Source organism: Mustela putorius, unplaced genomic scaffold (genome assembly GCF_011764305.1).
Source record: "Mustela putorius furo isolate JIRA1106 unplaced genomic scaffold, ASM1176430v1.1 tig00000174_pilon_pilon_pilon, whole genome shotgun sequence".
In the NCBI taxonomy this organism is placed as follows: domain Eukaryota; kingdom Metazoa; phylum Chordata; class Mammalia; order Carnivora; family Mustelidae; genus Mustela; species Mustela putorius.
Genome location: NW_025421304.1, coordinates 12,797,515 through 12,868,167, shown reverse-complemented (window position 1 = coordinate 12,868,167; position 70,653 = coordinate 12,797,515). Strand labels below are relative to the sequence as shown.

At 48.9% G+C, this 70,653-nt stretch overlaps 1 protein-coding gene and 2 long non-coding RNA genes across 3 annotated transcripts; 1 reads left to right on the top strand and 2 right to left on the bottom strand.

Annotated features, from left to right (window-relative positions):
* Nucleotides 1–17,146: 17,146 nt before the first annotated feature.
* Nucleotides 17,147–19,712, bottom strand: LOC101691832. Its single transcript, XR_198867.3, has 2 exons — nucleotides 18,251–19,712; nucleotides 17,147–17,368 (listed from the first exon to the last, which is right to left on the bottom strand). It is a non-coding gene; the product is annotated as an uncharacterized LOC101691832 (long non-coding RNA).
* Nucleotides 19,713–21,535: 1,823 nt separating this feature from the next.
* Nucleotides 21,536–41,474, bottom strand: LOC101691638. The gene is made up of 3 exons (XR_198866.3): nucleotides 41,133–41,474; nucleotides 22,475–22,731; nucleotides 21,536–22,141 (listed from the first exon to the last, which is right to left on the bottom strand). It is a non-coding gene; the product is annotated as an uncharacterized LOC101691638 (long non-coding RNA).
* Nucleotides 41,431–57,642, top strand: SALL1 (spalt like transcription factor 1). The gene is made up of 3 exons (XM_045076060.1): nucleotides 41,431–42,113; nucleotides 51,381–54,817; nucleotides 56,011–57,642. Exons 1-3 carry the CDS (start codon nucleotides 42,038–42,040, stop codon nucleotides 56,449–56,451), a joined length of 3,954 nt encoding a protein of 1,317 aa, XP_044931995.1. The 5' UTR covers nucleotides 41,431–42,037; the 3' UTR covers nucleotides 56,452–57,642.
* The last annotated feature ends 13,011 nt before the right edge of the window (nucleotides 57,643–70,653 follow it).

The window sequence follows — 70,653 nt, the reverse complement described above, 5'->3', positions numbered from 1 at the left end:
TTCCAGCTTCTTGAGTTGAATATTCAGTTCATGTATTTTCAACCTTCTGTTTTGATAAATCCCTTTAATGCTATGAATTGTTCTCTGAGTACTGCTTTAGCTACATCCCCTAGGTTCTGGTACCTGATGCCATTAATTTCTAAATATTTCAACTATTTCAGTTTGATTTCTTAACCTAAGAGTTTATTTGGAAAGGTGTTTTTGCATTTTCTTATTTTTTAAGATTTTATTTATTTATTTGACAGAGAAAGAAAGCACAAGCAGAGGGAGTGGGAGAGGGAGAAGCAGGTTCCCCACCAGGCAGGGAACCCAATGCGGGACTAGATCCCAGGACACTGGGATCAAGACCTGAATGAAAGCAAACACTTAACAGACTGAGCCACTCAGGCACCCATTTTATACTTCTAAGAGAGAAAGTTTGCAGCTACTATAGCAGTTATAGTTATAGTATACAGTTACAGTAGATACTATAAGTAGTATAGTATCCTATAAGAAGCTAAGTGTTCTTCCATTGTTTTTCCAAATCAATTTCATGGCTCCTGAAATTCAGAGATCCAGTAAGGGTAAATGGCATTATTCCAGCTCTGTAAGGTAAAACATGTGTCACTAGCATACTAGATGGATGAAGTCCATAGGGGATAGGTAGTTTCACCTTAAGGTCTCTTGGCATCTAGATGAGTGCTTGTCCCTGCCACATTCAGTCGTGGGTCTCAAACTCACAACCCCAAGATCAAGAGTCAAACACTCTTCTGACTGAGCTAGCCAGGCACCCCCCAGTCCTGGCTCTTGGTAAGGTTTATTTTCTCAACAGTATTTGTGGAAAGTCTAGGATATGCTTGGTACTCTACTAGGTGTTGGGAGTGTGGTGATGAACAATGTAGACTAAAATCTCTGCCCTCCTGTGAAACTGCTTGGGGAATTTACTTTCAGGATAATGAGGCCATAGGTATGACCACAAGACCTGGAAATGGCAGAGGACCCTGGGAATACAGGGGAACTGTCACTGCAAAGTCAGGGAAACAGCAAGTCCTCATCCACCAAGGTCCCAGGTATTCTGCAAGTTCCCTTCACCTCTTCCTTGGTGGCGTTCAGGTAGAGGTAGCATGACATACATTGCTTCTCTCCAGAGTCACTGGAGAGTCACTGTGTTTTTCCAGCCCACCAATACCTGCTAGGTCCCTACCACTCCAGCCACAGGGCTAAGAGCTTGCATCTAGGATCTCTTTCCATTTAATTGTGACATTTCCACCAAGTTTATGGATGAGCACACCCAGGCTCAGACAAGTGATCTCACCCAAGGTCTTCTGACCCCAAGACCAGTGCTTAATCCAGGACCCCAGGATTTTGGGTCGTCGGCTTTTTTTTTTTTCATCAGAAGGAGCATATGGGGAAGAATTTGCCGAATTTCAGTTGGTCTAGTGGCCTCTGTTACCAACAAGTGCGAATCTTGCTCTGTCTACCTTGTTGCTGACATCACCGTCATCCTGTCAGTAAGATGCTCATTGTTCCCATTGTCTGAGCACCCAGGGGCTGTGCTAAGCATGGGATGGGGGCTGAACATGGGGACTCTGGAATGGAGGTCCTGGTCCTGGGTTCAAGTGCTGGCTTTGTTTCTAATCACCTGGGGAGGGTGGTCTTGACATTAATCCCATACTCACTATTGCACAGGAAGTCGAACTACAAAAACTCATGTTATCCTGCCTCCCAGAGGCTGGTCATGGCCTTCAAACAGAGTCCTTGAGGAAAGAATTCTAACATGCTCAGTGTTGCACACAGTTCTGTAACTCTTTGGGCCTGTGGATGCCATTAAATGCATCTGAAAAGTCCAAAGTCGTAGTGGAACACATTTTGCATCAGCAGGCAAAGAAAAAGAAAGGAGACACACAGACATTTTGGGATCACAGGTGGACCTGGGGAAACCAGCAGCTAACTTTCTTGCTGGAAGTCAAATGACTCAGAGATGGTTTTCTAGAAGCACAGCCCGAGACAGGAATCTGAATGCCCGTGATATGTTAGGGCTGTGCTCACGGGAGGGAAAGAAGCAGGCCAGAGAAACAAAAGGGCTGGGCAAGGTCCTGATCTGGAACAAAGTCTACGTGTGGCCTGCGGGGATGAGGACTCCAAATGATGAGCGGCCTCTTAGGGCTGTCTTCCTGTTGGGGCTGGTCACCCACTGGCCATGGGCTGCTCAGGGAAGGCTGACTCTCTAGGAAAGGTGAAAAGGTGGCATGGACAAGGAACACTGTCAGCAGATTGTCTGCCTAGACCCAGAAATGAACATCAGGACCAAGCCCCAGCTCTGTATGGATGGACACAGAAAATTACAGAAAGATGCCCTGGGATAACACACAGGTACTTTTATCACTGATTTTAGAATTGCCAGCTTAGGATAATAATAAGAAAGAGGCCACTTTTAGTTGGTGCTCACTTTCTTCTCTCTCTTTTCTTTTTTTTTTTTTTTTTAAGAATTATTTATTTGCGAGAGCACGTGCATATGCATGAGCCAGAGGAGGGACAAAGGAAGAGGGACAAACAGACTCCATGCTGAGCACAGAGCCCTGGGAAGGCTCCATCCCAGGATCCCAAGATCATGACCTCAGTCGAAACTGAGAGTCGGCTGCTCAACCAACTGGGCCACTCAGGCGCCCCTGGTGTTCATTTTCAAATTCTCTGCAGTCAATGTCCACCGCCCCCTCTGCCCCCATGGCCCAGATTGCATGCACACCACCCCTGGGGCACACTCCCACACCAGGGCTTCCAGAGCAGAGAAGAGGCCAAATGGCCCTCTGCAGAAATGACCAGGAGGTGTACCATGGTGTTCTATGCTTCTCAGGCCTCTGTGTTTTTCCCACCGCCCAAAAGGAGTTGCCATGAGAACCCACAAGTTCCTAAAAGGTTTCCCTCCCGCCTCACCTCTGCCCTCTCCTCCGATAAGAGGGCAGGATTTCTGTCCCCAGGAAGAATTATTCAAGCCCCACCCAATCTGACTACTTCACTCTTACTTAGGAAGGCCTAAGTAAGGAAGACCCTCTAAAGACGTGGGGATTGAGAGACTGTCATCTGATCTCAGGTTTCAACAGGTTCAGAAAGAATGGCCAGATGGCTTCAGGATGATCTCTATCCAAAGACACAGAACCCTGGACGGTATATTCGTACAGACATCACCCAAGGATAGACGACTCCTTCATCTTATGAAGGAAAAATCTGACATCCCAGGGGGTGTCCCTCCCGCTATGGACACACTGCCGACAAACTTACTGCAAATTGTGACTAGTTTCTTTTAAAAAGGATCCCTGGAGGGGAAAGGACGGAGGACTGTCTTCTCACATGGGCCAAGGGGCCCCTCTAACACACGCATTAATTCAGAGACAAAGGGCCATCAGAAAGTGTCCTGTGTGGCTAAGGGGGCCCAGAGTGTTCACAGAGCAGGAGCTGGATAAGCCATGCAGAAACAATATGTTTGAAAGGCCGGTAGGGCTTTATAGAAACAGACTTTATATGAAAAGGCACGAGAATCCCCTTTTACACCAAAGCTGTTTCTCTAACAAATCGCTGGTCTCTTTTTCACTGTCCTGGAGAAATGATTAACTGGAAGAAAAAGCCTCTAATATTTTACCTTGTTCTCCTCCCCCCCAGGATGACACAAAAGACATCCTTATCACCCAAGCACCATAATTCTACTTGGACTTGGACCCTCTTATCATGCAAGCTTACCTAGTGTTCCAAAAATGAGGGTCTGGAAGAGAAAACAGCATCCTTGTCTTCCATAAAAATGGCTTTCCCATTTTTTGAATCAACAAGCAGGAGCCATCTCCTAATGTTGGTGTGTTATTTCCTGAAATGGAATATAATGGGTTTACAAAAGCTTGGGGGTAGGGGTGGGGGAGAGAGTTTTGAAGTTTGCTAAATGCCCACCATCTCCAGAACCACTCAAATCAGGCTATTTTTTGTTAAGTCCTTTAAATTAAATATCTTTGATAATAAATGCAAATCAGGGAACAATAAATTATAACTTCTAGGCTGACCAGTGACTAATTATATATATTATAATTAACTCCAGTTTCCAACACAAGGTATTTATCTTAATAATCAGCCCATATACATTAGCATATCTTAAAGGGATTTGTGAAACCGGCTTTACCCTCTAACAAGCCACCTGAGCTTCCTCCCCTGGACTCTGCAAGGGTGCAGATTTAAAAGAGAAGAAATTACTTTAAAAAGAAGTTTGGGCTAAATATAAGTTAAGAAAGTCAGATTACAGGCATAAAAGCCCGACTTGAAAATATTTATCCTAAATACACCCTCTGACCGTCACCAAAGAGCCTTCAGATTCTAAAAATCTATAATCGCCACGAATCCTGTTCAAAATATCTTTAACCCTGCGAGGCTCTTAAAAGGCCACCGTCAAAATTTGGGGTTAAGATTCGAACTTTCTCGAAGGAGACAGATTTTTCGGGAGCCTGTGACCATGTTTTCTGAAAACCAGCAGGGAGAGCCCACTTTTGTGACAGGACAAAAAACAAATCAAAACAAAAAAACAAAAAACAAAAAACCTGCCAAAAAACAAAAAACAAAAACAAAAAACCTGCCACCGATTTCATTCCTCTGCCTTTCTTCCGTTCATTCTAGAAACTTAATTCCTTCTCTGACCCACAAGCAGTTGAACTCTCAGGATTGTAAGCCAAGCAAGGAGGGCCTGCATGGGGCTTTCCGGAGCCCAGGGATCCACCCCGTTTTTTGTAAGATTGGAGTTTTTCTTCCCAGATTTGCTGCGGAGTTCAGGGGTTACTCAAAGAGCACCCGAGAAAGGGAAGCGGGTCCAAGATGTTCCCCGTCTCTGCCTGCAGCCTGGCTCTCTTAAACGCCATGCAAGCCTCCTCCTAGGGCTTTTTCTCAGGCGCTCAGGAGTCTCTGGGGTGAGCAGTTAAGCCTTTTGATACAGCTGGTAATCCCAGCTCTGGCCATTATCTGTGCATTTTCCAACTGTCCCTGGGTAATTGTCCAAGGGACTTAGACAAGTCGGACTAGCCAAAGGCACCACGAAGGTCAAACCGCAATAGAGCATGCCCAGATTTTATCCAGGAGATTGATGCGCAAATCACCTTGATTTCGATTTGGCACCAGGCTTATAAAATGCACTCACAATCACCGATAACACGGAAGATCAGGCCCAAGCATGGGACACTGTATTTTATACCCTCTGTGGAGTTTTCCCTAATGCAACCATAAATCAGTCCGCAAAGCCAGGCATTCGGTCCATGCTAATAGAGACAACAGTGAGAAACCCAGGGTGCGTAGGGGGATGGAGACACTTTGGGAACTTTGGGACGAACTTGAAATCTTTAGCCTGTATCAGGACCACCCGGATGTCAACTTCAAGGGGGACAGAGCACAGCAGGGGCCATAGAGAAGCCCAGGGTCACCCAGGGAAACCTGCCTGCCCATGTGCACAGCAGGGGCCATAGAGAAGCCCAGGGTCACCCAGGGAGACCTGCCTGCCCATGTCCCCGCATGTGCATTAATGTGTGTTTTGAGCAGAGATTCAGAATCTCACAGGAGGAGAAAAAGGAATAAGATAGATGGCAAAATTTAAAAAACAAAAAATCAGAAGGCAGAATCTTTCTGATGGACAAACTTGAGTGTGGAAAGAGAATAAAGTATTGCAAGGAGGGAAAATAAGCAGTCCGAAGCCGAAAACCACACAGTTTGTAATCACTTTCGGCAGTAACTACCATGTTGTTCCTCTGGTTTCTTCCCTGAATGCCCCCATGAAAGACTAGCATCAAATTAATTAAAAAAAAAAAAAAAAAAGGAAAGAAAAAGGACAGACTTTACTTTTTAAAAACTCACCAGCACCAGTCATGGAAGTTTATCTAACTGTTTTATAAAGCATCCTGGGCGGGAGGTTTCAGCGATCGTGGGATGTTGAATTCAGTATCAGAAAAAGAAAGAAGCAGCTTGTCCTCCTGACCCATCTTTCCCTTGGCATGGTGGCTGACATTCAGACCCCAGATCTGCTTATGGAAACTGCTCTGCTCCCCCAGTCTTCTTTCCCTCCCTGATCCCCCACCCCCATCCCTTCCCCTGTGGGAGTCCAGCTGGCCTTGTTCTGTGCAGGGCAGGGGTGGGGGGGGGGGAGGTCAACCATGCCTGATGCAGAGCTATATAGAAAGAAAGAAGAAAGAAGGAAAGAAAGAAAGAGAGAGAGAGAAAGAAAGAAAGAAAGAAAGAAAGAAAGAGGAAGGAAGAAAAAGGAAGGGATGGAAAAATCTAGGTTGAAAAAAAATAGAGAAATAATTACTTGCATTCTTTTTTTTCCTGCCATTTTCATTCTTCTAGAGCTTCAAGACATCTACATCCTTGTCAAGCAAGCAAGCAGACATCTAACGAAAATGATTCCTCTGTGTGGGGTCTTCCCAGTTCTCTTCCACCAAGTGAAACAAAAACCAGCAGACTGAATTTGCGGGAAAAATGGGCTCCGCTTAATACAACCAAAATTCCCTTAAATTTGACGAAAGGCTGCTTCCAATCCTTACACATATTTAACCCTTCTGTAAAGTCTCTCATTTGCATCCCTGAACACCATTTAAGAGTGAACTTGATTTGGGCTGGAAACTGAAGGAACTAGACAAACTCAGAGCCCTGGTCCTTGTAAATAACCACGGAGGGCGGCATTGACCGGGCTGGAAACCTGTTTCTCTGCAGCCTCTATCATTCCAAGTTTTATTTTCCTTTTAATTAATGTGGAAAACACACACACACACACACACACACACACACCATTTCTTCTTTAACAATCCTTCCTCTAGTGATATCCTATCGAGGTAGGAAAATAAGTCACTAAGTGAAAAATTTGCATTGAGGTTAGAAAGGGGAAGAATCCTGCAAATTCTTAAGACGGGGAGCCTTGAAGGTAATTTATGTTTCTGATATCTGGCTTCATTGTATCCAAATGAAACTCTCCGGCAGTTTTATACAGCTGAAACGGACACAAAGTAAAACAAAAAGATAAGAATGAAAGGAAGCTCCCTGCTGCACCTTGCCCTAGGTCCCCCTATCAACCTAAAATAAACCAAGAAGGAAGGAAAGAAAAAAAAAGGAAGGAAGGAAGGGTGGGAGAGAGGGAGGGAAGGAAAGAAGAGGAGAGGAGAAAAGAAAGGAAAGGAATAGAGAGAAATCACATTCTCCTTCCAAGAGGTAGACTCTGTGCCCAGTGATCAGGGAAAAATCCAAACACCTTTCCTGTACATGGGCTCCCCTTTCTCCCCGTCACTCTCCTGCACGAGGCGAACACCTTAGGGACATCTCTGGGCAGACCGAACCACCTAAGACCCACAAACAGTCTTCTTACCGAGAGGTCCCTCCCTGACCCAGCCAAGCAGGTGCACAAAAAGTTCTTCCTTTGGTTTCCAAACCACAGGGACCTTTCTGGTTGGTATCGCCTACAGAGTACAGACAGAATCCCGAGGAGTGAGTCCAGGTGGAGAAGGCCAGGCTGGTCCAGTACCAGGCTCAGAGCTCCTGCCCTTGGTGCCCTGGGAACCTCTGGCAGTCACGTGACTCCCCAGCTGAGTATTAGGAGGCTGACCTCCTTGTAAAATGTGTCAGCTAAGGCTAGAGATGGTAGCGGGGGGGGGGGGGGGGGGGGGGGGGGGGGGGGGGTAAGGGTGTACCTCCTTTGAGGTCCTGGGTGGGAGGCAGAAGGGGACATGTGAGATCGATCCAGAGGACCTCCCCCTCCCCAAACACACAGCAAGATAGGATTTACTGTGAGGCCTTCATCTCCTTCTAATCATGTCTCCTCAGGGGAGCTGGGCGTCCTGATCTAACCTAGTCTGGTCACTTTTAGTGAGCCTTGAGGCTTTAAGAGGTAACCTGTCAGAGTCTCCTTGCTGGCGAAGGTGGTGATGACCTTGTACTTCACAATGCAATTCTGATGACCTGCCTGGACGTCCTCGAGGCTCAGCCACCTATGGGCTCTGTGACGGGGAGGTGGTGAGTCTGTCCAGCCCCTCTATCCCCAAACGAGGGGAGAAGTGCTTGCTACTGACACCAATGAGATTAGCCCGGGGGACTGAGATACAGCCCAGCCGGTGGAACCCTTAGCCCAGGGTCCCCACACACAGCAAAGCCTCCAGAAAACAAGCTTGATTGCATGTGTGTTTGCTTTCAAAAATATTATCCTTGGGGTGCCTGGGTGGCTCAAGTCACGATCCCAGTGTTCTGGGATCGAGCCAGTGAGTGGGGAGTCTGCTTGTCCCTCTCCCTCTGCTGCTCCCCCAACTTGTGTTTCTCTCTCTCTCTCTCTCTCTCTCTCTCTCTCTCAAATAAACAAGATCTTTAAATATATATATATATGATTGTTAAAAAAAGACAGAGTAGGGGGGAAGGACTCAAGCTATTTGAAGGTCCCAGAAAGCTCCCGCCTATGAGGGTCCCTCTAAGACAGTCAGGAGACACAATCCCGAAGAACCACAGTCAGTGCCAGGTGTGTGCTTGTAAAGGTAACCAGAAGAAATGGGCGGAGGGGAGGGGGGGGATAGAAGGCCAAGAAAATACGGATTAAGTCATCCTTTCCGGGGAGGAGACCTCAAAATGGCAAATTTGGGGATCCCCGAAAAGGCAACTTTGAAGGCGGGCTTTGCAACGGTGTAAGTTAAGTGGAGTTCACAGATGGCCGGTAAGGTCCTCCAGGCTCACTGGCCCGAGTAGGAGGCCCCAGGGGCAGAAAGATTAAATTCAAGGATGACGAAGACCCCCGTGATGACGAACTAATATTTCTAACTCAATCCATCGCCATCCGTCTTGTTTTACTCTCTCAGCCCAACAAAAGAGATCAGGCCCGCCAGTGGGCATTCGAAAATCCCAACCTCGCATCGAAGAGTTAATATGGTATTTTTACGGATATGATATTTAGGCTCTGAGACTCTTCTTATTCGTGATTCAAAGGACGGGTGTGGGCGGGCGAGGGCTTGGGGAATTTAAAGAAGCGCACGGTGACTCGCGTGGATGGAAACAGGGATGTCAGCGCTGCGCAGGGTGAGAAGCTCCCATTCTTGCCTCTTGGGTGCTGCCCACATAGTGGGTCCGCCCGCAAGGATCAGAGGACCTGAGCGTGCCAGATGCTTTTAGCTCCCTGTGCCAGCCCAGGCTGGCTCCCCTGCATGCTTCTGCCTCCATCAGAATGCATGTGTGTGTCCTGCTGTCCCTGTCCCTCCTCTCTGGCATCCTCCAGCCGCTCCTCTGTCTCTCTCTGTCCCCAGGACTCCGCACCTCCCACAGACAGACACCGTTGCTGATAATTATAGTTTATTGATTCTCCCAGTGTTTGCTGCCCCTGGTGTCGTGTTCTTCATCCCGGCCGGGGCACCTTCTCATCGTCCATCACAGCCTGCATTTCTCAGGAGGAAAAGTGCTCCAGGTTCCAATCCAGAGAGAGAGAGAGAGAGAGAGCTGCTGCATCGACTGAGGCTTGGGGGGTGGGGGGGGTTAATATCTCAGAGGTGGGCCTGGCCCCCTCCCTCACCCCCAGCCCTCCACCCTCTTCCTCCACCCCCAGGCCCTGGGTGCTTAGTCAAGGGGAGACCCTTGAAATAGAATCATAGCAGTAAATGTGTGAATTGACACTTACCACACGCAGGGGGAGTCCCAAGTGCTGTCCTCAGGCTCCCAACCCCCTGCAGCTCCTCACTGCACAGGACCCTCACCCAGAGAGGTTCAGCGCTCGCCAGAAGTCACACAGCCACGGAGAGGCGCAGCTGGGATCTGCACCCTGAGCCCTGCACACAGCCCACAGATCCCCAGCTGTCCCTCAAAAGCAGGAGGACCAATAATGTGGGTGAAGCAGATGGTGTGAGGTGAAGGGAAAATGCCCCCTGAGACTAGCGTGACTGGCAGATTCCCCGCCCCTTGCCACCCAGAAAGAGAAGGTCCCCAGCCAGTGCCCCAGCTGCCGTCAGAGACAACCTGCCTCCCAAGCTGTTTACTTCTCAGCCATAAACAGGAAGGCCATAAAAGGGGCCCCTTTTGGTCAACCACGCAGGGGCTCCTCTCCCTCCTCCTCTTCCTTTTCCTCCTCCAGTATGTGTCCCCGGGCGGAAGGAGCATTTCCGTTCAATGTTGCTCCCTCCCAAGTACCTTGAAGTGCCTCTCCTGGGCTGCAAATGCCATCTGCAAAAGTCACCCCTGAGTGGAAAACGGGGGAGATACCGGTGTCACCCCAGAGACCCCAAGGACAAGCAGTGACAGTGACAGATATGCGGGGGCCTCCCCCAATCTCCACTGGTCCCCCTAATCCTTTAAACTAATGGATAAGCAGAAATGACCCATTGCCGGGAAAGAGAAAACTACAATTCTTAAAGAAGCCTGGAAAGAAGGAGGCAAGGATATTGAGAGGTGAGGAGAGAAGCCAAAAATGAAAAATTAATAGGTCTCAAAGATGGTTCCTCTAGGACATTCTTTTCCAAGAAGTTCTGGGTGGGGAAAAAAAAAAAAAAATCCATGGCAATTCCAGGGTGCCATGTTGTGCTAGGAGATGTCCAGTGCTTATGGGATATTAAAGGTTCTGAAAAGTCCTGCAGCAAATGGTATTGCTTCATTGTGCAATTCAATTTTCCAACTATCTTTGCTTACAAGTTTCTATTTCCATAGATGGCCCATTTATTCTTTTTTTTTTTTTTAATTTTAAGTAATCTCTACATCCAACATGGGACCCGAATTCATAATCCAGACATGTAGAGTCATGCTCTGCTGACTGAGCAAGTCAGGGGCCCCGAGCCCATTTATTCTCATGGCATTTTGTGTTTCCCTCTGTGCTTTGGGAACCTCTAAATTAATACAAGAGGTCAGATGCTCTTGGACATGCACAAGTCTCATCTGACCATGACTTCCCTTAATGTTAAGAGTTATATGGACATAACCTGCTTAACTCTTCATTGTCCCACTCCCCAGGAATAAGCCGAGCCCCACTGACAAACAATTGAAGAGGAGACAAGTTGGATGTAAATGTCTTGGCCTCATCAGGAAGCAGCTTCTTTGGGGTCCAAGCCAATCTGCAGTTGCTGGAAAGCCTTGCTCTGTGCTAACCCCTTGTCCCTTTGGCTGAGTGACACCCTGCCATGTCCAGCTTCACCCCACGTGTTCACAGTGTTGATCAAGCTTCCAGATATGCATCATATGCAACAATCAGGGTCGCCTTAAGGAGTATTTGCATGTGAGGATGACAGCCTCCTATAAAAATTTGAGTGACTGACAAAACACGTTCTGTGCAATTGAGTTTGCAAATGTATGCTACTCTCTATGCCCAGGAGTTCCTCCAAACCCCAGTTATCTTGCTGCATGAGACCTCTCCTCTAGAGGCCCTGGACATCTGACTGCAATCCAGCATGCTAAGAGCCACTGCCTCCTTGAAGCCTCCCCAGATTGTTGCATGTCACAGCCTAGTCCCTAAGAACATACTTGCTCCCAGCCTGAATCTCCAGTTGTTTTTTGTTTGTTTGTTTCTTAGTGAGAGGTTGGATGTTGTAGGATCTCAAACTGGAGAACCAAACCAAGCTCCTTGATGTCTTGACCTCATAGAGTTAAAAAAAAAAAAAAAAAGAAAAGAAAAGAAAAAAGAAAATGATAACGACTTCAATGAGTTAGTTATCTATAATATTCAGGATTTTGCATTGAAACTCTGGATAAATGGCCTCTTTTCCATAAAAATCAGAAGATCTGGCAACAATTGACCCACAGTCCTCTTTTATAGCTGTTAAATGGAGCGGAGCAGCAGTCTCTTGAAGGGACAAGTAACTTTGGTTAAGAAAGCCCCACCATTCCCTGATAACACTGGGAAATGAGGACACTTTGTCCCAGATCTACCACTAACTCGCTGTGTGACCTTGAGTAAGTTACTAGACCTCTCTGTGCTTCGATTTGTCATCTGGAAAATGAGAACAGTGGTAATACCCTACCTGTATTAGTTAGGTTCTGCTAGGTTTACTATGGTAAAAAAAAAAAAAAAAAAAAAAAAAAAATGATCTCCAAAATCTTGGTCAAGCTCATTTCTTACTCAGCCCTCTGTGTCTACTGTGGGTTGACACAGGGCAGGATGAGAGGAGGAGATGCTGTAATCATTTTAATGACTCTGAGTTCTCCGGCAGAGGACGTTCCATCTTAGGACACGCTTCCATCAATGCAGAGACGGTGAACTTGACGATGCAGGAGGAAAGTGGGGAATCATACACTGAGTCTTGAAACTTCCTCTTGGGAGTGACGTACATGAAGTCTACTCCCAGTCCATAGCCCAGTGTAAGTCAGGTGGCCTTGCTAACTTCACGGTGGGGGAGTAGGAACAGGTAACGCTAACCCGTATGGAGGAGAAAGAGAGAAACTAAGGCAGATTTACAGTAACATTTCCAAGCTCCTCTCTTCCTTGGGCTCCTTGCAAGACCCTGAACCTAATTTTATTTGTAACTTTTTTTTTTCCTTCCACAGGACCTGCAAAATTGTATTAGCTTCAGACCCTGCAAAACCTCGACCCACCTCTGGTCAGAAACATTTGTTACAAACAGGGAGGGCTTCCCCAGCATCTCCTAGGCTTGCTCTTAGAAGCAAGTTAAACCCACAGACTTCCAAGAGTGTCCAACGCTGGATCTGTATGCCTTCAGTGTTAGACTTTATTATTATTAGAACAATAGTAAACACAGAATTCTGACTCATGCTGGGCACAACACGCACACACACACACACACACACACACTAAATCTGCTGGGTAAGGAGCTCTGGGTCATCAGGAAGTGATGAGTAACCGATATGAAGAAATGCCATGATACTAGAGCTAAGTACAGTGTGTGTGTGTGTTGTGTCCTTGGAACTTGTAAAAGTCTCATCCTTTTTCTGGACCTCTGTGTCCACTTGTGCCATGGGGCCTGGTCCCAGATGACTTGTCTTCTCCATTATACTAAGAGAGGGACCCCTTTAAGGGGCGAGGCTGCCCAGGTAGGAATGCTAGCTGTGGCCAAGAAAGCGGATTAATTATAGGGCCCGTCCCACCTCTGCAAACCACCCATCTGGGAGGTCAGCCTGCAGACATTGTTCCTCTTGATATTATAGGCCTGTGTGTCTTTGCCCTTAGTCACCCAAAGAAAGCTTCCCAGCAGTCCGCTTCCGGCGGCCTCCCTCCCTGTCCCCACACATTGTCACTGGCTCACAGCTGTGAGCCCTTTCTCTAACCAGCTCTGCGAGTCAAACACAGAGATGAAAGGGAGGGCCTCCCAAATGAAGCAGTGCAATCTTTTCCCTGATGTGTCCTTCCCTGAATTGTCTTCAAGCTCCTTTCCCAGCTCCTTCTTGCAGTGTCTTTGGCAATGAGATGCTCAGGTTTTTCCTCCTTGGAAGCAAGAGAAAGTAAAGGAAACTTCCTCACCCTAAATCATAAGGAAAGCCCCATCCAAGCTGCCTTTCCTCCATGAACTGGCTGAGTGTCTTGGGCAAACCCCTCCGTGTTCCTCACCTGTGAATGTGGAGGCACATTTCCCGCCCATCCCTGATGAAAGAAAATTAGTTGACTACATGTAGGCCACCTTACAGGAGCGCCTGGGTGGCTCAGTCATTAAGTGTCTGCCTTTGGCTCAGGTCATGATCCCGGAATCCTGGGATCGAGCCCTGCATCGGTGGGGGGAAAGGGTCTCTGCTCAGCAGGGAGCCTGCTTCTCCCTCTCCCACTCCCCTTGCTTGTCTTTCCTCTCTCACTGTGTCTCTCTGTCAAATAAAAAAAATAAATAGAAATCTTAAAAAAAAAAAAAAAGGCCGCCTTACAAACATCACAGGGTAGGGACGAGTATACCACAGTTATTCCTGCTCTGATTTCTCTGAATCAACAGTTACTGGTTTTTATTGCTGTATAATGAAGCAACACAAATCTAGTGGTTTCCCATAGCAGCCATCGCTTCCGTCACAGTGCTGTGGGTCAGAAATCAGGCAGGCTCACCTGGCTTCCCAAGGCAGGATCTCATCAAGTCGATTTCTCTAGGGGCTCTGGAAGAATCCGCTTCCAAATTGCTTTGGGCTGTCGGCAGTGTCCCGTTGCGTGTTACGGCAGGCGTGGAGGTCCCATCTCTCTGCGGGCTGGCAGCTGGCTTTGCTCTCTGCCTCCCCCACTGTCCACACTCCTTCCCACGTGGCCCCTTTGCCTTCAAAGCCTTCCATAAATGCTTCTCAGTCTTTCAGTCAAGGACTCAACTGATTGGGTGAGGCCCACCCAGATAATCTCCCTATCCTAAGATCAGTATCCTTGGGACTTTAATTCCACCTGCAGAGTCTCTTCCCAGCGGTCCTTGCATTCGGGTTTGATTGGATAATCTGAGGAGACTCTTGGAAAGGGAAAGGAGGCATTTTTTGTTGTCATTTTGAGCTGTGCCTATGGCAAGGTGATTCTTAAACTGCATTTTGCAAAGGCAAAATGATGGCAATAACGTTCTGTGAGGAAAGGAATTCACAGTTCAACCATGGTGGGAAACAGTTAAGCAGAGTGAAATCACTTTTGTTCACATGCTTTTCACTTGCGGGACACATCAGAGCCACCAATATGCCTTATGACTCTGCAACATATACTTTGCCTAAATATATTGAGCTATGGTACCCTTTTCTGCCAAAACACCTGTTTTTCCTCATAACCCAGTTTGGGATCCGGTTATCAAATTTTGAAAGGAATTTTAGCTACTTGTATAGTCAAGGATTCAGATTGATTGATGGTGATTTCTTTGTACCTTTCTACATCTGGGTTTTGTTTTGTTTTTTTAAAGATTTTATTTATTTATTCATGAGAGATGGAGAAAGAGAGGGAGGGAGGCAGAGGGAGAGGAAGAAGCAGTCTCCCCACAAAGCAGGCAGCTGGAACCAGGGCTTGATCCCAGGACCCGGGGATCACAGCCTGAGCCGAAGGCAGACGCTTAACCAACTGAGCCGCCCAGGCATCCCCATACATCTGTTTTTAGGGACTGGTGACCTGAGTGCTCCCGGTTGTCTCATTATCTTTAGGTGGCCTCCCAGGCACAGTCCTGGGTGACTGGTTACCAGAAAGAGTTAATTATTTGTGGGTAAACTAGGGGTCTCCACGCCCCTTCCTCCAAGAGTGAGGTCCACAGTATTGGCTGCCTCAGTCACCTTCACTGCCTCAGAAGCCCTTTCCCAGAGCTCATTTTGCCCTAGGTTAAATCTGGAACGTGGGAGTGAGCTCTGCCCCTCTGAAGACGAGAGGGAAGGGACGTGGATATTAACAGTCCGCAGAAACCGGGTATCTGTCTGTCCATTGCTCTTCCCAGCTGGGCTTCTCTGACCACAGCCCGAAGCGGAGAGGAATGCCCCTTGGTAGAAGGTATATGTCCCTAATCAGTCCCGTCCCCTGCCACCCCTTCTCTGCTCCCAGGCACCCCTTCCGGCAACTGTCCGGGGCCATGAAACTGGGAACACTTGAGGCCAGACATGTGGCCACGCTCTCCCTTAACCCTGTGTATCTGGGAGAAGAAATCGGTGCCAATTTCATATTATGTCCCTTGACATCAACTCCAAAATAATTTTCATTTCCAACCCATTCATCTGTGACTATATGCCTGATTTCAAATGCTGGTTTATTTTCCCTCTATGGATTGCCTGGCCATCTTTCGGGCATGCAGCAAGTTACGTCCTGGGCACTCAAATAAATTGCAACTTCAGATGGAAGGTTGCTCTTGCTGGAGGCAAGTGATTAAACATTTTAATAGCACAGCAGACTTATCAACAGACTTACAAAAAAAAAAAAAAAGGAAGCAATTTTATTCTCCCAGCTTGTGTTTCAAGGTATTTTATCACTGGGGTCAAATGTCTGTCAAAGATTTTTTGAAGCCCAAATTTGACTTTGAACAAGCTCAGACGATTTCTGTAATGCACACTGCTCCGCACCCTATAAACAGCCAAGGATTTAGCCTGCAAATGCCTAACTCTCCAGTTTGATATCACCGTGGCGCCTAAAAGGTTTTTAATATAGATATTAAATATATCCATATCATCATTTCAGCGAGAGCATGAGCTGTGCTTTTTCCTCTAGGGTCTTCCAGGCTATTTGCTGCTGACATACACTATTAAAAATAAACCTACCCCGAGGAACCAGTCATTTTACACGGTATTAGGACTAATGTTATCATTTAAGTAGCTGTAAAGATTTGCCAACTACAGAGGTCCCAGAATAACGACGGAAAATGATCACGTGAGATAATCTTCTGTGCGGAAATGACTTTCATCATCTGTAATATGTCGTTTAGACGCTTATTTAAGACTTACACTATTGAACAAATATTGATGCCTTCAATGGAATAAGAAACATCAATGCTGTGGTGAGGGAGAGCACCAGATTCCCTTCTGGGGCTGGGGACCAGACCGGGTGTGAGATCTCCTGGGATCTGTGTAGTGAGGATGAGGGGGAAGGAAAGGAAAGGCGAGGGAGGAAGGGGGTTCAGTTCGGTCTTGACTGCCCTTCCTTTTAGGCACACGCCAGACTCCAACATGCACAAGGGGAAGGAATCTGTTTATCCCCATTTTGCAGATGGGGTACAGTGAAGATCAATGAGTTTTCCTAAACTCAAGTTCAAAGCAAAGTCACCGCCAGGATGCAGTGGAACCGGGATCGGAGTGTGGCTCTGATCCCCAGAGTCCGCGTGCACCCCACAAGGGTCGTCCTCCCCATTGGCAGAGGGGCCAAGACTCTGGCCGATTTCTTGCTCCGTCCATGGGGCAATGAATTAATTGTCTGATGTAATTCAGCAAGCGATCATTTTTTTGACCACCTACGAGGCATCAGTCTCTCTGTTAGGCACAGAGCGTACAGAAGTGCAAAAGAGAGGTCCACAGGCAGGCCCTCGGGTTTGTGAGAAGCTGGATGCCTTCAAGGCTCTGTAGCACTTGGCAAAGACTGGATGGACCTCTTCAACCATCAGAGCCAGAGGGTCACAAATGAGACCCCCCACCACCACCATCACAGCAGGCTCGGGGCTTCCAGAAGATATGCTTAACTCCACCTGTCTCTTGTTCTACCACACCGTATCACACATCTACTGTCTCTGTGACCCTCCTAGCCGCCCAGGAAAGTCGGCAATTAACCCATTTCACAGATGAAGGAACTAAGGCCAAGAGAGGTAAAGTGATTTATTGACAAGCATACAGGCAGAGTGATAGCATGGAGCCTTCCCAGCCTCCCAGCAACCCACCATAGAGGAGAACATCAGCCTTCGCTAACGGCTTGCTGGGCCCTTTGAGGTGGGTGCTGTTATTCTGCCCTTTTTCAGGAGATGAGCCCCAGGCACAGAGAGGTAAGTCATAGGACGTCCAGCATCTTCTAAGGAAGTGGGCTTTTCTGAAAAAGACAACTTGGTTTTAGTCATGCCTCCTTGGTCATATTCGGCTCCCACTCTGGGGACAGATGTCTTATTAAAGGCCAAACACCAGAGAGGATCTCTCTGCTTGTCCCTCCTTTTCTCACTTTCTCTCTGATGCCGGGATCCCTGTGGCCTCAAGAAATCAGGGACTCCTCAAAGAGCCTTTTCAGGGGTGCCTGGGTGGCTCAGTTAGTTAAGCAGCCGACTTGATTTCGGCTCAGGGCATGATCTCCGAGTTGTGAGTTCGAGCCCCTCCTGGGGTCCCTGAGACAGGGCCCCTTAGCTCAGCAGGGAGTCTGCTCGGGATTCTCTCTCTCCCTCTGCCCCTCCCCTCCTTGCTCTTTTTTTCAAATAAATAAATCAATCCTTTAAAAAAAAAAAAAAGATCCTTTTAAGAAAACTATGGGGATCTATTTTTATATTACAAAGACATGTAATTTGCAGGAGGGCTGCAGGGTAGGGGAGAACGGGGGATGGAGGCAGGCACCAGCGCGTGGTTCTGCGGGTGCCGTTCTGGTTAAGCCCCACAGCTGGTCTGATGGGATTTGGCAAACCCAAGGCCTGTCTCCCCGCTAGTCCTTTCTACCTGCCGCATTTGCATATACATATGATATCCGTTATCCTAATTATATCTATTTTCCCAGGTACAGACAGACATACCCCAGAGTTGGGGTGCCCATTAGCAGATCACACGGGCCTCTGCAGCTGTGTTTTGATTAGCAGAAAAGGTTCCCTGGCATCGGAGAACCGAAGTCACCTTTCAGAGTATGACAAGCGCAGCCAAGCGTCTCACAAGTGAAAATCAGAGGTTTCTCCAAGGAAGGAGTGAGAACAACCACAAAGAATTAAAAGGAAATAACCTTTAATGGTTTCAACTGTGAAAGCTCAGTCAGGCTTAAGGACTGCCATCCATCAGGCGGCGAGGCACCGGAGTGCTCCTGAAGCCCGGAGTCGCCCCCATGCCGGCTTCTGGAAGAAGGAGACAGCAGTGGGAGCCTCCCCAGGGGAAGCCCCACTCACGATTTTCCAGGCTGGGCTTGGAGGGGCGGGGGACACGGAAAGGTGGAGAGGCCAAGGATGGTGGCTGGAGGGAGTGCAAGGGCAGGGTTCGGATCCTGAGGCGTTCCCTTCTGCCTGGAAGACCTGCAAAGAATATGCAAATCCTTATGCAAATCCACAAAGCCTTCTTTTAGCTCCTGAGGCTCAGGGACTCCTTACAGGTGACCCATAGTGTTTTCATGTTTGCTTGCTCCTACCTTGCCATGCACACCCATGCTCTGGAGACCTCCTCAAGGGACTTGTGTCTCTATGCTACGAATGTGACTTATGGGTCAATAGCTTAGGTGTTAAGCTTGCGAGTCCTTCCTAATACATGCATGTTTGTAAGTTCTATCCTATTTCACTCTTGGCAACTCTATAAGCAGGCCTATGACCTCAACAGCACTGAGCCTAATGGCACTCGGTGACTTGCCCAAGGTCAAATGTCCAGGCCACCTTGAACTCTCTGACCCTCGTGCCCTAACTTCACGTGTGGTGATACTCCCTCTACATTTCCCTGATGAACATATCGCACATGCAGAGTGGTGGTGGACTGGAGAGGCTGAGAATCAGGAGAAGGGATTCTCACTGTCATCCCCAAGAGGGCCACACTGGAGAGGGGCGAGCAGGGCTTTGTGGATTGAAGATGCTTTCCAGGTGATGACAATGTGCTCCCAGGTACGTCTGGTTGAAAGCTATTCATTAATTCATGCTTTCCCCCCAACAAATATTTACCGAAGACCTGCTATGTGCTAGGCATTGTTCTACAAGGCTTCGATTATAATAAACATCCTGAGACCAATTTAGAGAGGGCAGTCTCTCTGAGGAAGAGCATCTGAGCCCAGGATCCTTCTGGAATCCAAGCCAGCCCTGCAAGGATTGAGTGGAGAGGCTTCCAGCAAGGATGCAACATGGCAGAGTTCCAGGAGTTTCTAGAAAGGGTGTTTGAGAACCGGAAAGGAGGTGGACTGGCCGGAACAAGGTGGTCAAGGACAGATGGTAGAGATGAGCTTGGAAAGAGAAGCAGGTGGGAGCCCATGAAGAAGCTCAGAGGGTTTTTGGATTTTTGTTTTGTTTTGTTTTGTTTTTAGGTCACCTTTAAGCTACCGCCAACCTTGTGACTTAAAAATAAAGCGTTTTTTTTAATTAATAGGTTAGAATAGCATAGTATATTCATGCAATGGTTCTCAAACTTTAGAAAGTATCAGAATCACTTGGAAATCTTGGTAAAGCTCCAAGAACTTTTTTTTTTCTTTTTAAGAGAGAGAAAGAGAGGAGATGGAGATGAGGGAGAGACAGAGAGAAGGGGAGAGAATCTTAAGCAGGCTCCATGCCACTGTGGAACCCAATGTGGGGCTCGATCCCACAACTCTGAGATCATGACCTGAGCCAAAGTCAAGAGTTGGACGCTTGGGACGCCTGGGTGGCTCAGTGGGTTAAAGCCTCTGCCTTCAGAAACAGTCAAAAAAACAAAGAGGCAACCCACGGAATGGGAGAAGATATTTGCAAATGACAGTACAGTCAAAAGGTTGATATCCAGGATCTATAATGAACTCCTCAAACTCAACACACACGAAATAGGCAAACATATCAAAAAATGGGCAGAAGATATGAACAGACACTTCTCCAATCAAGACATACAAATGGCTATCAGACACATGAAAAAATGTTCATCATCACTAGCCATCAGGGAGATTCAAATTAAAACCACATTGAGATATCACCTTACACCAGTTAGAATGGCCAAAATTAACAAAACAGGAAACAACATGTGTTGGAGGAGATGTGGAGAAAGGGGAACCCTCTTCTACTGTTGGTGGGAATGCAAGTTGGTGCAGCCTCTTTGGAGAACAGTGTGGAGATTCCTCAAGAAATTAAAAATAGAACTTCCCTATGACCCTGCAATTGCACTCCTGGGTATTTACCCCAAAGATACAGATGTCGTGAAAAGAAGGGCCATCTGTACCCCAATGTTTATAGCAGCAATGGCCACGGTCGCCAAACTATGGAAAGAACCAAGATGCCCTTCAACGGACGAATGGATAAGGAAGATGTGGTCCATATACACTATGGAGTATTATGCCTCCATCAGAAAGGATGAATACCCAACTTTTGTAGCAACATGGACAGGACTGGAAGACATTATGCTGAGTGAAATAAGTCAAGCAGAGAGAGTCAATTATCATATGGTTTCACTTATTTGTGGAGCATAACAAATAGCATGGAGGACAAGGGGTGTTAGAGAGGAGAAGGGAGTTGGGGTAAATTGGAAGGGGAGGTGAATCATGAGAGACTATGGACTCTGAAAAACAATCTGAGGGGTTTGAAGTGGCGGGGGTGTGGGAGGTTGGGGTACCAGGTGGTGGGTATTATAGAGGGCACAGATTGCATGGAGCACTGGGTGTGGTGAAAAAATAATGAATACTGTTTTTCTGAAAATAAATAAATTTAAAAAAAAAGAGCCTCTGCCTTCAGCTTGGGTCATGATGCCAGGGTCCTGGGATCGAGCCCCACGTCGGGCTCTCTGCTCGGCAGGGAGCCTGTTTCTTCCTCTTTCTCTGCTTGCCTCTCTGCCTACTTGTGATCTCTGTCTGTCAAATAAATAAATAAAATCTTTAAAAAAGAAAAAAAAGAGTTGGACGCTTAAACCATTGCACCAGCCAGGTGCTCCCAGGAACTCCTGATTACACATATCTGGGTTGTGGCCTGAGATTCTACATCCCCAACTAGTTCCCAAATGATGCCCACGTTGCTGGTTCAAGACCATCCTCAGAGAGCACTGTGTGAAGAATGGACCACCTATATCATGGGAAAGTTTTGTTTTTTGAAACTCTTGTTTCAGTATGTTTGTAGGTACTAGATCCTGATATAAAATGTATTTTTTTTTAAGAGTGGGCCATAATAAAGAAAAAAAAAAAAAAAGAGTGGGTCGTATTTTAAGAAGCTGGAAAGCCCCTAACTTAGAAATTGAGGACCTTTCCTTAGACGAGAAATCATCATCCTTCAAGGTTTGAATTCATTCTGCTAGAAATCTTATAACATCCCTAAAAATAAATAAACAAGCAAATACATGATTGAAAAACAAAATAAATGAGAGAAAATCTATCTGGAATAGGAAAAGGGTTTATTCATAGACTCACCTCGACCTTGACTCATTCAACCAAACCTTTGAAAATACTGTGTCATGCTTGGGCACAGAGCATGGGATCATGCTATCCCTGCCTCCCTGGCTCCCACACGGAGGAGCACTTTGGCTGTGGAGAACCTGTTTTTCTGCCCTGGGGCCATCTCCACAGGCCGCCATTCTGCGCAAGGTAGACCAGCATCCAGTCTGAAAGACGGAAACCTTCTTACCTGCTCACGCTGTGGCTCAGATGGTTTCCCCATACGCCTGTTGGTGGTTCTCTGTCGTTTGGCCCTTCTTCTCCTATTAGCTGTGCTGATTCCAGATCCCCGCGGGAAATCAGGGGTTAGGCCCTACTTCTCACTCCTGGCCAGTTCTGACATCAGTTACAAAAGCGTGTCTAATGCCCGCTCAGGAATGGACCAATCTGAGGGGAACATGAGGGCTTCAATGTGGAAACTCAATAGAAAGGTACCCGTCCCTCGAATCCGCAGCATCTTGGTCGGTTCCGCCTGCTTTGACCGAGTACCATCACTGGTAATCACCGTGAAAATGAATAAGGCTGTCTAGTTGGAAATCCACAGAGTGCCTGGAAGGACAATAGGCAGTTGCTGAAATTTTAGGGACAAGTCAGGTTTAATCGCTATGACTTAGATGGTGTTCCAGACAGTACGTTGAGTTGTTAGAGCCCAGGCTGGGCACAGAAGCCCTGAGAAGCCTGAAAAGCCATTCAGAGGGACTGACCGCCCACCCTTCCTCCTCTCATCATGTCTTCCCATCTCCTGGCCCCTGGTGGCACAGCTCTCTCTGTGATGTGTTCCCCCGCCCCTGGCTCCCCCTCACCAGCAGCCAGCTTGCACCTCTCTTTGGAACTTCTCCAGTTCTGCCTGGAACAGAGGAGGGTTTTTGTTCCCCCACTCACCTGCCGCCACCATGCAGGGCCAGGTCCAGAGCGTGACAGAAACTCCACAGAAGCCCACATGTAGGCAGCTGCCGAGAGGTATGGTGAACATGCCAGCTGAAGTCCTCAGGAGTCCCCGAAGAAGCCTTCTAGGCTGTGTGCACGCCTGTCTCCCCGGCCACTCTGTCATCTTCTTGGGGGGAGGGACTCTGCTGTATCCATGTGTCTGGCTCTGTGGACCACCATTTCCTCAAAGATCCAGTGGTTTCCAGAGGGTCCTCAAGGGGAAGAGGTGAGATCACAGAGAACTTGAGTCTCCTTGGAAAACTCCAGGCGGATCCAAGTCCCCAGACTCACAAGGGAAATTCTCTTCCCTTTCTCCTGCTACCCTCCCTCAACAGTACTAGACACTTATGAAAGAATCCATGGGACTGTCCTCCTGGGACTTCCCTTCTCCGAACTGCCACCCCTCCCCACAAGGTGGGTCCTGAGCCCAGATGACTGGCTAGGGCTTGGCACCTGAGCCATACCGAGGATCCTCCAAATGAAAACTGGAGAAGAGCCTCTGATATCTTGCAATGAGGTGTGCACTGTTCTAAGCAGCCCCATTTCTTTCCAGAAGGGTCTCGGAAGTAGAAGAAACCAGTCTGTAAATAGAAAGGATGGAACGCATCCTCTGTGAAAAACAGAATGAGAAATGGAGCGTTCTGAGGCCATGTGAACCCCTCATTTCATTGGTTCTCGAAGCCCCGTTGCATCTTTTATTGAGATTCTCCAGGATCTGGTTGGTCCCCTTCTTCCTTATACAGGGGGCTGTGAGTTTCTGCTGCTCAAAACCTATAGATCCTGGCTCATGGTACCAGATTGCTCTGAGAAGTCTCTCCCCTTGGGAGATGTCATGCTTTTGGTGAAGTTTCCCCTCTGCTCTCCCTTCACCCTTACCCCAAACCAAAGAGTCACCCGTGGATGGTACCAGTAACTCTATTAGGGGGCAAGCTATGGTTTTATTACAACATTGAAAGATGCAATGAACCTGTAAAGATAATGCGAGGTGGGTTAGCAGAGCTCCAGGGGAGAATGTCTGTAAGAGAGGTGTTTCTGCCATAGATGGGTCAAATTCTGAGGTCCAGTTTAGCTAGAGCAACAAACAAGTAATGTATCTTTATTTCTTTTATGCGGTTGCTTGGTAGTAAGAGCCCTTATTACCCGGATAAAGAGAGAAACTGGACCACAGGTTATCAGCACTGGAAACAGATCCACTCACTGGGGTCCTTGTTATAAATAAAAGGTCTGTTAAACTAATATGTATTTCTGGATATTTAAGTGCATTATAATTCCCTTTAGTGGGCCACAGTCAGCTCCCTAATATCTGTGTCTCCCCTTCTGTCATTTCAGAAAGGCCATGGAGTTTGGGGCTTGACACCACCTCCAGGGAAAGCTCTGGGGTTAATCACACCAAAGCATGTGGTTTAACCGTGGTCACGTGACCCACTTCTAATCCAGGAGACTCCATGAGAGGTTGGCCAGAGGCTTCTGAGAGCTCTGTCATGTCCTTTAGAGAGAGAGGCTATGACAGTACACTCTCACTTTCCCCACTGGGGCCCTAACACGTTTCCTTACCGTTACATCTGTCTGAGTAGAGTTATCAGCCCTGAGCTCATCCCAGCCGATGAAAGGAAGTCCCTCGGGAAAGGCAGAGCCACTGACTGGTGAAAAGCTGAGCGTCTGGGACACGAGAATTCTGAGTGCAAACCCCAGCTCTTCCACTCGATGCCTGTGTCAACTGGGCGATTTGCCTAAGCCTCTGGGCCTCAGTCTATACATCTGTACTATGGGGCCATTAATGTTCCTGGAGTGGTTATTTGCCCCCTGGAGCTACGTACAATCCAGCCTCCCACCCAGCATTCAAAACCCCTTTTGGGGATCCCCCAGGGGGGTGTCCTACTGGGGGAAGATGGATCCTGCCTGGCTTTACTATTGCTTAAAAGAGAAGAGCTTTTTTTTCTCCCCTGACCCAGCCAAATGGCAGGTTTAAGGCTTTCTTTTAAGTAAACTCTATCCCCAAGGTGGGGCCATAACTCACAACCCCGAGAAGTGTCACATGCTTTCCTGACTGAGTCAGCTGGGCAGCCCACAGGGCAGGTCTTGATGGGAGCCCAGCGTATCCGGATGGAAGGACTCTGGGCCACGGAGGGGACTGGAAGGTCTGTCGACTGGTCAGCAGAGCTGGCCCATGCAATAGCCCTCCCCTGCTGCCTGACCCTCTGAGGCCAGGCCCCTTTCCACAACCTGTGTTCCAGCTTCCCAACTACGCTGGAAGCCCTAGTCCCTTTCCCATAAACTCCGTCCTTCTGGACTAGCAAGTCGGCCTCGGTTGCTCACAGCCAAGAACGCTGCCATATAAAAGGGCCTTCTTTGTAAGTCCTCTGTGAAGCCTAGGACTGAGACCGCGCTTGTAAAGGGTTTCAGTGAATGTTTGGCTCAGCGCATGAAGCTGTTGAGATTATTACGAACTCAGATGGCCCCAGGAAGGGATGATCCGAGTTAAACACAAGGTTTTAATTGACCGGAAAGGGTACACAGAGTCCTAGTTGCCGAATTGGCAACTTTCCCTTCACACGGAGCCTCTGGCTGCTTGGGGTGTCCCGCTTGCCATATTCACCATGAATCGGCAACACTTGATGAACACAGCGGCGCGAAAGCCAAACCCTCCAGAGGCCAACACCAAGCAAAGAAGAGGGTGGAGTAACAATTTCGGCGATGCGGCATCCTCTACCAGGGTTTGCCGGCCGTCCCGTAGAGACCAGGAAACCACACGAGGAAGTCAGGGCTGTGAAGGGACAGGGCTTGCAGGCAGAGGTCAAGACCAGCTCTGGAGTTCCAACAGTCATCCCACGGCCACGTTCCCGTGGCTGCTCGGCCTTGGTTCTTTACCAGCAGACACGCTCTGAAGTGGGCGAACCAGCTTCTCACCGGACCGGACGGGGGTGTGAGTCAGGTATAGGCTTATGACTATCATTTGTCATTTGGATTTGGTACATTCCAGACAGCAAGTGGTCACGGCCAACAACATCAGCACCAACAACAGCATAGCATCTCCTTCCTCTTCCTAACCCTTATAGATGCATCATGAAACACTAGGGATGGGCCACACATTTTCCATGCATCAGGCCATTGGCTCCTTTCTGATACCATTAGTGCCATTCACAGGCTGAAACTTAATAGAAATTGAGTGGCTTGGAATAGCCCTTTACTGCTCAGCTCTACCTCCGCCAGATGGCCAGGAAAGCCCCCTCATTCCCCCACCAACACACATGCTCACAAGTTCTGACTCCTTTAAGCAGGCCTGATTCTCAACAGACCTTTCTCTGCAGGCTAGACAGCCACAGAGAGAACTGCTAAAGTGCCTTCATGTTCTTCCTCAGCAGATGGGTTTTACGCCCCGGTTGGGGATGGTGGTATATCCTGTCTCTTGCACATTATAAACTCTTACACACAATACCATTACAAATACCCTTCGGTGATTCTACCTAGATTGACCAGGGCAGTTTAGGCCCACACGCAAAGGCAGAGGCTTGGGTATACACTTTTTCCTGGGAGTTTGGCCTTCAGGCTTCAGGCGTGCAAATCTCCCTTGACACCCCAGCGCCAGGGGGCCCCCTCTGAAAAGGAATGATTTATAAATGGGATTCTCAGGTGTTTTGTCCCAGATTAATTGTTTTCAGACCCAAGGTGTCAGTGATGGAAAAATGAATCACAGCCTCATCACGTTGCTGAAGAAAACAAATCCAAGGAGGCAGGCATCTTTCTGAAAGGTCACTGGGCACGCAGATCTGGCTTGTCTCTGCAGGGGGCACAGAATGGCGGTGGGAGGGGGAGACCCAGTGAGGACTGTCAGATACTGTCACCACAGGGACCGCCCCACCCAGTATCACACAGCTGGGGGTGGGGTATGGTAGTCCCTCCACCCCAGCTTTCTCACTTCTCTTCCCTCACCCCAGGGAGGTGGGACCCAGCCGATCAATAGGCTGCATGGCTGCAGGTGCTGCCGCGTGGTCATTTCTCAAGCAAGACCCTGAGGGCCCCTATCACAAGCAGTCAAAGGTGGCCTAAGACAGAATCAAGGCCTGTCCCATTGTGGGGCCTGTCTCTGCCTCTTTGATCAACATCCCCTGCCCAAGCTTGCAGCAAAGAAACCATTTCCAGAATGTACCCCGCCACGCTTCCGGCACCTGCTGTCCCATTTTCCCCCATCAACATTTCCTTGGGCTCCACAGAAGTTTTTCCAGGTTCCCTGGCACAACGGTGGGGTCAGCCCCAGGGATCCCCCCTCCGCCACATTGTATTCCTGCATGTTGTGTCAGGAGAGCAGAGCCGCCCTGGGGACAGCTGCCGGAGGGTGGGGGGCAGCTCCTGGCTGGAGGGGACATGGCACGGAGACCCAGGAAGACAAGAAGCATTCCAAACTCAAGGAGGGAGGCAACACCTCGTCAGACGTTCCTCGTTCCTCGCTTTTTGGAGAGGAAAAGGCATTATTCTGCCAAACGGGTTGTCTAGCATGCTTTTTTTCTTCCTCTTCTTCTTCTGTCTTTGGGGGAGGGGCGGAGCCAAGTCTGGATGCTGCAGCCAAGGTGGCCCTGAGCATTTTGCTTCTCCTCCCGCTGCCCCACCCCCACCACCGCCCCCAGGAGGCTTCTTTTGCTGATCTCAGCCAGAGAGAGGCGGGCCATGGCCAAAAAGCTTGAGGGTCTAGTTCTGAAGTAGAAGGCACGGGCACACAGCCACCGGGACCCTTTGCTCCCTTCCTCTCTCCACGTGAATGGGAAACCTACATCACCTGACCCACAGCAACCTTCCCATACAAGGGAGATGGGTAGGGTGTGGGATGGCAGGGAAGCTGCCCCTGGCTTTGTTGTGAACCCACATCACTAAGAGGATATTGGCCTTGAAAGTCAGGAAGAAAACACGAGAATTTTTTTTTTTCTCCACTCCACAGTCAGCTTAAAAATCTATAGAATAGTCACGGGGTAAGGGGGCACTTTAACTAGGGTTTCCTCAACCTCAGCACCATGACAGCTTGGACTCTGTCACTATTTACCGTGTCCTCTGTATTTTTCTAGCAGCATCCGTGTGTCTGGCGTGCATCATGACAACCAAAAATGTCTCCAGCCACTGCCATACGTCCCTGACAGTGAAAATTGCCCCGAGGAGGAGACACTGCTTCTAGTGAAGGTGTAGAGGCAGGAGAAAGCCCGGATGCTGACGTCTCCAGGATCTGGAGATGAACATTCCAGAGCCCACACAACTAATACCCACGTCATTAAGCTGCAAGAGAATTTGCAGGGAAATGGGAAAGGATTTCATAAACAATCATCATCATCACCCGCTACCTTTTCCAGAGTGCCTGTTATGTGCCAGGCACGTACCAGCTGTTCAACACACACCGTGTCTAACAAGGATTAGTGGTTATTAATGCTAGTGCCGCGTGCTGGTGACTCAGAGTAACGGGCAGCCAGAGCCACATTTTCCCCAAATATGGCAAGCACCAGATACCATGGCCAGGCCACACTCATCGCTTGCAGGAGCAAAAGGCCATGAGTTTTTGTGCCTTCACAGGCACAGCGCCTGCCCGGGGACATTTCGGGACACAGGAGGAGCTGGGGAACTGAGCCATGCTCCTATGGGAAGATCACTGGCCCCGGGGGACCCCTTCCCATCACCCGACACCCACCTTGCTGGACTTTTATATTGGCCGAGACTTCCTTTACACCCTCAATACACAGAGCGGTCCAGGCCCAGCAGCATCCGCATCACCTGGGAGCTTGGGAGAAATCTGGAATCTCGGGCCCCATCCTTGACCTTCCAACTCAGAACCCGCATGCTCATGAGATCCCCCAGTGATTTCTCAGGGCACTAAAGTCTGAGATCAGAGCAACCCAGGTTGCTGGCATCTGTTAGCATTTTATTTTATTTATTGAAGATTTTATTTATTTGTTTACTTGAGAGTGAGAGAAAGAGCACACAAGCAGTGGGGAGGGGCAGAGGGCTGAACGGGGAGTAGAAGACTCCCCACTGAACAAGGAGACTCGATCCCAGGACCCGGAGTTCATGACCCGAGCCAGAGGCAGATGCTGAACCCACAAAGCCCTCTCGTCCCCCACCCCGCATCTGTCTGGATTTTATTTAATTATATTTTTAAAATTTTTTCTTTGTTTTTTAAAGTAAGAGCCTGTAGCAGAGAGGAGTTTTGTGAGACATGAGTTGATGCGCGTAAGACTTCTTTTTTTTTTTTTTTTAAGGTTTTTATTTATTTATTTGACAGAGAGAGAGAGCACAAGCAGGGGGAGCAGAGGGAGAAGCGGACTCCCCCTGAGCTGCGCAAGGAGCCTGATGTGGAGCTTGATCCCAGGACCCCAGGATCATGACCTGAGCCAAAGGCAGACGCTTAACCCACTGAGCCACCCAGGCGCCCCTAGTTTGCGTTTTAGAGTGTACACAGATGGAGGGCAACAGCCCAGCTCTTCCCAGACCCACTTATTCAACAAATATTTACTGAACACCTACCATGTGTAGTCAGGGCCTTTTATCAATACCCCCCCACACCCTACCCCATACAGGTGACTCTAGGGAGGAAGTCACTTGATTAACAAAGAAAGATAATGAAGCCCCACCAGCTTAAGAGCCTTGGGGACAGTGATGTTACACATAACCAGGGCAAGGGATTTTCATTCCAACATCTTATTCCTCAATCCTGGCTCTTTCTTCTACATCCATACTAGTTTTCAACTACAATCATCAGGGCAAAAAAAAAAAGAAACATAAGTTTCTGCCTGTCTTAACTACTGAATCATACCAAAGGCAGGACTAGGGGCCCAGTGGGGGGGGAGGCACGGGGAGGGGGCGTTATTCAGCCTGACTGCCGGCTTCTGTCATGAACTCATCTAGAATCAGAGATGGTTTAATCCACAGGGGTGAATTTTTTTTTTAACTCCATCAGTTCTAAATCAAAGGCATTTAAAGATCACCCATAAACAATACAAAGCAACCACAGCTCTGGAGGTTTTAACAAAGCTGCACCCTCTAAGTGTCTCTTCCCGTCATCTGAAATCGAAATGGAGGTCCAGACTGTGTCCCTGTGGCAGACTGCAAACTCCTGTCCCAAGTCCCCTCCTCGCCTGGCCTTCCTAAAACTCAAAAATTTGCTTTTGTTATCACTTACTTCCGCCTGGTTTGGTTTTTTTCCTCTCATAAAGCTGTCATGAGACCCAGTTCTAGGCTCCCCTCAGTTCCAAACCTCTGTGATTCCGGAGAAATTATGCCAGAGCCTCAATTTTCTCATCTGTAAAATGGGAAATGTACATACTGCTTCACAGAGTTCCTGGGTTGGGGCGATTCATGAAGCTAATTAATGTGGATACTGGGCTCAGCCCCAAGCCTGAGTCCTGGCAAGTATGCAACACAGGGCATACTTGCCAACTCTTCTTCCTCCCTTTGCCCTGAGAACATTCCTGGGGCAGTAGTGGGAGGGGTAGCTGGGGGTTGATGGTGATGATGAGTCTTCTTAGTGATTCTCCAATGCATTGGGTTGAGCCTCTAGGCCTATGAAGGGGCCCTTTTCAAATGCAGAGGATGGAACTCAATGGAAAAGCAGTTGCCACCCTAGATGTTTGAAGTAAGCTTGCCGCCATCTTTAGCATGTATTCTATTGAGCCTTCTGTGATGCTCAGAAAAATCAAAAGGTCGCCATGAACGTCTCAGATGGAGGAGTGGGGCTGTACAAGTCACAGAGACACCTGACGTCTATCTGGTACTCCTCAGGAAAACCCCCACCACATGAGCCTTAGACTTCTCTGAGATGGAAGCTCAAAATGGCAGACATCTACATTCCCAGACTCCTTTGCGGCTGGGCGAGAGCCACCAAATGCCTCGTTGAAGACGTTGACTCAGGAGCCCCGGACTGTGAAGAACCCAGGCTGCTGAGGGTGTCACAGCAGTGGGAACTACAGCCAATGCCCAGAAGCTTCTATGGTGCCCAGCTGTGGGATGGCTCCCAGGGGCGATAGTCATGTCTCCTCAGGGGCTACCCTGGAGAGGCTGATCCTGATTCCCCCACCCTCCTGAGGAATCTACGAGCATCCCAAGTCCCTTAAAAGGCTATTTCTCTGTGGAAATTGAAGTGTCTCTTGTTGAAGCTGAGAACCCTAATGGAAGCATTTCTCGGTTTAATTTCTGGTCCTCGGTTTAGCTTGTAGAGAGACTTGAGTACGTGCTGATAGAGAAAAACCCACTCCTGACCCACCTCCACTGTGTTTGCAAGAGGGTTTCTCACAATGAGAGAAATGTGTGTCTCCAGGACACACATTTCAAGGTCAACTACGGTGTAATTAGGGTATGGATAAAAATGCAGATTCCTGGCCCTCACTGTGCAGATACCGAATTAGAAATGCTGTGTGCATTTTCTCACAGACCCTTGCCCCTCCTCGCCAGTTGTTTCGCTCCCCAAAGTGTGAGAACTGCTATTCTATGGTACCTTCTCGCTTTTTCCACATAGAGAGCTGTGACATTTGTGGATCCCCGTGTGATAAAATGAAGAAGCTCTTTGTGACCAGAGGCAACTGGCCCTGGGGCGCTCTGGGAACCCTGGGTCCCATCTAACTTCTCTGAGCACTGAGAGGAACAAATATGTCATACGGCACTACCTGCTTTGGGGTTCTGAGATTCTGACCTACCCTAAGGCTCCTCAGACTGTGGTCCACAGGCCAGTGCTTTGGACTGGTTTGCTGTCTGTCTGCAACCCTGTAACTAGAGAAATGGAGAGCAAGCATTCAGAAACTCCTTTGCCCAGGCCCCTAGGTGGTTCAGTCAGTTGAGCATCTGACTTTTGATTTCCACTCAGGTCATGATCTCAAGGTCATGGGATCGAGCCCCACCTTGGGCTTCTGTGCTCACTGGGGAGTCAGCTTCTCCCTCTCCCTCTGTCCCTTACCCTGCCCATGATCTATCCCTCTCTCTCTCTCAAATAAACAAATATAATGTTAAAAAAAAAAAAAAAAAGAAAGAAACTACTTTGACAGTTTGCCAGGATAATTTATATTTGCTGAATCTGCGACACAATTTTGAGCTTACATTTTGTGTGATTCTGTTTTCTATTCCATTTTTTTCTCAGAACTTCTTCTAGTAATATATTTTTCTAGTGCTATATTTTCAAAAATGTTGGTCCATGGCAGATTGGGAAAAAACCTTGTTCTTGACTAAAGATGGTCCTTCAGATGACAACTGGTCTATGGCCTTTCAGACTAACCTCTAGTCCCAGTAAACTGTAAGTCAATGTGAACAGTGTTTGTCCAGCTTCAGACCCTGAACTCCATCTGGATTCATCAGCTGCTGGGGGCTGGAAACTTCTCTCTCAACACCAATATGGCCTCTAATTCCAAGACTAGATTAGCACCTGACATTCAAAGGCCTTTTTGCTTCTGGGTAGAATAATAGAAAAAGTCATTATGACTCAAAAACACAAAAAAACCTTGATGCTTCTTCCAGGGTCAAGGTAGCTGGCTCAGTGCCAACCCTAGTCCCATACCCACCCAAGCCAATACTTGTTCCTAGATCAAATGCAACCAAGCCACAAAGAATTTTGGGGTTCAAATGTTTAAACAGGAAAGTGGCAACTTCCATTTTCTCTTAAAATTCCTGATCTCTTACATCCATTTCCAAGGTTTTCCAATGTGGGGTACCTAATTTTTCAACATTGTGGAGCAAAGATTGAAGTTTGCTGAACTGCATACACATGTGAGATAGACAATCGGATCTGTTTTGAATTATGTATGTCACTGTGAAACCATCACTACAATCAAGATAACAAACATATCTCTTACCCTCATGAGTTTCCTTGGACCCCTCAACAACCTCCCCGTCAGCCCCCAGGCAACCATTAAACCACGACTTTGCTCTCTGTCACCATAGGTTGGGTTGTATTTTCTAGAATGCAATATGAATGGAATGAGGCTGTGTGTTCAACTTTGCTTCTGCTTCTTTCACTCAGCATAATACTTTTGAGATTTATCCACATGACTGCAAATACCAGCATTTAACTGCTTTTCATGGCTGCGTAGTATTCCACTGTATGTCTACTTCACAATTTATTTTATCCTTTTTGACTAAAAAAAAGACCAATTTAAAAAAAAAAAAAGATATTTCATTTCTTAAATCCTCCTGAAAGTAGAATAACAAGGAGGAGAGTAAAAAGAAGAAAAAGGAGCTCACTTTTCTGAGCCCATTCTCTTCTCGGAATCTTTGCAATTGCTCTTTCCTTGGCCCAGAACGCTTGTGTCCCCAAATTGTGGCATGGCTGACACCCTTCCCTTATTCTCATCTCAGTGTGATGGTCACTTCCCTGGAGGCTTTCCTGATCCCCCTCTTCTTCCTCTCTGTGCCTCCTCCCAGGCATTCTCCATCACATCACACACTGTTATACTCTCTAAAGGACTCATCATTCTCTGCATTTGAGTCTTTTTTTTTTTTTAATGTTTATCCCTTTCATTAGAATGTAGACTCCAGAAGATCAAAGAGATCCTCTCCATTTTTCACAATTATATCTTTCATGCCTAAAATACCGACTGGCATACAGTAGGTGCTCAATAAATGTTAGTTAACTGAATGGATGGATAGATGGATGGATGGATGGATGGGCAGGCAAAGGGTCACACTATAGACTGAGTTGCATTTTTTTAAGTTTTAAGACCTTTCGTTTGGAAACGTCTTAGAACTCCTTGATACATTTGGGAGGCCACCCACCAACACTGGGAGCTACTCACAGATCAGCTCAGAGGCTAGGAAGAGAACAGAAGGAGCAACGGAGACTTGGAAACCTACTTAATGCACTGTGAGAAAACCAGCCTGGGCTAGCCCCACTGCTGGCCGGCTCCAAACCTCCCACAAATCATCTGAAATGTTAAATCATGTTTAAATCCCCGATTGTGACCACCGGGAACTATGAAGGACACTCACACATAATTTACATACTGCCGAGCTCCTGAGAGCCTCTAAATAAAGCCCTTGAGGGCCCCCAGGCACTATTTTTGAGGAGAAGGACATCAAGTGACAGATTGAATCAAGTCTGTTCCCTCCATGCCAGAGAAAAAAGAAAACTCCCCCTCAGTCGCTGATATCTGTGACTGTCTGAAGCTATGTTTGCCATCAGAGGCTTCCCAAAGCCTCCATCAGGATCCTGAAAACCTACACGCCTGTTTCCCATTCTGCCAAACGATGGGGCCGTTCGAGAGTTTTTTTGTTTTGATTTGGTTTGGTTCTGTTTTGCTGTTGCTGTTGTGTTTTGCTCAGACTTTCTTTCTTTTTCTAGATCTTAGCCCTACAAAGGGTTTTCATCTCAAAGCAGAGGGAAGGGGTATTCATAAGAGCTCTCCACGTTCCGACCGTAAGTATAAAATTACCTTTGATCACAACGTGGTCGTAACACCGAGCACAAGGTAGACACAGTAGCCGCCAGACCGGTCACCTCCAGAGCCAAAGGACACACACCTAGGAGGGCAGGACGGGCTGATGGTATCTCCCACCCCAACCATTAGATTTAGGCTACGGGGTGCTCTGTTACTGAACCTGCGCTCCATTTTTATAATCGGACAAAAATGGAAAGCAAAAAATCCAGCAACAGGAGGCCTAAGTACACACTGAGAGTAGTTTATACCTTTTCAAGAAGCCCAAAGCAAAGCAGCACCTGTTTTATTGTTGTGTTTTGTTTTCTGCTCCATCCAGAGGAGTCCGTACAATCAAAACACACATGTGTGAGCCAAATAAAACAGCAAAGAGAATACGGGCTGGCACCTAAGCCACAGGCTACTTGCATGTCATTAGTGCTCAAGAACCTTCTAGAAGCAAGCAGAAGATCTGTCTCTGGCCCACGTGCACTATGAGGCTTGGGCTCGTGCACAACCTGCTCAACTTTCAATTTTCTGTATTAATCAGGACTTCCTGTTAAAATGCAAAAATAAATAAAGAAAAACTAAAAAAAAAAAAAAAAAAGTTAGAAATGCCCTGAAATCAAGCACTGTTTTTACCCTTGCTCCTATGCTGTTCCACTCACCCCCCAACACTGAGCCAGGCAATAAACACATGTCCAAGAAATAAACTCTTTGATCAACTGCCTGCAAGCAAAGGAGTTGCTCTGTTTCCGTGGTCTCCCCCACGCCTGGCACGGTTACTCTGCTGGGTGAATGAGTAAATAAATAGAGGGATGGAGGGGTGAATGGGGAACGGTATTTTCACCATCCTGCAGCATTTGATCCTAACAACCTGTGGGGTGGTAACAATAATAGTTAACACTTATATTATGTTAATTACATGCCAGCCACTATTCTAAACTCCTCATACATATTAACTCTTTTAACCCTCAAGAGCTCTATGAAACCAGGACTATGATTATCTCCCTGGAACAGAGGAAGGAGCGGCTGGAGGTATAGGGGGGTCACGCTGCTCGGAGAAGGCTGAGCTCTTTGCTGGATGCTTCAAAGCACTGTGCTTCCTCTCCGCGAGATACCTTTTGGGCAGCAGGAAATGGGAGTGTAGTGATATTAATTTGACCCACTCCGTGGGTATGCACCTAGGACCATGTTCCCAGGACGCGGTTCAATGACAGCCAGGATGTAAATTCCCGTAGCCTGACTCCAATGCCCAGGTAGGGGCATGTGAATAAAGCTGGCCAGGGACAGTCATTTGCGATCAGCAGAAAAGACACTGTCAAGGAGATGGAGATAAAAGGCCAGCTTTCTCAGCACTATTCTCCCAAACGGGAGATGCTGTGGGGTCCAGGAAAGAAAAGGAAAATAAAAGCAAACCTGGAAAATGAGGGTTTCACCCCAACTCTCCCAGGAGAAGGAGACAGATCTGGAACCATCTTCCTGTCTTTGGTCCCTGGGCAAAGGCCGCAGCGAGTCCAGGGGACCAAGTTCTAAGCAAAAGTTGCATCTGTAAGGGCCTGAGCAAAGGTTCTAATAAGCAAGGCTTCTCGAAACTGGGTTTTACTACAAAATAGGTAAGAGAGTCTGGGGTGGAGAGGAGACTTGGGATGAGAAAGTAGAGGTCAGGAAAGAATGAGAATTACAAATGGGAAAGGAAAGAAAAAGTAAGGCTATTTCCTGACCTTAATGCGGTCAGGTGTTGATGGCTTCAGGATTACAGTTTAGGAGATAACTCCTCCTGTTTGGGGGAGGCACAAGAAAAGAGGGAGACCGGGATTTGGAATTGGGAAATGAAAGTCTCTCAAATGCAAAACCCCACCTTAAATCAGGGATTAAGTCTTAGAGAACTGTGTTGTTGCTGCTGCCAGAAAGAGAAGGATAAAAACCCAGAGAAAGAAATTAGAGTACAGAAATTAAGACACTTCATCAAGCCGGAAAAGGGGAAAGAAGAGAGGGGTGGGCTGTCCACTTGCTTCCTCCACGCCACCCCTTTTTATTCATCACACATAGGGCACCAAAAAACCAACCAAACAAACAAACAAAAAATACTTGTACTAGAAGGACAAATTGAAGTTGGTTGGGATGAGGAAAAGTTACCATTCTGACTCAAAACTGCAAACTCGGAGGAGAAACGCCTGCCTCTCTCCCTCACAGAGAAACCCAGAGCAATATCCCCTGGGCAAGTCAGAGCTCAGCTGACATTTGCAGGGTTTATAAATTCTCAGTAATGTCAGTGACAGGCCTTGCGCACCAGGCCGCGGGGCAGACAAGAGCCAGGACCCCAAGATGGTTCTGAAAGCAGAGTTGGCCACAGATGTCCACCAAAGAGAAACCAAAGGGTGCTTTCCTCCATGAACTTGGACCAACCCCAGGCAAAGTCTCCAGGCAGGCAAGCTTTTCATAAAACCAAGATGCCCCTCTCTTTGGAAACTGTTGCTCTGTTCTTTGAAGAGGGACATTGTGCTACAGAACGTGGCAGAGTATAATTTTTTTTTTTTTTAAGTTTGTTAGAAGAGATTTCCTCAATGATCTAGGAGTTGCCTAGATGGGAGCTCATTTGAGAGGGTCTCCTATATGAATGAAAATGAGTTTCCTGGCAGATCCTCCCTCCCCCAGGCACACCCCCAAATGCCCACACAGCCCAGGGCTCCATGGATTTCACACCCATTCCCAGCAGATGACATAAGAAGTCATCATTTTTCACTGGATCCCAAAATCCTACCTCCTGAGCTCCAATATGAGAATCTGTGAGCCCTGCTGGGCGCTCTGAACATCCTGCTACCAGGTTCCAGGAATTAGCTACACTCTATTGCATGATGATAATTTTTTTTTTCCACGTTGAGAAAACCGCAATGGGATTTTAACCAAAAGGAAGCAAAGGTTTTCTTTTTATAAATTCGATTAGTCTTTTCCACTTTCGGTACCTCGAGACATTTCCTTTGGGAGGAATTTTATACCCAGAGACCCCTTAGCGAGGCACTGTTGCATGCGGGGTGCACTGAATTTAAGTGCAAGACGCTTCGTGTGGACGCAAAGCAAAAAATCCCGGGCACTCGCAGTCGCTGGCGAAGTCCATTTCTAAATGCTGCCGTGGGGATGGCCCTGCAAGGGAAGTAAGATGAAGCTGGCCGCGGGCAGGCTGCAGGGGACCTCTGGCTGGGAGACGTGGGGTGGTTACCAAGCCCGACCTTCGCTTGCCACCGCCGACTTTCCCGCCTGAGCCGGCGCCGGGGCGCCTGGTCCCTGCGCGGCATTCGGCGCCGGTCTGGAGATAGCCCTTGGCTCTGGGCGGCGGGAGTACCCCTGAAAGTGCGCTTTCTCGCCGCCGGGACTCCGGAGCGAGGGAGCCGAGTGCACACCGCTTCGACTCCGCCGGGACCGAGGGTACCCACCCCAGCCCGCTCCCGGAGGCCTCAGGTTCGAAGCCTCTCCCGCGGTCGAGGAGAGGTTAGGATATCAGCGTCCGCAGTTCGGTTAAGAAAGGAGTTTCTGAAACTCCCGGAGAAAGCGAAGTCCCGGGGCGTGGAAAACAACCGAGCCTGTGGTGGGTTTGGTCTTTGCTTTGGGTCAGTTTCTCTGTCCCCCTCCTCCCACTGTTCTAGCCCCCAGGCTAGCAAAGCGTTCTAAGGGCTAGGGTAACTGCGTCAGTCCTTTCTCTGCCCCATCCACGCCAAACTTTCAGACCAGAAAAATAGAAGTAAATCCCAGGAGTGGTTAATGCGGGTGCAGCCAGGCGTCCCCATCCCAACACACACACACCACCATTATCCGGGTCGCCACTACCACCATCTCTATCACCACCGTGGCCCCCACTCCGTCCCTCCCACCTCCCGGTACAAGAAGGACTGAGAACCTGATCTCCAGGCTCCTGCCCTAACCGTTTCCCCATCAATAATACTGAGACCATCGACGGGCCTCCACCCCCAACCCCCGGGGCACCGCTGCCGCCCTTTCGCCTTTTTTTTTTGTTTGTTTGTTTGTTTGTTTTTGTTTTTGTTTTTTCTTTCCCCTTAACCCAAAAAAACGAAACCTCCTCTCCTGCCCTCCTAGCCCTGGCCCGGGGGCCCGCGGGGCCTGGGGCCTACGGCTGAGGGAGCAGGGGCACGCCAGGGCGCGCGGGGGAGGGGGGGGGTCCCGCAGTTCCGGGGTGCCCAACCAGTGCGGGCGGAAAGAGGAGGAGGGTCCCGGGCCCAGGCCAGGCCTCATTTCAGGCTCCATCCCAAAGCTGGGGTCAGACTGGGCCAGCAGGAGATATTTTTGCAGGTGGGAGAGCCAGGCCTTTGGAAAGGGGAGGCCCAACACCCTCTCCCCTTCCCAGGATCTGGGATGAAGCAGAGAGTCTCGAAAAGGCGTTCGCTGGAAACTCAGCAGTGGCCCGTGGCCTTGGGGCACAGCCCTTCCGTCCACCAACCCCACAAGGCGCTCTAGGTCTTGGGAAAACTGCGGAGAAGCATTAGGAGAAGCACCGCCAGCGAGCCCCCCAAATGTGAGTTCGCACAACTCGCCAAGCGCCTCCTCCGTGTGCGGCTCTTGTTGGCCCACGAGGTCACGACCCTGGCACAGCAGCAACCTCACTTCGGGCCACCCCAGTTCCCTCGCGTAGATCAGCCCCTAAGTGCCAGGCCCTCTGGTGGAAATGGCAAGTCGGAGCCGCGTCCGCCGGGCTCCCCCAGCAGCTGCCCCATCCTAGGCCCAGCCCGCGCGACCTCCTATAGAGCGCGCAGGTTACTGGGGCGAGCAAGGAGTGGGGACGGGCTTCAGCTGTGGCACTTCGGTCGCACTCACTGCCTTCTTTCGACCCGTTCAAAAGTAAAAACGAACCCCCACTCAGTCTCCGTTTTTAGTAATTTAATTATTTCTTTGCCTCGCGGCACGCGAAGCCTCACCCGCGCCCTGACATCGCAGCGCCCGCGTCAGCGAACCACGGAACTTGGGCCCCAGACAATGGCCCGTAATTGATGTATTGCCATCAACAATAAAGACCAATTCTCCTCTCCCCGCCATTCCGACCATCCCCCTCCTCCCATCCCCCCTCCTCCACCCTCCCCCTCTCCTCTCTCCCCGCCACAGAGGGAAAGAAAACAAACAAGAAATTAGCGGGGGACGCCGCTCCCAGAGCGAGACGCCCGCCTCTACGCCGTCGAGGACGCAAAAGAACGAAAAAAGTTATTAAAGTTTGGATCCCCCAATTAATTCGTCTCTGCTTACCCATTTTTAATTAAACATCGAGAAGCTGTTTTTGCGTGTGCATTTCGTTTGGTTGTTTGTTTTGGTGTTTGGGGAGGAGGGAAGTCGCCCCCCCCCCCAATCTTAATAACACATAGAGCAAGGAACGAACACGTGTGAAGCTATTCCGGGAGCTTCCCGTGGCGCACGCGGCGCGCACCGGGAAGAAGGGTTTGCGGGATCGCCAGCTCGGCTCGGTTCCTGGCAGCACGCGGTGACCCGGAGGCCGGGACTTGCAAGAAGCCAAGAGTGTTAGAGACGGATGCGGGCGGCTCCAAATGCAAGCACATTCGGAGAAAGGAGTGTGCGAATGCATATGTACCGGCACGTTAGTGTACCTGGTTGCGCGGGCTGGTGTGTGCAAGGACCACAATTTGCAGGGGTGGGCGGGGGGTGCGGGATTGGCACGTGCTACTGTACACTTTCCCGGGAGTCTGGGGGAAGTGAGCTTCTCGCACCCCAGGAGCACGCAGATCCATCTTTGCCGAGGGATCTCTTTAAATATTCAGTGAGAAATAATGGCATTTGAAGCACCACCTATGGAAACATTATTATCTTCATTCTTCAACATCAGCCCCACTGATAGCTTCGTTTGTCTTTTTATCAAAATCTACTGTAACCAACAGGACCTGGGGAGAAAAGGAGAGCGAGGTGGAGAGGGAGTGTGTGTGTGCGTGTGCGTGCGTGTCAGGAACCGAGCGAGGGCAGAAGAGAGGAAAAATAAGAGGGAGAAAAGGTGAAGAAAGGGAGAACGAGAATAAAGAAAGAAGGGAGAAGTTAGACCAATGGGGGAATAAAAGTCGCCAAGAGGAAAACAGAAACATTAACCCGCACCCGCACACAAAAGATTTGGAATTAAAAAAAAAAAAAAAAAAAAAAAAAAACCAACGAAGATAAAAGAGAAGAGTCATTTGGGGAAGAGCGGTAAGGGTCCCAAGCACGCGAAACTACTCTAAAGATTGGTGCCCACTTCGCGCGAACCGACTGTGGTGCTCTCCAGACTCAAGGGCGCTCCCGAATTGGGGCGTCCTTATGAGCCCTCTCCTCTCCCGATAGCGAGATAGGGCAGGGATTGTGTATCTGCACCCCCCCCCTCCTCCATTACTCAAGCGAAGTTTAGTTTGTCCTTCGGGCGCAGGACTTCGGGAACCCTGGAGCAAGGAGACTCCGAGGCGCGAGGGGAAAGAGCTAGGCTGAGCCAAGGACTGATCCTCAGGTTCGCGGGCGCCGGAGCCCAGCGGAGGGAGCGCAGGACCCACGTTCCCGATTCCGGACCCCGGGGCGCGGGTAGGGAGGCTGCGTCCCAGCCTGGGAAGATGGGAGCTAGTGCGAAAAGTTTGGGTGCCGCGCTCGGCAAGTGCCGGAGAGACCGAGGCGAGCTTCTGTCGGGCCAGACAGCTGCGGACAGGGAGGCCTCCCACCCCCACCCCCACTACTCCGGGCTCCGCGCGGCCACCTGGTTGCCAGGAGCCTGGGGCGCGGTCCCCTCCCCCCAGGGCGGGGAGCCTAGGGGTCCGGAGGACTGGCTTTGCCCACACGGCCGGGCCGGCCTGGGCTGCGCCTCCCGAGGCCAGGGGCGGGTTGCAGCGTTCAGTGCAAGCGGCGGCCCCTCCCCTCCCCCCGGTTGGAGCTGAACTCGGATCCCAGGCCGGTCCCTGCTCTCCGCCCGCCCCGGGCTCGGCGGCGCCACTGCCGCCGCCGCCTCCCCGCGGAGTGACGCGCCCTGCAGCCAACCGGGGCAGCCGGGGGGGAGGTCCGGAGGGGTCCTGGGCGGAGCCGGGCCGCCCCTTATCCCACGGGCTCGGGGCTGCTTCTCCCGAAAACTTCAGCCCTAATTGTCCTGGGAATGTCCGAGGTAGAGAAGGGAAGCGAGGGAGCAACGAGAGGCTGGAGGATCGGGGCCCTTTGAGAAGGATCCGGGTGGCGGGAGAGTTGCCCCTCCCCCCTCCAAAAGCCCCAAACCCATCACGTTCCCAAACCTTTCTTCGGTCCTCTTCTCCGCGCCCCCGCGAGCCCGCGATCCAGGGGATGGAGAACTCGGGGCGAAGGAGCGCCGAGCCAGGCGGCGAGCGGGAGGGAGGCCGGGCCGCGGGCAGGAGGCGGACCGGCGTGGGGCTGGCTCTTCCCCACTCGCTTATTTTTTTTTTTTATGGGGTGGGGGTGGGCTGCTTTCTGGTAGCTCTTAAAGAAACGAAGAAACACTCACGAAACGGGACTTCCTCCCCCCAAATCCCGCCACGGGACTCCCTCCCCCCGCGGGCCGGCGCGCCTAGCGCGGGAGTTGGGAACTTCGCCGCGCGCCCGCAGCCTGGGTCTCCAGCCCCCGCCGCCCGGCCCCACCCCCCACCCGCGAGGCTTAATTCCGGGGAGGGCATGCTAATTCGGGTCGGCCCAGCCCGGGATGGGGGGGGCTCGGGAGGGGGGGGCGCAGGCCGGGGCGCCGGGCGCGCAGAGGCGAGGAGGAAGGCCCGCGGCGGCCGGGCCGCGGAGTCCCGGGCGGTCGCGAAGAGGGTTAACCCAGTGTCGGGCGGCGCGGCGCGCAGAGCCAGCCCCGCGGCCGGCTTATTGGGCCAGCGCGCGGAGAGACAGGGGTCTGCAGCAAATCACGAACTAATTGATTAAGGCGAGCGGGTTTGAATAGCGCTGGCCCGGTGCCAATCGCCTTTCAAAGAGCCCCTCTATGATTAATCGCAATGCATTATTGATAATCATAATTATAGCAGGACACATGCGCGCTGCGCCCGGGGCCGGGGAGCCGGGGAGGGGGCGGGCGGGCCGGCGGGCGGGGGGAGCCGCCGCCGCCGCCGCCGCTCGATTTCCGTAATTTTGAGAAGATTTTTTTTTAGTAATTTTTTATTCTGCCCCAGCTGATGTTTGAGCCAGCATGTCGCGGAGGAAGCAAGCGAAGCCTCAACATTTCCAATCCGACCCCGAAGTGGCCTCGCTCCCCCGGCGAGATGGTGAGTGCTCCGGCCCGCGCCGCGGACACACACACGCACACACACGCACTCGCACTCACACTCACGCACACCCGGACCCACGCACACGCGGCTGGCCCCCGCGCCCACCGCCCTGGCCGCTGCCACCACCGAGTCCCCGCTCGCCTTTACCACTCGGCACTCAGCGTATTTCTTCCTTCCTTTTCTTTCTTTCTTTTCTTTCTTTCTTTTCTTTCTTTCTTTCTTTCTTTCTTTCTTTCTTTTTCTTTCTTTCTTTTTTTTTTTTTTTCTTTCCTTTTTAATTTTCAATTTGCCTGCACCGGGCTTTCCCCCTGGCCCGGGGAGAGCAAACACTTCTCCCGGCAGGATCTTTCCGGAGTTGTTGGGTCCTCCGGGGGGCGGGGATGGGGGGAGGAGAGCGGGCACGCGGGCCCCGCTTCTCCGGCCCGGCTTTTCCGGGGAGCGGCAGCCGGAGCCCGGATGGCCGGGGGGACGCGGGGCGGACGGAGGTCGGCCGCCCAAGGCCCCTCACGCTCCCCGCGCCGGGCCCCGGGCCCCCGGGCCGGCCTCCGCCGCCCCGGCCCTGCTGCCTGCGGAAAGGAAGTTTACTTGGTACTCCAGGCTGAACTTCCAGCGCGGGGGAGCCCCCCGTGCCGCGCCCCCCTAAGCGCTCACACTCCACCTGGGTCCGCGTGGGGGAATGGGATGCCTTTAGGGGTTCAGAGCTGCCAGAAGACGGGGACCTGTGTCCGGGCGCGGGTGCCCGACACGCCGGGGTCGCGGCAGGGGCGGAGAGTGGTCTTTGCGGCTGGTTGCTCCTGAGACGCAGTGCAGGCGGCCGGGGAACCGTGTTGGTTGGGGTCAGGCTTTATCCCCGCATCTTTTCTCGCAATACATGCACCCCACCCCTCGCCCCTGAGAAAGCTTTAGATTGGGTGTGCGCCTGCTGAGGATCGTGGTACTCCGTGCTTCCAGGAATCGTGAGGGTCTTTTTCCAGGGCTACTGGGGGGGGGGGGTCTCTAGCCAGAGGAGAACCCCCCCAGAGGCACTCGCTTTCTCCGATGGAGGTGACAACTGTGGGGTCCCGAAGGGAATGAACAAGTCTAGAGAAAAGTTTGTGTGAGGGCGCCGAGGCCGAGAGTAGGAGAGGTCCCGGCTGGGGATTTGGGGGTACGCATGGAGGACACCTCGAATCCCTCTTGGTCCCTGGAGGTGGTTCATTTTAGGGGCCTCCGAGCTGCCAGGCCCAGCGTCCGAGGCGGAGGAGCCGCGCCGGGGTCGGTCCCCAGCTAGATGCTCGCCTTTCGGCTGCGGGAGAACGAGGGCAACCCCGGCGGGGTCTCCGCGGCTCCGGGTGCCCTTCGGAATGCTCAAGTCCTGGGCGGCATTTGGGGGTATGGAGGAGGCACCTGGAGCCCGACAAGGCTCAGAAGCGTGCCCTTAGATCGTCACCTCTGCCCACTAAACTCTACGGCCGCCCGGGCCCCACGGTCCCCGGGCTCCTTCCCTAGAGGCCTGCTTCTCAGTAGGGCTGGGGCGCGGGGAGCCGCGCAGAGCCCAGGCAGAGAAGCCAAGGGAATTCCACTCCCGTAACCCCAGCTGTCGGGAAATGGGTCTCCTGGCCTGAGGGTCCCCTGAAGAAATTGGGGATAACTGAGACAGATTAAGAAAATTGTTTACAACATTTGCCGCCAGCCCCCCACCCCAGTACTCTTTCGAGCTTCCAGCCTTACCCAGAGTCTAAGATTTCTCAGTCTGCTGAGAAGAGCCCCCAACCCCGCTTTCCATCCGAGGCCAACCCGGAGACGCGAGATAAATTGGGGGGAAATTACCCCAGGCCGCAGCAACAGCTCCGAATATTTTTCCGAGTTTTCTCAGCTGGTTTCTTCTGCTTCTCGCCCGACACCCATCTTTCTCAAAGTTTCTGCTAAGACCCTTCCGCCCTGGAACACTGTGAAACTTCCCAGTCTGTGTAGGAAAAACCAAACGGGAGGAGAAGAAAAAGTTTTTCGGGGTTTGTTTTGTTTGTTTTGTTTTGTTGGGATTTTTAAAATTTTTTTGTCCATTTGTCCTGATTTCATACATTTTCAAAAAGGAGAAAAAAGACTTGGGCTTCCAGGAGAAAGGATGCCTGCTAGATCTTTGCCTTTCTCCTTCGCCCTGGGAATCTAGAATTTTTAATAGTTAAGGTTTCTCATAAAGCAATAGCATAAAAGGAGTTCACTACCTCTTACCATTATTATTTATTAGGACTTTTTTTTTTTTTTTAGTTTATTTGAGCTTTGAGGTAAGTTCATTAAGTCACTGAATCAAGTTTCCTTTCTTTTTTTCTTTCTTTCTTCCTTCCTCCCTCTCTTTCTCCCCCCCCCCCCTTTTTTTTCTCCCCAAAGCTGGTTCATTGTCCTAAGAAAGAGCAAAGTGTTAGGGGCATGGCCAGGACTTCCCTCCCAGCTCCTTCTCACTTCTCCTCACCCCCTCTTTTTCTTCCGTGGTAATGGTTTTAGGTTATGACTGTTTTTACATGGTTGAACAATAAGTTTGGAGGAAGCTGCCTAGAGGGTAGATTTTGTAATAGGGTTACAGGATTCCGTATGTTGTAATAATATTAACACACAAGTAATTCTCCTCAGTGTCTGCCTCACCGGAGGGCCTTCCAGCACCCCATCTTTTTATTTGGGGGTAGTTGGGAGAAAGTGGGGCTTGAGAACGTGTGACCTATCTCCAAGTTACCTTTAAAAAGTCGCCACCTTTTCTGCAAGGAATGGGCAATCTCTGTGCACCTCCCGAGGCAGAACACACTTCACCGAGTTGTTGGGGTTTAGGGCTTTTTTTTTTTTTTTTTTTTTTTTTTTTTTGTAGACCTCCCCCACCCCCCGCATGTATAAAGGTTATTACATTTTTAGGAGACAGCGCCTCACTCCCAACAGTGTGCTAGTTTTTCTTATGTCTCAAAATGTTCAGAAATAGGGTCCATGGAACCTCGAACAAACAGAATTAAATCTAGTTGGTGCGTTTGACACACGCTGGCACCTCAGACATGCTGATTTCTACCTACAGCAGGACCTAGAAAAGTTTGTGGGCCCCGGGCACAGGAGCCCAAACGCAGAGACTCAGGCTGAGAGTGGCCTCATGTATGTGTGTGTGTGTGTTTGTGTGTGTGTGTGTGTGTGTGTGCACGGGCATACAAAGAAAATCAGAGCCATGCCAAACAGCCACACGGATAACTCCCCCAGAACAAGTTCAAGAAAACAAGATGATTTAGTCAGCCTTCCAATGTTCCTATTTTAATTTAGCTGAAATTCCAGGAACCCCCTACATTCAGCTGGGAAATTTTTCTATTTCTTATGAAACCAAGATTATGGCACATATTACCTGTCTCTTAAATGGTATTCAACAAGTCTCGAGTTATTTGTGGAAAAATGACTGCCATTGGAAAAATTATTTACCAAGATAAATAATTTGGAGAAAGGGTAATATTAGAATCTAATGATTTTCTCTGTGGGTTCTTTACTAAGCTCTGGGTTCCAGAGGTGTATGTGTGTGAGTGTGTTGGGTTTTTCTTCCTTGAATGGTGTTTTTAAGATTCAGGTACTACAGGGATGGCCCATTCCAACTCCATTCGTTTATTAAAGTATTTTGGTGCTCAGCTTTCTCAAGGAAAAGATAATATTGGAAGAGAGATAAAAACATCATGAACTCGAGATAAAACATGGTCTCATATAAAGTATCATAAATGTTCCTCTTATTTATATTAATAATGAAATTCTATTATTTACCAAAGTAATTTACTCATTGTGAGCAGCTTAATGGCAACACATTGATTTCTGGGCCCAAAAGGTTAGAGAGAACTATAATTAATTGCTTTTTTTGAAAAACCGACACCTGCACGATAAGGCAGTTGGAAAGAATTCATGTTTAATCAGGCCTATTCTAAGTTTGTGGCATAATGGAAGATTCTGGATGAGAGAATGCAAACTGTTTTGAGGGGATTTGCTCTGGGCGGCAAATACTTTCTAAAACGTTGAAAACAAACATACCAACAAGCAAAGTGGAGTTGGGTGTGAGAGAGCGGACACAAAAGTGCATTTGTCATAGTGAGGGTCTCGTGGTTTCTGGTACATCAAGTTTCTCCTATGGTTTATAGGTACAAGTGCCAATTTATAGGTTATCCTTAGGGGACTTTATTTCCTTTCTATGTCCTGCAGGTAGCAAGTCATCTTTATCAGGAGCCCTTTAGAAGGCAAAAACCCACATTTCTCACATGGAGAGCTTAGTGGGAACCCGAGCGAGCAAACGGCAGAGTCCCAGTCTGCTAAGTTTTTTGAAATGGTTCAAAGCCCAGCTCTCCGTAGTAACTAGAACAAAGTCCTCCTGCCGTCTTAATTCAGTGTTTCTAAGACATCGCGTGGTGTACAGCTTGCCCCGTCTTCCAGAATTTTCTTAGCTTACCAAAACTGAAGGAATTGAGCAGTTTAGCCGAGATGGTAAATTACACGGAGCCCCAACACCCCTCCCCCCCCCAACACACACAGAAAAAAGTGTGTGTGTGCCAGGCTTTAGAGAAGCTAAATGTGTCGAGCTGTTTTAACCTTTGCTAGCCTCCTCCCATGCAAAGGTGACAAGGTCCAGATCATAATATGTACTTCAGTATCTTCCCAGTGACCCCCAAATTGAGTCTTGCTAGTCACTTAGCAGGAAGTTGGTAGTTTACTTTAGTCTCACCTTATCAGCTTGGCTTCTTTTCCTAACCTTATTCCCCTGTCACCCTCAGATGCCAGACCCCCAAAGGGGAAGATTGACAGGTAGTCTCCATAGCTCAGTTTTACCCTCAAACAACAGGGATTTAGTTTCTTGTGCCTTTGCCAATGTTTATGTAGCCAAAGTTTAGATCTCGCCTTAAGGAGTCTCTCTTTTTACGCGTCACTGGAATAGGAAAAGCCACAAAGAAGTTTTTGAACAAACCCTTACAACTGGAACCCCACCTAGTGTTCAGTTTGATTCATCCAAGAGGAAGACATTTTACTCCTTTCATTGATTGTGTGTGTTAGGTGGGCTCACATCCCTGCTTAAGGAGTGTCTTATCCGTATGGATTTTTTGTTTTTTGTGGTTTTTTTCCCAGAGATTTCGCTTGTGTTCTTCCACTTGAGAATACACTAATCCTGGCCAGAATATGGAGGAAATTGAAGCATTCTGGTGATGTGTCATTCGGTTGCGTATCAGAGAGAGGGAAACTTAAGACGTTATTATAGACAGTATGCAGGGCACACATGGGAGTGTTTAAAATTTCTTTGGAATCTTAAGCTGGACATTCAGGTTTAGGTTTTTCCCAAGTCTGGGCAAACAAACAAACAAAAAAAAAAAAATGTATGTATGTATATTAATAATAAAAAGTTCAAGACCGATCAAGCAAAAATGTTGCTGATGGCCTTTCTCAGTTAGTCTACGGGAAGGAACAGCTTGTAAAGATTATAGGCTCCAAAATCATAATCCTGTGAGAGGTTCTATTAAAAATGTTAATGTGATCGTAAGGTAATGGAAAGTAAAGTGAAGGCGCTTTCTGAAGAGCTCCAAAAAAGAAAACTAAATGTGGTAGGATAGGGTTGTTTTATTCTGTTTTGTTTTGTTTTGTTTCCTGGCTGGCCCAACCTTGCTGTGTGGGGCATAGTTTTATTTTTGTTTTCACAGTAGACAGATATATTGGAACACTTCAATTTTCTGCCTCCTATTCTGCCATGTTAGGTTGAGATGATGAAAAACTGACAAATTTGAGTTGGGTGTCCAGCCCCTAAATAGGACAAGACCGAAAACATCTGGGCTTTGAGTATAAGTTGGATGGAACTGTTAAGTTCACCACCTTATCCTCTGAAAAAACAAAAACAAAAACACAAGCGTCGGAAAAATTCCAGATATCCTTTTTGTGCATACAAACTTAGCAAACCACTGGTTCTCAAATTTTCCTCCCCGAGGAGGATTATAAAATCAATTTGTATGCAAACTCCGGAGAAGAGGACCTGGAATGTTACTTTCACCCTAGTACGGGGAGCAAGGCAACTGTATTTACTATAATGGGGTCACCAGTTGCAATCCTGTGTAACAGATTATTGAGAAACAAGATAGCAGACGGTCCGAAAAATGAATTAGAACATGGTGGTTTTGTGTGTGTGTGTGTGTGTGTGTCTGTCTGTCTGTCTTATTACAACTTAAAATATTCCCTCTGGTAGTTAAAGATTCAAACTAGTCCTCATGCTTTGTCTTTGTCGTGTTCAGCTTCACAGCAGCTCAGGTCAGAATACAGATTAATTTAAAGTTAAGAGCTATTACAGTATAGCGACACCTGCTTTTGAAATAAATCAAAATAGATACCCGATTTTTTTTTTTTTTTTTTTTTTTTTTTTTTTTTTTGGTTTTCATAAACATCAGGAGATTAAATTAGTCGACTCTACAGTGAGATCAGATGTCAGCTTATTAAAATGTCGTGAAAATCCAAGCTAAAACCTCCGGGCAGCTTTTGAACATAGTCTCTTTCTTAGAAGCAAGCACGTATTTATTTTTAAGCATCTACATTTTCCGTCCAGTTAGCACAATCCTAAATTTAAAAATGTTCAGGTTGAAAAACTTGAAAATTCTCAAGTGAGTCTTGAAGCAGTGCAAATGCTAGAATTCGAGCCCAGGAAAGCAATAATCAGCTAAATCCTGTAAAGTAACCTTCTTTTTATTTTGTCCATATATTATGAGAATATCAGATGTTTGCAAGTTATAAAGAATTAAAATGCCCTTTAATCGTGAACACAGATGTGCTAAATATTTGAAAAAAACTACATTGTAATGTGTACAATTGATGAAGTCAGTTTTCTGATTTCCCTTGCTAGTTATTTAGTTCTGAATCTGTCATTATTTGTCTAAGCCCAGCTGACCAAGCAAAACTGTGTTTTAAAGTGGCTTTATGTTTTGATAAATGTGAGCTGGTTGAAAAGTATTTTCCACTGAATGCAGAGCTTAATAGAACATGCTGACATAATAGTTTTAATGCATTTTGTTGAAAATGTGTGAACAAACAGAATAGCTTTTGTTCCTTCATAATTGGCTGTAAAAGTAGATGGAAACATAACCATTACATATGGAAATGTGCAAAGAGAAAGAAATAACATTTCTATTGAATATATTAGGAATTGCATTTCCTAGTTTAAAATAAGCATCTGAAATGGATGCATCATTTAAAATTGGTTGTCAAAATAAGAAGCTTTAAACAGAATTTTTGTCACATTATTTTTGTCCCAAGTTAAGCAACATAACTTTGGCAAATTTCGTTTAATATTTTGTTTACATTATTTTAAGGCAGGGAGAGAGACAGAAAGTGCTTAAAACAGCACCTTGAACGTGCATAGGAATCCGGTGCCAATTAGGATGATTAAACATTAAATTAAAACTGAATCATTATTGGTATTTTCTGCTACAGCTAAGATTTGTTTGGTATTGTTAATGCATTTCGCTCCATACCCTTGTGGAGATTAAAAGATGGGTATTAGCAAAGCTAGCTTGTTAAGTATAACTTAGCTACTCAAATAACACTCCCAGTGAATAAAGTGTGCATACATCTGGCATACTTCACAGGGGGTTCTCATCAACTTGGGCATCACTCAAGGCAAATAGAGTTAAAGGAATTTCCAGAAGTTAGTATTTAGGTATTAATTATATTTTCTGGAATGCAAAAGTCCTCAAGCTTTTTTGGATGTTTACTACGAAAAGGCAGATGGCTGGCTCTTTGGATTTGACTCTCAAGTTTACCGAAAAAGCAACATTTTGAATTTGTATTTATTCATATTCGCAATTAGTTTTCTTTTCTTTTCTTTTCTTTTCTTTTTTTTTTTTTCCCCCTGCAAGTTTTCTGGGAGATTCAATTTGGAAGTCATGGAAACTAACTATTATCTGATTCAGTTCTGCAGAAAAGCATGCAGGGAGGTAATCCTTGAATTAAACAGTTTTTTTTTTTTTTTTCACAGCCTTCGGAGATGACCACACACCATTTGTACAACAGAAGTTGGTGTTCCCCATGCTGGGCAAACAATGGGGCTCCATCCTGTCTTTGAATAGGATGTTAGCTTGGAGTTGGAGATTTTTATGTTTAATTTACAAATGGATCTTAGCGAGAAGAAATCTGAGCAACCCGTGGAAACAAACATGAAATAAAGGGATTTTTATAATGAAAGGTTCAGGACAATCTGTTAAACAATTGATAACAGTTAAGAGCAAACTGTTTTTAAAGGCATTCAGACAAGGAGAATTGCACAGCCGTTCCAAACTCTAAACCAGGAATTATTTCTTCCCTTCGCCTTAACGGCCCATCCTTCTAGAAGTTGATGTTGAATCAGAAATGTAAAGCTTGTGCCAGTTTTTATAGATATAGAGAGCACTTTTGATGAAATATTTAGAGACATAATGTTGCCATTCGGAGCCTAGTGGCATATATTCCTTGAAGAGTGGAATGGTAGCCAAGGCTGCATTCTTTAATTTTAAAAATAAACATGCCATGGGGATAATATATAGGTGCGAGGCAGGCCTTGTAACGGATTATGATCATTGCGTTTCTCTTTGGTGTGTGTGTGTGTGTGTGTGTGTGTGTGTGATGCTTTCTTCTCTGTATTCAGCAGAGTCTTGAGCGGTCCCAAGGATTTGTTACTGATGTGGCAAAAGTGTGACTGTCACCGATCAGCCTTAGCTCAGATTCTAGGTAGGGGCTGGAGATGATTTTTAAGTTGTCAGTCTTCTGCTTGGTGATATGAAGCCCCCACCTCACCCCCACCCCCGTCAACTACTGATTGGAACCTGAATGACTACAAATTAGTTTAGTGACAGAACAAACTGTCACAGATATCTTTGAATCAGTTGAAAATGAATAAGGTTGACAGAAACTCAAGAGACTAATAAGTCCTCAGAATGGTTGCTGGACACTCTCTGGATGAGTAGACAATAAGGTGTATAAAATATTGGAAATCAATATCTTGCTATGGAATTTCATTATGCACCAATGTCTTCAGTTCGTAGTATTTTATATTTTGATGGATTATCTGAAGACCGTGGCTAGCTGAGAGAGGGGATTGATAGGAATTCCTCCACACCCTCCACATGTAATTATGAACCTTCTTAGGTGGTATTGACTGGTTTTCGGGGGCAAGGGGTTCAAGTTGGGAAGACAGAAAATGACTGGTCATGCCCCTTGTTCTGAAGTCATGGGGGACCCTGTGTGTCCCGGCCCCCTTTCTCACCCTGCGCCTTTTGATGTTGGCAGGAGACGCAGAGAAAGTTCAACCCAGTCGCACCACGAAGAGCAAGGACGCCCACGTCTGTGGCCGGTGCTGTGCCGAGTTCTTTGAATTATCAGATCTTCTGCTCCACAAGAAGAACTGTACTAAAAATCAATTAGTGTTAATTGTCAATGAAAGCCCAGCCAGCCCACCCGAAACCTTCTCTCCTACCCCTCCTCCAGAGCATCCCGATGAACAAATGAATGACCCCGTTCTCAAAACAGATCAGGCCAAAGGCGGCGACCTTCCGGAACACCGCGGCCGCCACAGGGAAGAGTCCATGGAGGTGGAGGCCCCGGGGGCTAACAAAGGTGGCGGGGGCGCTCCGGGGGACGGCGGCAGCGGCGGCCCCCCGCCAGGCTGCAGCGGCGTCCCCTCTACCGGTACCTCAGCGATCACAACCTCTCTACCTCAACTCGGGGACCTGACGACACTGGGCAACTTCTCCGTGATCAACAGCAACGTCATCATCGAGAACCTGCAGAGCACCAAGGTGGCCGTGGCCCAGTTCTCCCAGGAAGCGAGGTGCGGCGGGGCCTCGGGGGGCAAGCTGGCCGTGCCAGCCCTCATGGAGCAGCTCCTGGCCCTCCAGCAGCAACAGATCCACCAGCTGCAGCTGATCGAACAGATCCGTCACCAAATACTGCTGTTGGCGTCTCAGAACGCAGACTTGCCAACATCTTCGAGTCCTTCTCCAGGTACTTTACGAACATCTGCCAACCCCTTGTCCACACTAAGCTCCCATTTGTCTCAGCAGCTGGCGGCGGCAGCTGGCTTAGCCCAGAGCCTCGCCAGCCAGTCTGCGTGCATCAGCAGTGTGAAACAGCTCCCCCCCACCCAGCTACCTCAGAGCGGTTCTGGCCACACCATCGTTCCACCCAACAGCGGCTCTTCCCCCAACATTAACGTTTTGGCGGCAGCGGGGAGCACCCCGTCCTCGGAAAAAGCGGCTTCGAGCGCTGGCGCCGTGCACGCCAGCCTCCCGGCAGCCTCGGTGTCATCGTCACCAGCTTTTGCAATAAGCAGTTTATTGAATCCTGCATCTAATCCACTTCTACCTCAGCCGGCCCCCGCTAACCCGGTGTTCCCCAGCCCTTTGCCCAACATCGGAACGACTGCAGAGGATTTGAACTCCTTGTCCGCCTTGGCCCAGCAAAGAAAAAGCAAGCCACCAAATGTCCCCGCCTTCGAAGCGAAAAGCACGTCGGACGAGGCGTTCTTCAAACACAAGTGCAGGTTCTGCGCGAAGGTCTTCGGGAGCGACAGTGCCTTGCAGATCCACCTGCGCTCCCATACCGGAGAGAGGCCCTTCAAGTGCAACATCTGCGGGAACAGGTTCTCCACCAAGGGGAACCTCAAGGTCCATTTTCAGCGCCACAAAGAGAAATACCCTCATATCCAGATGAACCCCTACCCCGTGCCTGAGCATCTGGACAATATCCCCACAAGTACCGGCATCCCGTACGGCATGTCCATTCCTCCGGAAAAGCCGGTCACCAGCTGGCTAGACACCAAACCGGTCCTGCCCACTCTGACCACTTCCGTCGGCCTGCCGTTGCCCCCGACCCTCCCGAGCCTCGCGCCCTTCATCAAGACCGAAGAGCCAGCCCCGATCCCCATCAGCCATTCAGCCACCAGCCCCCCCCCAGGCTCTGTCAAAAGCGACTCTGGGGCCCCCGAGCCGGCCACGAGAAACCCAGGTGGGCTTGCAGACGAAGCTGAAGAGTCCGCCGGGCCACCCTCGGGGGGCAGAAGTGAAGAGAGCGGGACAGCCCCTGGCTCAGCCCCGGCGGCCGGCGGTGGCAGCGGCTCTCTGAGCTCCCCGGCGGCCGACGGGGGCCCCAGCAGCGCGGCGGCTTTTCCCAACCCCCTGCTGCCGCTCATGTCTGAGCAGTTCAAGGCAAAGTTTCCTTTCGGGGGACTGTTGGACTCAGCCCAGGCCTCGGAGACCTCCAAGCTTCAGCAGTTGGTAGAGAACATTGACAAGAAGGCCGCCGACCCCAACGAGTGTATCATCTGCCACCGGGTCCTTAGTTGCCAGAGCGCCTTGAAGATGCACTACCGGACACACACCGGGGAGAGGCCCTTCAAGTGCAAGATCTGCGGCCGGGCTTTCACCACGAAAGGGAACCTGAAGACCCATTACAGTGTCCATCGGGCAGTGCCCCCACTCCGAGTCCAGCATTCCTGCCCCATCTGCCAGAAGAAGTTCACCAACGCCGTGGTCCTGCAGCAGCACATCCGAATGCATATGGGCGGTCAGATCCCCAACACCCCGGTCCCCGACAGCTACCCTGAGTCCATGGAGTCTGACACGGGCTCCTTCGACGAGAAGAATTTCGACGACCTGGACACCTTCTCTGATGAAAACATGGAGGACTGTCCCGAGGGCAGCATCCCCGACACGCCCAAGTCCGCGGATGCGTCCCAAGACAGCTTATCTTCTTCGCCTTTGCCCCTGGAGATGTCAAGCATCGCTGCTTTGGAAAATCAGATGAAGATGATCAACGCCGGCTTAGCAGAGCAGCTGCAGGCCAGCCTGAAGTCCGTGGAGAACGGGTCCGTCGAGGGGGACGTCCTGACCAATGACTCGTCCTCGGTGGGCGGCGATATGGAGAGCCAAAGTGCTGGCAGCCCGGCCATTTCAGAGTCTACCTCTTCCATGCAGGCTCTGTCCCCATCCAACAGCACCCAGGAGCTCCACAAGTCCCCCAGCGTGGAGGAGAAGCCACAGAGAGCAGTGCCCAGCGAGTTCGCCAACGGTCTGTCCCCCACCCCCGTGAATGGTGGGGCTCTGGATCTGACGTCCAGTCACGCAGAGAAGATCATCAAGGAAGATTCTTTGGGGATCCTCTTCCCTTTCAGAGACCGGGGTAAATTTAAAAACACTGCTTGCGACATTTGTGGCAAAACCTTTGCTTGTCAGAGTGCCTTGGACATTCACTACAGAAGTCATACCAAAGAGAGACCATTTATTTGCACAGTTTGCAATCGCGGCTTTTCCACAAAGGGGAATCTGAAGCAGCACATGTTGACACATCAGATGCGGGACCTGCCGTCCCAGCTCTTTGAGCCCAGTTCCAACCTCGGCCCCAATCAGAACTCGGCGGTGATCCCCGCCAACTCGTTGTCATCTCTCATCAAGACAGAGGTCAACGGCTTCGTGCATGTCACTCCTCAGGACAGCAAGGACACCTCCACCGGTCATGTCCCCTCTGGGCCTCTGTCCTCCTCTGCCACATCCCCAGTTCTGCTCCCAGCTCTGCCCAGGAGAACCCCCAAGCAGCACTACTGCAACACGTGTGGTAAAACCTTCTCCTCGTCCAGCGCCCTGCAGATCCACGAGCGAACTCACACTGGAGAGAAACCCTTTGCTTGCACTATTTGTGGGAGAGCTTTCACAACAAAAGGCAATCTGAAGGTACCTCGTTCTCTGTCACCCCCCCCCAACAGCCCTCTGGCTGGTTTGCCATTGATTATCTGTAATGCATGCTCCCCCGAGCCAGCACCCCCCAGAGGCAGGACATGCAGGGGGAGAGTTCTCTCGAAGGTTCCTGCCACGTGGGTCTGACAGCAGAGAAACGCGGGTGCCCCGGGCCGGGCAGTGCATGAGTCAGGATCGTGGCAGGGAGGGAGCGGGGTGGGCTGCAGCCCAGCGGAGCTGGTGGGCGCCTGGAATCATTTGGTCCACCTAAGCGAGGCGGCGGCCCCTCCCCACTGTCTCGCTAAATGCACCAAATGAATTGCCTTACCTACCGGGGAAGACAGGCCTGGCGTTGCCATGGGGTATTGATTAAAGACCTCCACGTGGCCTGTGTGCAGCCCGTATCACTTCATAATTACCGTCCTCTTCGGCGGATGCATCTATTTTTCATAACGGCGCCGTCCAGCACGGCCCGCGTCCCCTAAAAACAATAACATCTCGCTGCCCGGCTAATGGGTATTATGATAATTGATTATACGACGCTTCCCACTGATATGTGTTGGAAATAAAGCAAACACGCTCAGGTTCTAGAGCAACAGTTGAGCGCTCTGACTGTGTACATTTTTCTGTTGACAGAGTATTTCTCTAGAGATTGCTGCCAGTAATGCAAGATGAATAATTACTTTCTGGCTTTTCTCTCTGTGCACCAGCCCTCCACCGGGCAATCTGTGAGGGGTACTTGCTTCCCATCTGAAAAGGACATTTATAGGGTAAAGGGTGTCAGATACAATCCTTACCATTGCAATGAGAGTGGACATAACAATTCTAACCCTGAAAGGAGCTATCTGCGCCTGACGAGCTTGCTTGAGGCCATTATAAGCTAAATACGGGTAATAAAAAAAGAGTAAGTAAGGCAGGCATCTTGGCCCAGGAAGAGGGAAGGCGGCCCGGGGCTGGGAAGGGCGCGTGCGTTATTAAGGAGGGGGCAGTGGACAGTTCCCTATTCCTTGTCCACTGTCTGACCCTTAATAAGAATAGACATGTGGGTCACTTGGTTTGTCGAGTGTTGGGATATGAGCTGAGACAGATTCAACTATTAAGCTTCTCCCTTCCTCTCTCTCTCTCTTTCCCTTTCTTTCTCCCCCCCCCTTTTTTTTCCTTTCCCCTCCCTGACCCTGGTCTCATCTCAGGTACACATGGGCACTCACATGTGGAACAGCGCCCCTGCACGACGGGGTCGGCGGCTGTCCGTGGATGGCCCCATGACATTTCTAGGAGGCAATCCTGTCAAGTTCCCAGAAATGTTCCAGAAGGATTTGGCGGCCAGGTCAGGAAGCGGGGATCCTTCCAGTTTCTGGAATCAGTACGCAGCGGCGCTCTCCAACGGGCTGGCCATGAAGGCCAATGAGATCTCCGTCATTCAGAATGGTGGCATCCCTCCAATTCCTGGAAGCCTGGGCAGCGGGAGCAGCTCACCTATTAGCGGCCTGACGGGAAACCTGGAGAAGCTCCAGAACTCCGAGCCCAGCGCTCCCCTGGCCGGCCTGGAGAAGATGGCCAGCAGCGAGAACGGAACCAACTTCCGGTTCACCCGCTTCGTGGAGGACAGCAAAGAGATTGTCACAAGTTAAAGCAACTCTGGCTGGAGAAAGAGCATCCTGGCTCAGAACGAGACCCACGGTTGCCTCCTCCTCCTCCTCCTCCTCGCCCCGTCCCCCCGCCCCCTTCCTTCCCGGTTCCCCCAGATCTATGAACTACAACATTACGAAGACATTCTTTTGTACCTTGTTCAACTTCTAGAGTTATAAGAAAGCTTATTTATTAGTGATATAACCTGGCTTTGCAAACAGAATGCAAGCGTTAACTTTGGTCTTCTGTATTTTGGACTAAATACTAATTGACTAGAGTGCTGTAAATTTGCTGTAACATTTATGGCAATCGCAAGTTGCCCTGCTAGGCGGTCTTAATCTGGCATTAACTTATTTTCTATATCCGGTTTAATATGAATCTGGTGTTGATGCAATGCCTCAGTGATGCATTAGATCTCTAATAAAGTCTGTATATAAATGTACACTTTGATCCTGCTGGAAAAGTTTTATCAGCAAACACATTGTCTAATCTTTCGAAACAAATTTAAGCAAAGGACTGAAAGTACAGACTGATCCATGTGGTTCTTTGAAAGGTTTGGGCTTTTTGGGTTTTTTGTTTTGTTTTTGTTTGGTTGGTTTTTTTTTTTTAATTTTTATTGGAAAATTCAACCTGCTTTTTTTTTTTTTTTGTAGATTTAACCATTTCCGTTTTGAACTGCTATTTGTATTGTGCTTTTTACTTGAGTCGTCCTCAATGTTGATAAGTTTCTGTACAGTAATAAGCACGCAGAATTCTTTAGAGAAAATACAAGTGTTGTTTTGGTAGTTGAAACTGAGACGTAACATTTTGCCTTGTAGGTATATTCACAATAGAAAATGTGTGCTGGAATTACACAATGCTGCTAAGTATGGCATCTTGAACAACCGTCAGTGGAGAAAATGTAGATGCTCTTGTACATACGATAAGAAATATCACTTTCATTAAAATGTACATATGTTCCTTACAAGAGCGAATGCTTCTTCTTGATCAAGAGAGCAGGTATAGTGTTTGCTTATTTTGTATTAGGTATGGAAGAAAAAAAAATTGGACTGTTACATGCACTTTCTTGGAAAGTTGAAAGGAAAGGGGGGGGGTCCGATTTCTTTAACATTTAATACTTACTAACAACAGAGATACTGTAATTTTACCCAAGTAATCAAATACATTTTTTTTTTGCAACAGATAAAACAAAATACTGTGTCTGTGTTTTTAGAGTGCAGTTCTATTTAGCCAGACCCCGAAATGTATTTTAACATTTCCCCAGGCACCAGTAAAGCGTATGTGAGTGTGTCTCTCTCTCTCTCTCTAAATAAGGAATTGCAAAAGGCGTAACAGAAACAGGTTTGCATGGACCTGTGGGGTTTTTTGTTTGGTTGGTTTTTAGTTTTTGGTTTTTTTCCTCCTCTTCTTTCATTTTCATCTTTTGTCTTTTTAATTCAGAGGATCTAGATATTTTGCCAGTTATCTATGACCCATCTGGACACTGTGCTCACACCCACACCCCCCCAAAAGGAGGAAAAATGAAATAAACAGCCAGGTTATCCCTGAAGCAGGACATTTGGCCCATTTAGATTTCAGGTTTATTTCAACTGTGCTTGTTTCTTTTCTCAGGCAGGGAAAGCAGCGTGGCTAGTGAATGCCCCAAGCAGAGGGGGATAAAGAATCTGACTCTGAAACTAGGCCTCAACCCACAGAGGTCAGTGTTCTTTAATTAGGCTTTCATGTGTTTTGAAACTCACATGCATACCTGAAAAGAAAACGTCCATTACAACTTGAATATTTCGTCATCAAAATTCAGTCTGAGTCTTCCTCTCTCCCTTTTGTTTTAGGGGAAACATGTTTTCCTCCTGAGCACTATTTTGGGGTGAGCAAACCGACAGGGTGGAAGTTGGTGTCTACAGGGTCCAGCGATTTGTTTCTTTCAGGGAGGTAGGTGGTGAGCCCCTGCCCGTGGCCCCGCACCCAGGTAAGGGACAAGCATTGGGCCGACACCCAGTAAAAGTCTGCACCGGGCGCAGGCCACCCGGGGCGCGGCTCAGCTTAAAGGGATGGGGGGCCAAGCCAGAACAGCGCGGAGGCGGGCCCCCCTAAAGCAGGAGAGGGTGCTGGTGGGGCTGTGCGCGCGGCGTCAGAGTGCAGAGATCTGGGGCCTGCGCCTCCGCAGCCCCGGCCGCGCGCACCAAGAGAGACGCCTTTGCTCAGGAGTGGGGACACGGAGGGAAGGCCGCAGTTCTGTCCAGAAGCTCTTGTTCTACGCGGGGCCAGAAGGGGACGTTTCCGTGGCGTTGGGGGCGTCCCTCCCGGAAGCGGTCCCTGCGCCCCGGGAAGACGCCCTGGGACAGGATGGAGGGAATATGCGACTCGGGCCACCGGGAGGAGCGGGCTCGCAGTGCCCCCTCCGCGCCCCGCCCGCCGCTCAAGAGGGGTCCAGCCGGCGGATCCCCGACGCCCACCCCGGCGCACGCCCGACCACTGCCCGGGTGAGCCGCCCCCAGCCCCTGGCCTCCCACTCGCCGGCGGCCCGCGGGGTCAGGGCCCTGCGCCACCCCGGGCTGTGCGTCCGCTTCCGCGAGTCCGCTTCCGCGAGGCGGCCGGCCCAGGGCCGGGAGCCGGGCAATTGTTTCTCTACCCGCTCCCCACCAACCTCCTCCCTTCTAGTGCTTTCTGGAAGGGAGTTACGGGGAGCCCAGACAACTTTTCGCTTAGACAGACTTCCGGAGGCAACCGAAGCCCCGGAGGGGAAGGTCGGAGCCCCGGGGTCCAGGTCTCTCCCCTTCGCTGCGCCTTTGTCCCCGCCGAGCCATCTATCGATCCACTATCTCTCTAACCTATCGATCATTACCTGCCCACTCGCCTTGCCATTCATTTCCAAATCGAGGCTCGCGCTCAGCCCCTCCCTGTGCGATCCCCATGCTTGGCCTTTAGGTTCAGCACCCCCGCAGGAGAGACGGGGAATCAGATTAGTAAAGCAACCCGGTTTATTTCTAGGCAGACCAAGTTCAGGCAGCAGCCACCCCCACCCCCACCCCACCTCCGCGGGCTAAGCCTCAGCCCCTCCTTGGCCACTATGCTTTGTTCCTTCTGAAACTTGGGGTGCGTGGAGGTAGTTTGGAAACCAAGGAGAACTGAATTTTCTGGGTTGTTGCTGCCGGGAATGACGACGGCGAAGTTGACGACATTTTTGAACTAAAAATATGGATTTGGGTGACATGCGCCCCAGTTCCTATTTTTAAAATGTGCACCGTGAAAGTATCGTTAAGTACAGCGAATCATGCAAAGAAGTCCCTTGTCTGGAAAATATACTTGGAAGGGCAGTGTAGTGATTGACAAGGACCTGAAGAAGAGAGACCAATGAGGGACCCAAACTGCCCAAGACACCCCCTCCCAGGAATGACTATTGGGGGGAGGGGCGGGAGAAGGGAAAAGGGGTTCCTGCCGACCCCTTAGAGACACCTGAAAATGACTCTGGAGTTTTGAGTCTTCACATCTCAGTCCCCACGGACCAGGTGGATTGAACTGACTTTTATGGGTATGAGGGGACAGTTTTGTTTTGTTTGTTTGTTTGAATTAGAAAAAGTGTTCATACAGAAAATCCTAAATGATTTGCAGTTGACATAAACTTCTAGCAGTAGATTATTTGCTTATTGTTTTTGGCGTGTTGTGAAAGTCAAGAATGAGAGAACCTAAAGGAAAGAAGAAGGAAAAGGCTCCCCACTCTGTTAAAACCTAGCAGCCCTGTTAGAAAAATAAAGCCTCGGAACCTTTACTAGGAGTCACACACTCTACCCCAAGTGAAACAAATGTCAGAGGGGGTAACAAAGTGGGAAAACATGCAAAGTGAATTTCAAAGGGTTCTACAGTAAAACGCAATCTGAGATTCACAGAAAGTGGAGACGGATAAGACAGGAATTAGGTCATCGCGTCCAGACCCCAGGAAATATGTTTAGATCAAAGCCTGCTCCTTAGAATAAACAAAACTGGGCCCATTGGGCCCTACCAATATTTTCATCTCTGCGCTAAGAGCTGCTAATCTAACCGGCTCTAGCTGATGAAAGCGGGTAAAAATTACAACTGTAAAAATGACTAAGTAAAAAAATGTCCTCTCGACTGTACTAGGAAGATAAAGATTTAGATTTGAGCTAAAAAGTAACAAGATCCAGGCCCAGATCAACACAAACTTCCTGGAATTTTAGCACTAACTAAATTATCTAATCCCAGGCCATTGTTCCCTCCTTGTCCTCCGCTCCCCTCCCACCCAACCCATGCAATTCAGTATACCAGATGATTTACATAAAAAAATTGTTAAATTTTAACTGTGGTCTAAAAGTCTTGCAGGAGGCCAACTTTTGGGTTCACTTACTTTACATTCCTAAAGGACCTACCCCCCACTAACCCCAGTGTTGCCTCCCCACTTTAGGGGGGGAAGCTCCCTGGCCCTTATTGTTATGGATGGTCCTTTAAAGCCAGTCTTTGAGTTTGGTCTCTTTCCATGGAGGGCAGATAGGTACAGACTAGAGCCTCCATCCTAGAAACCAGGCTTTGGGTCCCAACCATTCTGCAGTCCTCAATGCTTTAACCGCTAAGCCCAAGTCCTGTGTAAAGCTTTCTTTCACAGCAGAGCTGATGGCCTGAAACCAACTGCCAGGGAACATTTGATAGATAGAAACATCCAGAAACAGGACAGGAAATCCCAGCAAAGGAAAATTCACCCAGGCTAAATCCAGGGTTGTAGCTCCTTGCTGAGCTGGGTTTCCTCTTAACTGTTTAAACATATGATTTGGCTCCTCTTGTGTTTCTATGTCCATCTGAGCTCAAGTTGAACAAAGACTCGGGGGCCGCCTGTCAGCTTGGCTCTGGCCCCCTCCAAAGCCAGGACGATGGGGGTGGGGCATGGGACGGGCCTTTACAAACACCGCCAGGAACAGATCATCTTATGGGCATGGGGGGTGGCCTTTGGTGACGTTGCAGAGGGCAAACCCAGAATCAGCTTTTGATTTATAATCCACGGAGGGGTCTGAGAACAAGTGGCCTGTGTTGAAGGCCACACAAACCGATCGGCCCAAGGTGAGACCGTACCCAGATGGCCAAGCACAGCTAGATCGAGATGCAGCACCATGGGTCGGTTAGGACCTGGGGGCAGAGAGGCCAGGGGTCACAGCATCTTGTCACAATCACAGCCACATCCAGTACGGGGCCCGAACAGTCACCTAGAAACATGGGTGCAGGACCCACTCCTGGTGGGAGGGACAGGGAAGGACCTAAAGTCCTGCCGAGCTCCTTCTACATTCAGAATCTGGGGCTTCGGGGCGCCTGGGTGGCTCAGTCCTCAAGCGTCTGCCTTTGGCTCAGGTCATGGTCCCAGGGTTCTGGTATCAGGCCCCAAAATGGGCTCCCCGCTCAGCAGGAAGCCTGCTTCCCCTTTCCCATTTCCCCTGCTTGTGTTCCCTCTCACCGTCTCTGTCAAATAAATAAATAAATAATCTTAAAAAAAAGGAAAGAAAGAAAGAAAGAATACGGGGCTTCCACATGTCTCATCTTGTTACAGTTCTATGAGACAGGCAGGGTCTCAGTCATTTACCAGATGACAAAACTGAGTCCCAGAGAGCAGAGAAGGAACACGAGGACACCCCGGAGCCGTCACTTGCTTGACGGCCAACCCCAGGGCACAGTCCTCACTTGCCTGACCCTTAGACAGCTTTCCCCATCTCTAACCACGCAGGCTTTGCCTTCTGTCTGTATTTCCAGTAGCTTCCATCAGACTACCACAGTTACCATGTCACACTGTCCGGGTCCCACCCAGACCCTTAACCTACTTGATAATTTCATGTAAGTTACTCTCTTTTTATTTTTATTTTTTGTAAATATGTTATTTATTTATTTCACAGAAGGAGGTCACAAGTAGGCAGAGAAGCAGGCAGAGAGAGAGGGGAAGCAGGCTCCCTGCTGAGCAGAGCGCCCAAGAGCCCAATGCGGGGCTCTATCCCAGGACCCTGGGATCATGACCTGAGCCGAAGGCAGAGGCTTTAACCCACTGAGCCACCCAGGCACCCCAAGTTACTCCCTTTTTAAAACGTAAGTGTATTTATTTCAGAAGGACTAGCAAACACTGAATTTGATTTTCTACAATAGTCTTTCCAGCCCCGTGCAGGAGAAATTTACCGTCCACTGCCTTTCCGTGCCATGACCCAAATCCAAATAACACCAATGCCAACACCACCGAAGAACACCAAGGTGTCCGCCGCTCTGTCCTCTCCTGATTTTCCAACTGCCTCTTACTTTAGACAAGCGCGAGGCCTGTAGGTCTTGAAGAGTTTTCTTTCCCCGTTTGTCGCCATCCCAACCCCCTACTTGTCAGCATGCTTTGGCCCCAGCCCAGAGTTTTTCAGAGTCTGGGTGGGGACCCATCGGTGCTTTATGAAATCAGCCCAGTGAGTCATCAGCATTATCTTTTAAATGGGATAGACTAGAAAGTATCAGAATATATCCCACTCGATAGTAAGGGTAAGAGGTGTCTTATTCATTCCAGTGTGTGTGTGTGAGTGTGTGCACACACGCGGGTGCACTAGAACACAGTGATAAACACAGCATGGGTCGCCATCAGAAAAGTTGGAAAGCCACTTACGAAGGCGCCGGAAAAAGGAGTTCTCCCCTCTCTCCTTCTCAGCTGAAATCACAGCAAACCGGGGCTTTAGAGAGGAGCCTGGCCGTCAGGTCTGGGGATGGGAAGAGCGGAGATGATACGCAGGCAGATAACCTAAGCTCCTGGGCTTTCTGCAGTGACTCATCCATTATGCAGCGTTTTCTAGCTGCCCCTTCTGCAGGAAAAGAGAGGCGAGCAGCGGGACTCCTGGTGTCGGCCTGTGTGTTCTCCCTTCTTGGGCTGCTTCCATGGGGAGGATTTTAAAAGCATTTTGCTGTAAAGGGGATTTCTCCTTAAATGCATAGATGAGTGCCAAAGAAAAAAGCCAAACTCAGCGCTAAAGCTTACTCACTGCCATAAACCGCACTGTCCCAAGAAGATCCATCCCCGTCACCCCTCCCCCCCGCGTTGGTAATTGGGCCCCAGCTCTTGGGTACCTAAGATAACGTTCTCTCCCGAACCCTGCCATTTCTGAACATCCTTAGTCATGGTGCTCACTATGGGGCTTACTGGGGCCCAGAAGTAGGAGGTCCTGAGCAATCAATCATTCCTAGCAGATCCTTTGCAGAAACACTGCTCAGATTGGGAGGCTGTCTGTGGCCTTTGGCAAAGGGCTCGCTCTAACAGACACACCTGCGCCTAGGCGCATGCGCACACATTTACCCACCCTCCAGAGCCAAGAGTGGCCAGGAAGGTCCTTCTTTGTCTGTACAGAAGGGAGTCTGAGAGCTGGGGCCCGAGTTATTTATATTTATCCTTCCCAATCCCAATCCAGTACTTCCTAGGTAAATTATCATAGAGATACAGGGGTGCCTTGGTGGCTCTGTCGTGAAGCGTCTGCCTTTGGTTCAGGCCATGATCCCAGGGTCTTGGGATCGACCCCTACATCGGGTTCCTTGCTCAATGGGGAACCTGCTTCTCCCTCTGCCTTCTGTTCTCTCTCTGACAAATAAATAAATAAAATCTTTTTATTAAAACAATGTATTAAGAGTGATTATGAAATGTCAGACGTCGTGTTAGATGCTTTACTTGCATTCACTCGTTTAATCCCTGTAACAATCACATGAGATGGGGACTATCGAGACACGTGTTTGATGGATAGGGAAACCAAGGTACAGAGCGATTAGCTAAAAGCACACATCTGGCAAGCAGGATTTAAGCCAGACAACCCAGCTCCAGGTGCTTGCCTTTTAACCACGGTGCTATCCTTTTGCCCTATCCCAAATCTTTCCAACAAACTACCAGCCAGTCCCTCCCTAACGTAACCCCTGGCCCAGAGTCACAAAATAAGTACATCAAAGCTCCGCACCTTTCACTTTTTTCTACGCTATGTCGAGATCTCCAACGAGGTAGCAACCTACAGGATTCCCAGGCCAGTGCTCTTGTTTCCCAAACACCTGCTCTAGCCAGGAGAACCCTCCCGACCAGGGCCCTTCATGCTCAGCACATGGTGTAACAGAAATAGCAGGTATCCACACTAATTGGAAATTCACACACTGATTCCCACACCGCGCTTCAGTGAGCCCGGGATGCTTTATGCGTGCCATCTTCATTATCTACCCTGTAAAGACCTTGTTAATACTTACAGATCAAGATATTTGTGTATCTCTTCCATAGAGGACACGATCGAGCCACCTAGCCGTGGTCGCGGGGAGCGGGGAGGGCTTTGCTTGCCTCCCTCTTTCCTTCTCTCATGGGAAAACACACTCACTGGTTTTCCTTTCCTTGTTCACACATGACAAGTTGTGCACTCGTTCACAGTGGGGACGGAGGGGGAGAACTGATGACACTCACATTTTCTTTTCTTTTTTTTTTTTTTAAAGATTTTATTTATTTATTTGACAGAGACACAACAGGGAGGGAATACAAGCAGGGAAGTGGGAGAAGGAGAAGCAGGCTTCCCTCGGAGCAGGGAGCATGATCCCAGAATCCTGGGATCATGACCTGAGCCGAAGGCAGGCGCTTAACTGACTGAGCCACCCAGGTGCCCCCAACATCCACATTATCTTACTGCACAAAGCTAGGGTCACTGGTCATATGGACTCAGGGGCTGCCCTAAGGACCTCATCTGAACCTGATTACATCGACAAAGTTGATTTCCAGGTAAGGTGGCACGGGCAGACCCCCCAGGACTAGCGGGAGGCCATCACAAAAGCCCAGGTGAGACCCAAAGAGAAGCTGAGAAGAAAAAGAAGGTGGAAGGAGCTGTGGGTATTTTTGAGCAGATTTCACAGCCCAGAAAAACCACAGCTCTCAGAGCTAAAAAGGCACCCAGAGGCCCTGGGTCACAAAGTGGAGACTCGCAGGCTGACTTCGACCCGCATATGTGTTTTATTTGGCTCATGAGGCATATTTAACAAATTTGAAAGCACTGCCAGCATTTGAAAGTCGGGAGATCTCGTATAAAAGTTCAAATTTCCAGAATTTTTTTTCCTTTTCTTTTTTTTTTTGGAATGTCAAATGATCTAGTGTTCTCACTTTCCCACATTTCAACAATTGGCTGGTACAGAGGTGTGACTGTCCCATGCAGAGGGAGCAAACCTGCTCTCTCCTCTTTTCTCCTGTTCCCACCCAAACTGGCTCCTGCGGCTACCAGCCCGCGGCTCTCCGCGCCTACTTCACTTTCCTGCCCCACCGTGGCCCAGCCCGCGCGTTCTGTAAGTGACGAAAGGAAGAGCCCAGAAACAGAAGGACCTTGGTTCGCGGTGCACGCCGCACAGATTAATTCAGCAGGGAAAGGTGGAAGGTCAAAAGGCAGACAACCTTCACAGTCAAGAGGCGAGGATATCAGGAAGGTAAACCACAGCAAGAGGGCGTTTCAGGAGGAGGACTCCATCAGGAAGCCAATCTTGGGGTTCAGACAGGACCCTGGATTTCCTGCAGACGTTCTGGCTGGAAATGCAAGGTAGAGAAGGGGACAGGAAGAACACAATGACTTCAAGCTGGCCCCGATAAGCCAGAGTTTGGGTTTCCCTGGTCATTCTTTGCACGCCAAAGGCTTAGTGCTTTACAAACCACTTCCACACTCACTGTCTCCGTCAACCCCGCAGCGCGCAGTGGATGGTAGCTGCATTCCCTTTAAACAGATGGGGAAACTGAGAGCTAGAGACCTTGACGAGACCTTTCCAGGGTTGCCTAGTCAGTGGCAGAGAATGATGGAAATCCAGCTTTTCCCCTTGCTGCCCAGGGCTCTTTCTAATGAAACACTATTTCAGGAGGTTGTTAATTGTCCTCGGGCAAAAAGGCTCTCCCACCTTTGAGTCGGGGAAGGTTCAATGCAGACCCAGCCACAACAAAGCCTAAAAAGGGTTAGCTCCCCAGATCGACATGGAGTTATGCAGAGAGAGCAATCTCTAATTAACCACTTTACCCAGAGCCTCCCTTTCTCTCCTGCCTCCCACCTCCCCTCATTCCTTCCTTCATCAAATGGTTATTAAAGCTTATTAAACTATGAAGCACCTCTAAGTGCCAGGCAGTTTGGTGAGCCCCAGGCTTACGCTCTGGTGCTCGCAGAGCCGTGTAGACCACCGCCGTGGAAGGGCGTGAGTGCAGTGAGGTGTTCTAGAAGGTCAACACCTGGGACCGCCAAGTCTAGCTACCACAGGAGATGAACTCAGGGAAGCCCTCCCAGGCCCTAGGAATGTGCCTGCTGCTGTGTTGCTTCCTTCCTTCCTTCCTTCCTTCAGCAAATATTCAGTGAGCACCTGCTCTGTGGGGGGCACTGTGCTGGGTTCAGGGACACAGCAGTGACCGAAAGCAGAAGGAATCTCTCCCTGTAGGTTGCTTACAGTCAGCTCCTTTTCTAAAAGCTGGTATCCTACCCACGTGGAATATTAACAGGTCTTAACAACATCAACTGCCATAGAGATATTTTCATCCTGCATTATTAGGATGAGAAGGGGACCAAACTGCCACCGGCCACACACTAAGCGAGTGTCTGCATTTCCAGGGACATCTGTTTCTGGAAGTCTAGAACACAGGAGAACCCTCCTGCTGAAAAAGTCTTGCACGTAGGAAGAATTTTCTTCCTATGAGCTTTCTGCACCCAGAAACCTGAATCAAACAGCCCTTTCCTGCATTCCAGGTGGGGACTCTCTCCCCAGGTGAGGTGTCTCCTTCCAGTTCAGATTACCTCCAGCCAGGCTAGGGCAAAGAGCACATCTTTTCCACAAGAAACGTATTTATGATGGATTCAGACAGAAGAACAGCGGCCTCTGAAGCCCCGTAATTAAAGAAAGAAAAAAATTAAAATAAAATAGATAGTGCTCCTTACCTAGGAACCCTCATTCATAGCTTGCGGTAAACCCGCAAGCACTCAAGGGCTGTGGGCTTGACCTTCATTAATGCGGGACAATCACCAGAGGGCTCATACAGACACAGTCTTTTTTTGGCCACTGAAGGAAAAGCAACAGGACCTGTCTTAGAATCAGTGAAACCCGGGGTGTCTGGGTGGCTCAGTCCTTAGGCATCTGCCTTTGGCTCGGGTCATGATCCTGGGGTCCTGGGATCAGGCCCCACATCGGGCTCTCTACTCGGCAGGAAGCCTGCTTCTCCCTCTCCCACTCCCCCTGCTTGTGTTCCCTCTCTCGCTGTGTCTTTGTCAAATGAATTAATAAATTTTTTTAAAGATTTTATTTGTTTATTTGACAGACTGATACCACAAGTAGGCAGAGAGGTTGGGGGGGGGGGGGGGGGGGGGGGAGCAGGCTCCCCGCTGAGCAGAGAGCCTGATGCAGGGCTCAATCCCAGGATCCTGAGACCACAACTCAAAGGAAGGCAGAGGCTTTAATCCACTGAGCCACTCAGGCTCCCATGAATAAATAAAAGCTTAAAGATCGGGGGAGGGGGGGTTGGAAGAAGGGGGGTGGGGTTATGGACATTGGGGAAGGTATGTGTTTTGGTGAGTGCTGTGAAGTGTGTAAACCTGGCGATTCACAGACCTGTACCCCTGGGGATAAAAATATATGTTTATAAAAAATTAAAAATTTAAAAAAAAAAGCTTAAAGAAAAAAAAAAGAAACAAAAACCAAACTGCAGTAACAGCTATATTAATGAGAAAACAGACAGAGATGAAGGGATTTTACAGGGTAAAGGAAGAACACAGAGATGTTCACACCAAGGGCAATGAGAAAGGTCAAATATTACAAAGCATCCTGGGTAAGAGGAAGACGGAACACGAGAGGAGATACGTGACTGTTGAAAGTTAATGTAGAAGTCTTTATTGATAAGACAGTGTTTGTATTTCTTTGTCTTACATATTTTAAAAAAACATATATGTAATTCTAGTATAACGTAGTAAATATTAACGCACAGTTGCTTTAATAAAGAACCTCTCCTCCTTTTAAAAAAAAAAATCTAGGGGCACCTGGGTGGCTCAGTCAGTTAAGGGTCTTTCTGCCTTCGGCTCAGGTCATGATCCCAGGGTCCTGGGATAGAGCCCGTTTCTGTCTCCCTGCTCCTCAGGGAGCCTGCTTTTCCCTCTCCTTCTGCTTCTCCCCTTTTTTGTGTGCTCTCCCTCTTTCTCTCTCTCTTTATAAATAAACAAAATCTTTAAAAATAAATAAAAGGAAAAATTTTAAAAATCTCATTTGTAGGGACACCCAGCTGACTCAGTGGGCAGAGCACGTGACTTGATCTCGGGGTTGTGAGTTTGAGACCCACTTTGGGTGTAGGGATTACTCAAAATATAAAATCTTTTAAATAATTTTAAAAATCTTTAAAAAGAAACATATCTAAACAATAAATAATTTTCAGTGTCTACTGCTCAGTTAAGTTTTATAAAGCCAATGAGTTCAGATTTCAAGGTTTCCATTCCAACCCTACAGTTCTCTCCAAGGAAGCTTAACACAGCCATAACCTAAAACAAAGTTTTACTCTGCTTTTTTCCAGGGGCTTCCTAATACCAGAGAAAAATGACGGTATAAACAGGTACTTTGTTGTTGGTCTCTTATTACTAAAAATCATGCAGTTTTCACTTTTCTTTTCCCTCTATAAAAGCTTAATTATGATATATAAGGTACTGTTTTTTTTAAAGATTTTTAAATTTATTTAACATACAGATAGAGATCACAAGTAGGCAGAGAAGCAGGTGGGGGGGCAGGCTCCCCACTGAGCAGAGAGCCCAATGTGGAACTTGATCCCAGAGGCCTGGGATCATGACCAGAGCCAAAGGCAGAGGGCAGAGGCTTTAACCCACTGAGCCACCCAGACGCCCCTGTCCTCTTGTTCTTTAGTTCTCAGTGTCAATGTCACCTCCTCCAAGAGGCCCTCCCTGACTACCTTAACGTAGGGTAGCCTAAAATAATCTAAAGTAGTGCTTTCTCCTAGAGCCTTTTTTTTTTTTTTTTTTTTTTTTTTTTTTTGGACCATATCCGCAGACTGTATCGTCATCAGAGCTCCTATTACTATCTGGAACGATCTTGTCCATGTATACGTATATTGGCTTCGTGCCCTTCTGCCATGAAAGCAGGGACTCTGCCTGCCTTGTTTTCCACTGAATTCCCGGTACCTAGCACAGTACCAGGGTACTGAACGAATGAATGAGTGAATCAATGAACAAGCATGCCCAGGTGGAGAAGCAAGGTGTTAAAAAAAAAAAAAAAAAAAAGCCCCGAATTCTGGTCTTAGAAGCTGATGACTGCAGAGGAAAGCAGATGTGAGGGTTTAATGAGCAGAGGATCAGAGAAGCAGGAAAGGAGTCGCTCAGCTTCCTTGAGGGTGTGGAAGAAAATTAAATTTAGGAATATGGGATGGCGATGTGTTTGAGGCTTTCTGCTCATGTGCTGTATACCACCAGATCCTTTGTCCTTTTTCTGTGTCTGCTTTAAAATGGGAAAACTAAAGTTAAATGAAAAATATATATACTGCATTATCTCACCTCCCACATGTAACAATGATTGTCATTTTTAATGTGTTTTTCCTCTTAGCATACTTTCAATAGTTTCAAACACCTGTGTCTTAGAGGGTGTGTATATGGCAGTGGCCTCTCGTGATGTGCTCTTTTCTCACTTAACGTCATAGGATGAGCACATTCTTATGTCTCTGCAGTATCTTAAAAAACATATTTTTTAATGGTTGCTTAATGCTCCATTAAACAGATCGAAATGTCTAATTCGGGGTCTTTGTTTCTTTTCCTCCGTTGTCCCGAGAAGTGCTATATAACTTTGCACTCTCTCTGTCTTTTAAGGGGAAAAAAGTGTCTAATAAATGAATTTTTCCTTGATGAGAGTAGTGGTTCTCAACTGAGGACGGTTTGCACCCCGCCTCTCCCAGTGGGTTTGGGTGGGCGGGGCGTCGGGCTATGTCAGGAGACATTTTTCGCTGGTCACCACTGGGGGGAGGAGGGTAGCTGCTGGCATCTAGTGGGTAGGGTTACTGCTGCAGCATCTGGGAGAGTCCCCTGCAACAAAGGACTGTCCAGCCGGAATGTCAATAGTGCTGATGTTGAGAAACTTGCCAGCCAGGGCAATGTCAGGGTTAATATTCAACCACCGCTTAAAATTGCAATTCACACTCTACCGTCAAAGTGCAGGACTTGTCCCTGGAACTCTGCTGTAGGATAATC

Bases quoted from the DNA above. Each gene is read 5' to 3' on its own strand.
- SALL1 (XM_045076060.1), top strand. From the start codon at position 42,038: ATGTCGCGGAGGAAGCAAGCGAAGCCTCAACATTTCCAATCCGACCCC. The intron at 42,114-51,380 runs GTGAGTGCTCCG...TGATGTTGGCAG, and splicing joins CTCGCTCCCCCGGCGAGATG to GAGACGCAGAGAAAGTTCAA. The intron at 54,818-56,010 runs GTACCTCGTTCT...GTCTCATCTCAG, and splicing joins CAACAAAAGGCAATCTGAAG to GTACACATGGGCACTCACAT.